Below are 72,089 nucleotides of genomic sequence, written 5' to 3' on the forward strand. Positions count from 1 at the left end.
CCTCTTTTGGGAGTGAAAACCCACTTATTGTTGATAAGAGTATACCCCAAGCTTGTGAAAGTTTTGGTACCTAGCTTATCTCCTTCGGTAGGTTCAACCTTCTTTTTATCCGAGGTGGGAATTCCTAAGCGAGGTAGGAGGTAGCTAAGGAGAAAGCCATATGGGAGTGACTTGACCATGGTTGGTTTATACACATCAATGATAAAGCGAAGAATGAGATGGCCTAGGTTGATGCGTGCCTTTTTGATTAGGATAAGGTATAAAAGGAGTATATCTATGTTGTTTACCTCATCTTTATGGCCACTTCTAGGAGCAAGGTTATTTACAATAAAGAGTTGGAGAATTTTAGCTTCCAATGTGAGATTGTGAAACTTTGGTTTTATGATAATAGGGCCGTCTCCACAAAGAACTCTAGAACACTCATTCATGGCAAAAATTTCATCATTCTTAAGAGTTGGTTTTGGCTCTAGCAAAAGTCCTTCATTTGGTGTTCCTAACAAGTTGTTTAGAGTCTCAACATCAAGTTCAAAAGAGACATCTCTAAGGGTGCCTTTAACTCCTAGTGGTGCATGGCTAGGTTTGATGCAAGCATAGAAACCTCTAACTAACCTAGGGTATATGGGGGTCTTAATGTTGATAAGGGACCTCCAACCTAACATTTCAAAATGGTAGCTGAAATTTACACATGCTAGGCTTGGAAGGACACAAAATTTACCTTTGATGATAGGCCTAGAGGAGAAGTTATCATGGAAACGATTAAAATCCTCTTGATTGTAGAAGATGGTAGGCTCATTCCTTCCTTTTGCCCTCTTCTCCCTTATTTGTTCAGCATTGACAATTCTCTTGTTCTTCCTTGGGTTGGATGATGAAGACATTGAAGTGGAAGCAAAAAGAGAATGAGATTTTTGTAGAAAAAGGGAGGATGAAGTTTGGGTTTGAGGGAGTGATTTTTGAGAGGGAAGAGAGTGGTGGCTTGTATTTTAGGTTGTAGAGTCAGAATGGGAGAATGGAACTCCTGGGTAGAATTTTTATGGGGAAAAAATTGCATTTGAAAAGACCAAAAAGCCCTTAAGTGGCTGCTGTCTGTGCCAACCGGAATTCCGGTTGGTCTGTGCACAGGCAACCGGAATTCCGGTTGGTGTAGCAGCCCAGCCCCTTTTTCAAAAATGCGCCAAACTTCTTCGTTTTTAACCCAATTGACCCCAAACTTTTTCTAACACCTAAAATATGACAAAATGAATATGCTCAAACAAGAAAATCTGAAAAATGTTGAAAAACGACAATTTACGGTAAGCTTTTCGAAAAAGTTCAAGAAAGCTAAAAGCTTACCAAAAATGAAATCTATTCAACCAAATTTAAAAATTCTTTTTCCAACAGTTCAAGAATATTAAATATGAGGTGTGTGAAGTGACGGAATCGAAAAATATTGAAAATTGAGAATTTGTGGTAGATTTTTCAAAAAATGCCTTAAAAGGCCTTGAAACGTAGAAATCTACAAAAATGAGTTTTATGCAACCAAATCGAAAAATTCTTTTTGCAATAGTTCAAATAAGTTAAATGTGAGGTGCTCAAACTGACGAATTTGAAAAATGTTGAAAATTGAGTAAGTTTGGCGAAAAACATTCATTTAGGCAAAAACTAACAAATTTTCAATACATAGCATACCTAAAAATTGTTCAAGGAGTAATTCAAGCATAGCAACCCTATAGGCATACTAGATAAACTTATTTAGACATGTTCAAACACATACACACATATGCAAAAATTCACATATTCTCTCAATAAAAAATGAGTTCAAAGTTCACCAAAAATTCATACCATGACCTATAATTTGTTATTCTCAAAGACATGTATCTAATAGGTCAAGTATTAAAAGACTTTGCTTATTTATGCATTAGAATCATATTATAGTGAAAGTATATATGCATAAGTAAGTAAGTAAGGAGAGCTATGATATTCAAGTAGCTAGTAAACCTTAAATTTCATTTATGTTGGTCATTCCTAGCTCTCTTCTAATAAAACTAAATCTCTCATCACTAAGAAGCTTGATGAAAATATCCGCTAGTTGGAAATTGGTGCTCACAAAATCTAGCATAATGTCACCTCTTTGGATATGGTCTCTAAGGAAGTGGTGTGTTATATCAATATGCTTGGCTCTAGAATGCAAGATTTGATTCTTAGAGAGGTTAATGGCACTAGTATTGTCACACTTTATGGGTGTACATTCAAAATCAACATCAAAATCCTTAAGAGTTTGTTTCATCCAAAGTATTTGAGCACAACAACTACCGGCGGCAATGTATTTGGCTTCGGTTGTGGATAGGGCTACCGAGGTGCAGGAACTCACCCAGGCCATGGTGCGCCTCAGGGTTTCCCCAAGGTCCGTCTGGGCAACGTTCCCAAGGCCGTTCCAGTCAGATCCGGGGAGGCCCGAGGCAAGTTGGATGTATCGCTGCCCGTAAGACGTCGCCAACCGAGTCACCCAGGGATCCCCATCCACACCAGTGGCACCTGGTTGGGTGAGGACGGATGACCCGCTCGCCGAAACAAGAGGGGGCGCGGTGAAAAGGGAAAACTGAGGATCTGGTAGATCAAAGGGAGGCTCTGGAAGGTCGGCAAAATAAGTCCCCGATGGTCCAGGGTCGAGAGGAGCCTGAGCAAAGGCATTGTAGCCCTCAGGGTCAGGGCAAACATAACACCTCGGAACGACCTGCTGGTCTTGAGAATGAGGGGCTATGTCCGGATCATAGGAGGCACATGGGGGGCATCCCCCAGGAGATGGAGGCTGCTGGTGAGATCCCCCCAGTCAAGGGGGGCTTCCTCCGGCTCTTCCTCATCCTCATCATCATCTGGGCAAGGCTCAGCCAAGGCCCCCTTCATCTTCGTGGACCCAGAGATGGTCCACAGCAACTTGGGGTCTGAGACAGGGGACAATTTATAGCGGTTCAGATTCTTCACGGTGAATAGGCACACCGCCTTTTTCGTAGCGGGGTCAGCGCTGAGGAACTTTCTCATGTCTTTCGCTTTCGACCCGACAACTATGGGTTCGGCGAATTGCTCTGCATAATACACGCCATGGTCGATATGAACGCAAGTCATGAAACAATAAGTTGTAAGAAAGTAAAAGAGAGAAAGTGATGCTCAGGGTACTTACTGAGAGTGGCCTGAAAGTCCTCACGGACAGAGAGGGGGCCTTCCACGAAGAAAAAGTCCCGCTTCCAGGACCCCGGGTTAGACATCGAGCCCTCTATCAAAGTGGCCTCGTTGTTGGCTTTTTGTAAATATTAAAAGCCCTTGGACTTGGGAAGGGTCATGAGGTTGTAGAGGAAATGCACCTCCGTCGCCATAGGAGCGCGTTTAAACAGCTTCGTGAATGCAATGAAAAGGCAGCTTAAAGTCAGCCAACCATTGGGAGTCAGCTGAAGCGGGGCAAGGTCGAAGTAGTTGAGGACCACAATAAAGAACGGGTGTAACGGGATGGTACCACCCGCCTTCAGGATGTGCTCGTTGAGGGCCACGAAGCCGGGCCTAGGACTGTCAGCCCGACATGTCTCTTGAGGAACATATAATGCATACTCCGGAGGGATGCGATAGTGATCCATGATGTCCATCAGTTTGTTTTCGGACACACGCGGCACCAGTTCGATTGCCAGTAAAGGAGCATCGTCCGGTTCGTTGGAAGCCACCTATCGCCGTGCCCTCGGCATATCTGCAAAATCAAAAGAAAAATGTGAGGAAGAGACAGAACACTTGACCCTCCATTTTTTCCTCCTAGCAAGAGTCTTCCATCGGGGGAGGGACTGCGGAAGCGCTAAGCTAGGGAAAACCAAGATTAAGGGCTGAGGAGAAGTGGTAGTGGCCCCATGACAGTCATAAGGCGAGGATGGATTGAAGGGCTCAGGCGGAAGGTCTCCCTCCATAAATTCCAAGTCCCTCTACAATTCTAGAAGGGTCATCCTAAGGCTCGCTACATGGTAACTAAGGTCTTGGGGGAAAGGTGCTCCGTCTCCTCTCAGCACCGAGTCAATTTCGCTCTCCACCACCCAAATTTTATGCCTAAGTTCAGCCATGTACTCAAGATGGCGGATACGGGCCTGCCTCAAGGAGTCATAGTCCTAGTAAGGGTTTTCCTCAGGGGACTCTGAGTCTGAGGACAGGTCAATAAATTCAACTCCTGGAGGTATGTCAGACGGGCCGTCACTGGCCATGAGACCTCATCCCGAAAGCAAAAAGGAGGTTCACGTATAAATGAGGGGATGGCTACAAAACACAAAGGAATAGGCTTAATACCTCTAGATGCAAACCCCCTAAATGACCCACTACAGAGTATAAAAAAAAAAAAGAGGGGCATGCAACTGGGCAGACTCACTGCGAGCGCAGGCCATGATACCCCATCCTGAGTAACGCTAATTTGGACCCAACGAAAACCAGGGAAAAAGAGAATGTACCTCAAGATGTAGAGAATTGGAGGCTGTCGAGGCCAAAAAAGGAGGTCGAGGGCCAAAAGCACCAAATAGTCGAAAATACACGTTTGCAAAAATAGGCAAAAAGGGTGTGTTAGCCTCCAAATAGACATACCAAGAAATTGGCTCATATGTAAAAAAAAAAAATGAAATGAAAAAATAAAATGAAGGAAACTATGGCAAAAGTGAGGTGGTGGGGGATCGAACCCCTTACCTCTTGAAAGGAGTAAGGATCTAGATACCACTAAGCTAAGGAAGTAAGGTGTAAATAATGAGCCTTGCATAAGGGCCTATTTATAAGAATAAAGGAGAATAGTCTACAAGAGCACCTAAAGGCCCTCTCCTAGACTGGGGGGCAAGTTTGGATACTCAATATTCCGCACCCGCAATAGATCCAAGACGCACCTAGGCGCGAGGCCCTGCCTCGCTCGGCCATGCCCAGGCCCGAGGCCCCGCCTCGCTCTCAGCACGCCCACGCGAGGCCATGTCCGCATAGTCACCAACTCGGCGTCACGCCTCGGCCACGCGAGGCCATGCGAAGCCCTTGCCTATGCCCAGGTGCGAGGCCCGTCTCACGCACAGCCTCGGCCATGCGAGGCCCAGTGTCCCAGCGTCTCGCGAGTGCGGCCCGTGCCCAGGCGCGAGGCCTGTCATCGCCCAGCCTCGGCCACGCGAGGCCCAGCGTCCTAGCGTCTCGCGAGTGCGGCCCGTGCCCAGGTGCGAGGCCCGTCGTCGCCCAGCCTCAGCCACGTGAGGCCCAGCCTCCTAGCGTCTCGTGAGTGCGGCCCGTGCCCAGGTGCGAGGCCCGTCATTGCCCAGCCTCAGCCACGCGAGGCCCAGCAACCTTTAGGTGTAAGGCTACGCGCGCATGATGTCAGGGGTCAAGGTGGCCCACAAGAGACAAAAAGAATACGAACAAGGTACATCTAAAGGGGCACGTACAAGGATCATGGGACAGGCCTAACACCTGTACCCGACAAATAGTGGCGGTTGGGAATAGTACGAGGAGTGGCTTCACCACCACCACGTTTCTGACACCCGTACAAGACAAGTAATGGAGTCATGACCAGGTACAAAAGCTAAGGTGCTCCCACGAACTCTGACCATGTACCAGAGCCGACACCACTACCCCTGGAGCCACTCTCCTGTTAGTGTACTCGTGTACCTTCTGGACCACCATGTACCCAGGGCCATTGGAGCCCCCTATAAAATGAACTCTAACCCCACTTGAAAAGGGGTTGGAAAATTTACTGTAGCAGGTGCTCCATATTGAATACAAACTGATTTCACCATTGTTCTTCTGCAATTATTCTTGGAGTTTATACTAAAATTTCTAAGGCTTTACTATTGATAATCTTGATCTTGCAATTCTTTCCAACTTAACTTAGTTGACGAGTTCTCACCGTCAACATCAATCATTGCACAAAATATGTAATTATCTTTTTAAGGAAAAGATTACAATCATCTTTCAAAATTCAAAATTCAAATTGATAATCATCATTATCATCATCTTTTAAAATTCAATAAATCAAAAACTATTTTTGACTTACCAATTTTATTTTCTCACACTCAAATAAAATAAATAATTTCAAAAATCAAATTGTTTATTTATATATATGATTTTCGAAATTATACATTTAAATTAATAGACATATTTTTGAACATTTAATAATTAATTCCAAATTAATTATTCAATCTCAATTATCATATAATTGTATACTTGACCCAAATAATAAAATTCTTCTCAAATTTCTAAATTACAGATTTACCCTTGTATCAACTCTTATCTAGATATGACATTGATAGAGCCAACCTGGGGGCCTATGAACCTAAAATATCAAGCTCTAATAAATATTAGATTATTAATCAAAGCTCTTTGATTTAATAATAATATTTATTAATCTCATGATTACTCAACTATAAATATGAGATTGAACTCTTGATAATTATAGGCATATATTTATAGAGTACTTTATTAAAGAATAAAGTGTCAATTGATATAATCATTACATACAACGTTAATTCTCTATTAATGGTATATAATTAAAAGGAGATAAAATTACCGTTTTACCCTTTTAATTATATCTTGTTCCTAGAACACAATTGACTTTACTAGTGAAGGTTATGTCACAACAAGTTTGCGACTTGAGCGCTCATAACCTTTTCAGTTCCAAAAGTCAACCCAGTAACGAACCATTATTCAATCTATAAGAAGGTATAGATTCCATATCTCTTAAACTATGTCCCCAACCATATATATCATTGAGTCCCCAAAACAATTGTTCTTAGCCTGACAAACCTTAATGCATGAATCAAATGATTAGATGACATATATTGGAGTTCATAGCAACCTCAGGATTAAAATCATCGTGTATATGATCATCGTTTCATGTGTTTGATTAATACTATGAAACGGTATCTAAACAAGTATTAACAAATCACATCTGGTCCAATTCTATATATCACTATACATAAAATACTTTCACTAAAGTGTCCTACTACACTAGTAACCCGGATCTAGGTCACTTGTATTCATAATACTAGAGAACCGTACTAGTAGTAATTAATCTAAAGATTCCACAACTTTATTTTACTGCGAACTATTTCAAGTTTATTATCTTAATATCGATCATCTCATACCAATATGAGATTAATACCACATAGATAAACTTTGGAATTTTCTAATATTTACTTAATATTATCAACATAATATTAGATATATTCTATATATACCTAATAATTCAATTCTATTATTTATTTCATTTTAAACATTTATCAACTACAATTACTTTAAGGGCACTATTCTAAATAGTTATTTATTTCATTGTGCAATTAATGCCCTAAATAGAATGTGATCTTGGTAGATGGGCATTGAATATTGATGTTAAATTTGTTTTGTGATTCTTGAATGCTCAGACTGTTTCTAAAACTAACATGGCGTGCTTGAGCAAACAATTTCAACAAGAAGAGATAAAATAATATGTAATTTGGCATTATTCCTGAATTAATTTTGAAAGATACTCGACCATAAAGAAGAATCAATGTTCATCAGTCCACTGCACCAAAATAGACAACCACCTAGGATATTTTCCTGATTTATATTATTTAATTAATTACTTATAATTATTGGGACAATATGGCTTCCTTCTAATTAATAGAGCAACAATGAAGGATATTCTTTTTATGTGCAACATGCTGCAAAAATTATAGCACTTTGATCAATAAAAATTGTTAATGGAAGTAGGTCGGTCAACTTTTTAGGTCGAACAACTATAATATTTTTGTGCTCTTTAGTTATTGAATACCTTAACTACGTAATTATTTTCGTTGACGAAATCTTGCATGAATAATTTAGTATTTTCATTGAGAATTTTTTTTCTAGTTCTAAAGTCTCAACTTTAAAATAACTTCATATATTTTTTGAAACCGACCAATAGCATTGATAAGATGCATCAATTACAAACTTTAACGTACCTGAAAAAAGAGTTCAAACCAAGTAACTCATTATCAATCGTGGGTGTAATCTACAAGTAGGTAAAAATATGTACTATTGATACAATGGGAATAAAAGATAACAAGTTAAAATATCTCTCAGCAAAAGCTAACTAAGAAGATTGTAATTACAACCAAAATTCATAAAGAAACACAAAAACTAGGAGCAACCTCCAACACTGAGATTCAAATCATCCAAGTCAGGTGAAGTTGGCAGCCATGAATGCTTTACAACCAAGAACTGATAGAACATCCTCTCGCATTAAACTGCATTATCCTCTAAAGCAATATCTTTGCAGCCAAACTACATTATACAAAATAAACCAAAAATGAATGAGCATATTAAGGTGTTGTTTGGTAACACTTAAAAAAATTATTTTTTATTTAATTAATTAAAAATTCGAAAATTAAACATGAAATGTGTTTGGTAACTCTATTTTTATTTATTATTTTTTTAAATTTTAATTAAAATTTATTAAATTTTAATTAAAATTTATTAAATTTTAATTAAAATTTATTAAATTTTGAAAATATAATTTTTTCACTTTCAAAATTTTTTTAAACAGTTTTCAATTTTTCCTTTTTTTTTTTCTTCTCTTCTTCAAATCAACACCTTATATTATTAAACAAAAAATAAAAATAAAAGTTATCAAACACGTTTATTATTTTTTGTTTTTAAAAACTAAAAACAAAAATAGTTACCAAATATATTTTTATTTTTAAAAATAAAAAAACAAAAATAAAATTATATTTCTATTTTTGTGTTTAAAAAATTTAAAAACAAAAATTTTACCAAACGAACCATAAATAAATTGAAAGTTTTTTGACATTAGGAAGAAAATCTTTCACAATTTAAATTGGAAGAGAATAAATATTGCAAAGAAGCAACAAATAATTCTTATGATCATGAAAAAAAAAAAAAAAAGAAGATAAAAACTTATCTTTGGAGTGAGATGTCCCTTTCAGATGAAGATTGTCCATTCATGATAAAGATACCCAAAAATCTGAACCCAAAACCCAATAACATTAATAATAGAGGGTTGCACAGATGCACCAAAATAGGGGGTGCTAGAAATTACCAATATTTTAATGATTTAGAATGGAAGAATAAAGAACACTTATCCGTGAAACCCACCAAGGTGTCACGTTTTAGTTGTCGAGTCATTTCTTGACTTTATTCCCACAATGTATGGCGAGACTTTCTTTGAGTACCCAATTGATAGATTCTAAGCAGCCAATTATGTCCCCTTCCATTTATATTTAACCATTAATGAGTCTAATGTAGATTACATAAATAAGTGTATTTTTTTACTGGAGAAACGCTAGTGAAGCAAAACCCATGAAGAAGTGAGAATACTTGTTGCACAAGTTTGGATCTTGGTTTGAATCTGATGAAAAAACAATGAAAAGTGTTTTACTTTCAAACCTTAGAGAGAGGGAGAGAGAGTATTGAAGTAAAAATATATATATATGTATATATTATTACGGTACAAAAATAAATTTTCTCAAAATTAAGTATGAAAAATGTAAATTAGGAATAAAGTGCTAAAAATAAAATATTTTAGGAATTCTACTTATAAAAAAACAATTATTTCTTTAACTAGATTATAACATAATCACTAATATAATAAATAGTATATGTATAATTCTTAAATAAAATCTATATTTTTTTGTGGGGTTTACAATGGAAATTTATATATTGATTACTTGATTGAACATCTTATATTATGCAACTTAAAATGTAACTACGTATTACTATTAAAAACTCTTCTGTTTGATATTATATATTTAAAATGAATAAAATATATTAAAAAAATAAAATATTTCAATGATTTTAGTGATAAAATAGAGAAATATATATTTTTCAATATTTTTTTTGTAAATATATTCACATTAATATTGTTGACTGTCTTTTTCGCTATCAACTTAAAGATGAGAGACTAAAGAAATAAACAATAAGAACACAACATTTTTTGCGTGGTTCAGGCTATAGAAGAGCCCTAGTCCACGAGTCTCTCGTATTAAGGGGATTGGAAGCTTGCTAGGGTAATCTCCAATGGAGTTTCTCAGGAAGCGTTTATATTGCTTTGAGTACAAAACCTTATTTTTTATATAAAACTCGAACCCTTTACAACGAGACTCCCAACCCTATTTATAGAGGTTGTGGTCATTAATATTAATCATAGGCAATTAATACATGTTTCTCCCATTATTGGGGGTTAATACCACTTTAATGCATTGAGCTTGTAACGACCCAAAATTGCTCTTAAGGCTTAAGGGCCTTGATTAATGTGCCGGGAGGGCATAATTGGTATATATGTGAATAAATGATTAAATGCATGATTTTGTGGCATCCATGAATATATGATTATATGGATATGATTAAATGCATGTGTTTTGAGTATTTAATATGCATGTGGCCCCTGTTTAGCTTGTAAGGGCATATTTGTAATTTTTGCCCTTTGAGGGCATAAATGTAATTATATGTGATAAATTGTTGAGACCATATTATTATGTGGATATATTCGCAGTATGTGGCTCGATACAGTCCTAGTGAGCAGATTGGCGAAATAATCACGGTGGAGATTAATATTCGGCTCGGGGGAGCCTGGGGTATTTTCGGGAATTTAGAAGATATATTGGGGATTATTAGACATTGGGTAAATAACTGGTGATTAATTGGATGATGGGATTTAAGTTGTTAATATTAGGGACACTCGAGGAATTAGCAGGAATTGAGAACAAAATGACTATTATACCCCTAGATTGAGTGAAAGCTTAGTTTTATTTGGGAGGGCAAAAAGGTCTTTTGGTTATTAGAGGATATAACCTGATTTTGTTTAGATTATAAGAGAAAGTTGTAGAAGTATTGAAGGAAAGAAAGAAACATAAAACACTTACTCAACTCACTCATCTCTCTCTCACGGTTTGCTCTTGTCTCTTAATTTGGGTGATTGAGTTCTTGAGCTGAAGAAGGAAGTAAGAACTTGAGGACTAAGGTGAACAAAGGGGGCATAAGCTTGGGCAAAACTGAAGGGAAGGCTTGAAGAGTTGAAGCTAAGCAACTAGAAAACTTAGCTGGGAAATTAGGCTCCAATTTGAGGTAAGAACATTGGTTTTAATCTCTGTACTGTACTGGGTTGTTAAGTAGAATTCTGAGTATTCAAGTGATGGATTATTTCTAAGGTTTTTGGTGTTTAAAATAAGTAGTTCAGTCTTAAATTTGTGGCTGGTTTAGTGGTTAATTGAAGTGAATTGTTGGGAAATATTCGGGGTTAGTTGTGGTGTTTTGGGCTTGAGAGCTTCAATATGGGTTTTGGGGATTTGTTGGAGCTTTTGGGAAAAATTGATTAGGTTTTGTTGCTTTTGATGAGTAGAGTGTATTTATGTGGTTAATTTTGGGTTTGGAGGTCTTGAGGGATGGATTTTTGGAGCTTTGGCTCGGGAAAATTCGAAGAGAAAACCCAGACCTTGTTGAAGCTCTGGTATTAGTGTTGTAGCGCTAGGTTAGGAGCGCTATCGCGCTAGGCTGTGAGTTTGGCGGGATGGAGTCTCTGACTCTAGCGTTGTAGCACCCATTAGGTAGCGCTGTAGCGCTACTCAGCTTTCAAAACATGGTTTTTGGGTACTTTTTAGGGTTTTTTCTTGGGGGCTCAGGGGACGGTTTCCCCACTTCGTTTGGTGGAATTAAAGGTCACAAGAGTGGGAGTTTGGTCCCAGGATTATTATTTGGAACTTAAACTCATCGAAGTATCATTTATGGATTGTGACTAGGTTTTTCACCAAGGCTCAGAGCTAAGGATCGTGCTCGGAACCACTTCACCTTCTCCGTTCAGAAATTAAAGCTAAGAAAATTGTACCCTTTTGTGTGGCTGTGATGGGAATAAGGGCTCCCTATATCTGAATACAATTGTTGTATGATTATGATATGCCATGTGAGCATGAAATAAATGGCCTAAGAGTGTCGGAACTGATAATTGCACACAGGATGCGACTCGGCCATTAGTAGCTGAGGTTAGCTAAATAATCACTGAGCTTGGCCTAAGTCACCCGGAGTCAGTGGGTTAAACACTAGGCTCAGCCTAAGCGAGCTGGAGCCAGTGGGTTAAATAGAGGGTGCTACCTAAGGGCGTCGACCCTGAGTATTGTATGATGATTGTGATAAACTGTTGATTATAAATATGTTTACTGTTATTAATCTGATGCTTATGGCTTGTTGAATACATGGATAATAGACTGTTGATTCCTTGTTTGTCGTCACTGATTTTGTGCCTGTTATGGCCTGCTGAATATCTAGTTAATGTCTTATGAATTATTTGATTCTTGTCATTGACTATGTTATGATGTTATGGTTTTCTTGCTGAGCCTCGGCTCATGGGTGCTACATGGTGCAGGTAAAGGCAAGGATAAGACGGTTCAACCATGAGTTGGAGAACTCTGGGGGCAAGGTGTACATTGTCAGCTGCTCGTCCGCCACGGTCGAGGGATTGTACAGGGACGGAACCTAAAATGTTTATTTTTCCATTAGAGTGGCCTTGATTGTATATAACTTTTGGAAATTTTGTAAATCTGTCCTTTAAACCCTATATTAGGGATCCCATGTACTAAATATTTGTTTTAATGAAAATTATTCGTTTATGATCAAAATCTTTTAAAACTAACTTGTTTATGACTTTAGAGATCACATTTTCAACTAAACGACTTGGTTAGCAAGTCCTGAACAATTATAAACACACAGTGTAACGGTCTTGGTTATCTAGGGCATTACAGAGCTGCATTGAATAGAGACCACGACCCAATCGAGATCTGTGGGGCCCATTGCAGAAAGTTATCTACTTTATGGGCACATGCCACTAGCACTGTCAGGGCATGTCGAACGTATTTTCTTTTCAGGCGGCGTAGTGTAAGTGCGAATTGTCGAGTCGTACACTGGAAAACACTGTAGACAAATCACCAAAAAGGTTGTCAAGCTATCCTCTAACGTTGCGAACCCGCTTTGGATGACACCTGGCGTCTATCTTAGTTCTGAGAACCAGAACCTCAGACCAGGGGGATGGCTGAGGGAGGAGAGCCATTGTCGACGTTGTTTCACCTGGAGAACCCTCAGCTAGAGGGCAGACCTTGGAGGGTAATCTACCTAGAAGGCACTCACGACCCACCAGCTAGTAAAGACATGCGGCCTCATATGGAAGAACCCTTGCCTCGAAGAGAGACCTTAGGAGATAACACACCCCAAAGATATCTCAGGATATCCGAGCCAGTCATGTGAGTTGCCATGTGTCGAGAGGTGAAAATACGGACAGCATTTTCTCCCCAAGTCTTTACTCGCCCTCGGGCAGTGGAGACTTAGACTAGGAGGAGTGATTTGAAAAAATGGAGGGAAAATGTTTAGGCTTTCCTCTAACATCATTCTGAAAAGTAAACCCATGTGTTAACGCCCCATTGCTGGGCCCGTCAATCCGTGCATTTAATGAGGGGTCAACTCCATGATCCCAAACATCCACTCCGTACCAGAGGTGTCTTTTCCCAAAGAAAAATGATCACGATTCGTGTATCTTGGACCTTGCCATTGAATCGCCCTCGTGGTTTTATCGAGGTAAGAAATATGACGGTCATGGGGAGGTTGCTTCCCCCCTAAGCTCTACTAGGTATAAAACCCAGAGAACAATTCTTCAGTCTCCCACTATTGCCATAAGAAGAATCGAAAACCTTCACATAGAAAACTCTCCTCTCTTTTCCTTCCATTTCCCTCAACCATTTTCTCAGGAACTCTGGATGATTGGCGTGAATCGTTCTACTTTTGGGCAAACGGCAGGCGATACTTCAAAGTCAGGATTCACCTCAGCACCTATCTGCACTTCATATCGAGTAAGTGTCTTTGTCCCGTCTTTCTATTTGTGTATATTTAAGGATTTATGGTGCATGATTAGGAATGTCAATGGTACGACCTTTGAGAGACTGCTTATGGTTCTTACGAGTCATTTTATGCACATTTCGATATTAGGAATGTTAAAAATGGCCTTCAAAACATTTCATGTTACTTTCGCGTTTCTGGACCTTTGACCAGAATTTGGGTCTCCAGATTCTTGTAAGTTCATCAACTCCGGCATGTCCTTATGCGCCGAGGACACCCCGAATTTCAAAAACTTTTCTCTTCTCCCCGAGCAATATCGTAGAGTCATCCATGTTTTGGCCATCTTTCCTTCGGTTAGAATACTAACTACTTGGTTTTCGTCTTAGATGTCCGAGGAACATCGACAATTAAACAGGCACAGATTCTACCTCTTTGAGCAAGAGATTTCTGGCATGGCCTATGAACAAGTTGTCTCCAGGGATGGTGCGAGAGCAAAAGCCCAAGAACCAGCTAGGGAGTTGGTCTTTCGTCTCGACAGCCAAGTGGCGGAGAGGCCCAAAATACCCGAAGGCAGGGGGTTGACCGTGGAAGAAGTCAACAGAGCTCTGATTCCAAACCCTATGCAGATGTACGGGGGTGATGGATTTGAAGTGGATGACTACCATACCATGCTTCGGTGCCTCGAAGCATTGAAGGCCATCATGAGGCACTACTCAGTCAAGGACAAGTGTCTCGTGCCTCTTTGTCGGGAGTTCGAGAGGGCGCACCGTAGTGTCAATGGCCTTGGCACCTAGAGCCAGGCCCACCTATTGGCTGGGGCCACCCTGCCCCTAAAATAGTACTTTGTAAACTTTTTGAAATTCGTGGGGACAGCTCCTTTGAAACTCTCCCCCAATTCCTATAGGGTACTCGCGGAGAGGTATATCTTATATTGGAAGCAGAAATGGCCCGAGCCTTCACCGGTGGAGATCCTATATTTCTATAGCTTCCACACCAACCCGAGGAAAAAGAAAACCAACCGAGACGGGTACTATGCTCTGGAGAAGTATGATGCCTCGTCTCTCGACTGAAAGGCTCATCACCACAGTGAGAATCATTCTCGATACTTCAAAGACGCATTTTTCTTCACTAACGGTTTTTTGACTCGGAGTAACCCAGCCCTGATCCTTGACTTCTCCAAGGTTGGTGAGTATCTTCCCAACTGTATTATTATTCATGTTATCCAGGTTCATTTGTGTTTTGTACCTAGAATTTTTTTTGAATAGGCCCCTTCCATCGGACTCATTACGCCCAGCTCTTCAAGGATCATCTTCAGGTGATAAAATCCCTCCCCGACCAAGATCTGGACCTTAGTCTCCTGGTGACAGAAGCCAATCTCATTGGGTCGAGGCTCCTTAGCATGGGACAAAGAATCAGCAACCTTGAGCTGAGTAGGTACTGCCAGTCCAAGAAGTTTCAAGAGCTAGGTTATTTTGCACCAACAACTTGTGGAGGAATGAATGGAAAATATGCACACTGCCGAAGAAGCCCGAGAAGCCCAGGAGGATCGGGAGCTCGAGGACGAGCTTCAGGCAGGGATGTAGGTCTTTCACCTTGCTCCAAGTAAACTACCTCTAACTCTAAACTATGTTCCTCGCATAGAGGATAGTATAAGTTTTGAGCACGTTTGCGCTTCCCCTTGCTCTCCTTCACTGTGGCCAAATTTCACATCGGCGTTGGACTAGGGAAGAGCTCCAGTACTATTTAGATCTAATAGACGTGTACCTCCACCGCCTGAGGAGACAACTACCTCCTCAGAGCTTTGTACCCTTAGACCTAGTGATGTCTTTCAACTCTAACCAGTTCTGCCAATATGTCACCAACATGAATTGTGAGATTGGAGATAGGATAAGACACCCTCTATGCCTACACCAGGGCTCGACTCACAGTGGGCCTTCGAGGAGCCTATGTTATTGCATTACACTATTGTGGAATATACACTAACTATTTAGTTATTTTTGCATATCATATGGAACTAGCTAAGATTGCCTGGTCCTCCTTGAAACTAGGAGCACCCCCAAGCTCTTCGGCGACAGGGGGGTCATTGCGTCCTCGGGAGCATCTAGAACCCTCTCCACCAACTAAGAGGAAAAGAGTACATACTCCCCATGTGGAAATTCTTGCGACAGACTTTCCCCCGGTCCTGGAGATCTTTTCCTCACCCGCGCCAGACGAGGTGGTCCAAGGCTCGGACTAAGAGGTGACGCCACCCTGTGCCTGTCTTCAGGTGTACCCTGAGAGGTACGAGGGGGCTCTGCTGGAGCAATATGAGAGGATGCTCCAGCATTTCAAAACAAGGTTAGAGGAAGGCAACAAGGCCCTCCACGAGACCACGGAGGCCCTTTGCCAACTGAAGCCGCCCTGAAAGAGGCCAATCATTCCTCCGATAGGTTGGGCCAAGTTGGAGACCTTATTCTACGCTAAGCTAGGGGAGATTGTTTCCCTTCTCTCCCTTAAGCTCCTTTAGGGGGTTAGTTCCACTATGTGTGAGCTAATCGCCTGTAGTTTTGCCCAACTAGGTGACAACATTGAGGCTTCTCTTGTGGCCTCAAGTCGGTATGCTTATATCCGGGTAAGTCATTAATTCTCTATGTTTCCTTTTGATTAAAAAATGCTTGAGCTAATCATTTCCTTTTCTGCAGTCCGCGTTGGCTTGGCAATGCTTGGGGGACATCATGATGGAGAAATATTACCAACTCCAACAATCCCAAGACAAGATAGCCTCCCTTAAGGAAAAATCTGAGGCCCTCAAGAAGAGCTTGCTTGAATTTAGGCTACACTAGAAGCCGAGCAAAAACACTCTTGGGAGCTTGAAGAAGTTGTCCAAAAGGCAACCGAGGGCATGCGACATGCCCAAGAAGAGGCAAAGAATGCCACAGCAGAGGTTGCCCGAGGTGTCCTTGAAACCTCCCAAATTCATAAGCAAATTAAGGAGGTCACCGACCGGGCTGAACTTGGTGAGAGGAAGGCCCTCCAAGCCATGGAGATGAATACGTCCTCTCAGCGTCAGGTGGACATTCTTAATAGGGAAGTCGAGACTATTACTGAGGACACCTTCTACATGGCCTGGTACCACAAACAAAATATGAGCTTGGATTTTACTGGAGAGCCTGAGAAGTATAAGCTTCTCTTAGAAGAATGTCTCCGACTAACCCAGTCTATGGAAGCTGCTCTAGCTTCCGAGGCGGCCCAATAGAATCAAGCAGCCAAAGCAGTCCAGTCTGTCGAGGCGGCCCAATAGAATCAAGCAGCCAAAGCAGTCCAGTCTGCCGAGGCGACCCAATCTACCGAGCTGATTTCCCCTGCCAAGGTGGCTCAAGTAGCCGAGGAAACCCCAATAGTCAAGGCAGCCCAAGCTGCGGTCCACCAGGCAAAAAGTGCTTCAAGGACATGCCCGATTATCGATCTAGTAGAGGAGGTTCCTAAGGACTGTTGAAGTTCAGGCTCCGAGTAGTTTTTTTTGTTTATGTTTTTATTAATGCATGTTTTTATTTTGTACATACAATACAATGCATTTCCTTAAAATGGGATTTTATCCCCCCGATGCAATCGAATTATCTCAGAACTTAGGCAATTTTTATGTATTTAGTAAATTTAACACTTTGTCAAATGGTCACTTGGCGCGGCCCCACACCCCCAAGTTCCAATGATTCAGGATGGGGCTTGCCTGTGGTACTGAGAGCATGAAGATTTTCCTTTAGTTCGTCATAACATTACATTCACGAGAAGAAGAACCCTAAGTCATGTTTTACTTGGTTTGGCTCTCTAAATTCAACGTAACCTAGCTGCCACGAGGATAAGCACTCAAACTGTTATAAACACTTGACTTGGTTCTATAAATTCAACTTAACATGACTGCCACAAGAACAAGAACTCAAACCATTTTAAATATTTGATTTGGTTCTGTAAATTCAACGTAACATGACTGCGACGAGAACAAGAACTCAAATTGTTTTAAATGTGATTCCAGCGTTTAGTGTCTCTTGTAGGCTCGTAGCCCAAAGTAACTTTAATGTGAAATTTAGCATTAATTTAACACATCTCAGTGTCCTCAAGATCCTACAACTCAAGATGGAGTTGGCCTATTGTGCTTAAACCTCTAGACGTTTAGTGCTTTCCCAGGCTCAAAGTCCTTGAATTAACTTGTCATCCTCATGTGTTCCTATAGTCCAAAGACTAAGGTTTTCAGGATTTCTTGCACACCAACTGCATGCCTCCCAAGTAGGCAATACCCAGATGGACAGTCAAGAGAATTAACTTTTCCCTCTGAGCATATATCTTGGGGCTTCCATTCGCCTTTCAAGATCAACTTACAACCCCCCGGCTCGATGTCCTCGGGAGGTGATGTTCATTCGTACTAGCGCTACTAAGGGTTACATTTAGGGTCTACTCCTCCAAGTATTTAGCTCGGATCCTGACAATGGGTCAAGACTATGACTCGGTCAGGGGTTCCTAGGCGCAATGTCCACGGGAGGTGTCCGAGTACAAATGACTCAGGCACCCATTCATATCTCGAAGATTAGGATCTGGTTCTTACTCCTCAGGCGCGTGTTGTTCTCAGGAGGTAACTTGAATCTCTAAGTTTGCGTTACTGGACTTTTTACGCTGGGTTTTCTCCAGGTTTTTTAGCTATGGGGTCCCACGATACTAGGGGTGCTTCACTCGTCGACTAGCTAAGCTCCCCATGTCATGGACTTCCCGACGCTATAAACATTGAGACATTCTGAAGACTTGGGCATAACTCCTCAAACACATTGTCCACGGGAGGCGTCCTAAATCTGCCCCAGGAACAAGTACGGGGTACTCGGTCTTCCGTTCGCATCTTGAGATCAAAGACTTAGTCTGAGCTCCTCGGGCTCGATGTCCACGGGAGATAACAAAAGTATATTCTCACGCTGCTAAGATTGTCTAATTTCTAGGTCACTTGTTTAGACCAGCAAGTGGGTGCTCTTATTCATAGCAATAACAGAATAAAGGAAACTAAGAAAAATAAGCAGACAATAAATTTCTTTCCTACCGTGTTTTATATACATGATTTTCATTAAATGTGCCTGAAGGCTACAAAGGATATTACAGAAATTCACAAAGTTCATTGCTCATATTACTGGTAATACCGGCGAAGATGCTCGACATTCTAGGCATGGGGAATCAACTCCCCACTTAGTCGAGCCAATTTGTATGTTCTTGGATACATAATGCTCTCGACTTGGTATGGGCTTTCCCAATTTGGTCCCATCACTCCTCCAGCAGGGTTTCGTGTGGTTAAGAAGACACTTCGCAACACCAGATCTCTGACCCCAAACATTCTATCCTTCACTTTAGAGTTGAAATACCTGGCTACCTTCTACTAGTAGGATGCTACGCAAAGCTGAGAAGCTTCACAGAGTTCCTTCACAAGGTCCAAGGATTCTTGCAGTAAAGCATGGTTTGTGGTCCGGTCAGGTATCTCGTCGGTGCATGGAGATTGCTGCCTCATTTGGGAGCATAGCCTCATACCCATAGGCCATGGAGAATGACGAGTGGCTGGTAGAAGTCTTAGCAGTGGTGCGATAGGTCCACAATGCCCTAGGCAACTCCTCGGGCCAAGCTCATTTTGCCTGTTCCAACCTTTTCTTCAAAGTGGACTTGAGTGTCTTGTTAACTATTTCCACTTGGCCATTGGCCTGTGGATGGGCCACAGAGGAGAAGATCTTGATAAATCCATGCCATTGACAGAAGTTCGTGAATACTTCACTATCAAACTGCAACCCATTGTCGAAGACTATCTTCCTCGGGTACTCGTATCGGCACACGATGTTTTTAATGACAAAATCCAAGGACTTTTTAGAGGTGATCGTAGCGAGTGGCTCAGCCTCGACCCACTTCATGAAGTAGTCAACAACCACTATGGAATATTTCACTCATTCCTTTCTTGTAGGCAAGGACCCGATAAGGTCGATACCCCAGACAGCGAAAGGCCATGGAATGGTCATCTACATAAGCTCATTTGGAGGATTTCGGGGGATGCTAGCGAAGTGCTGGCACTTGCCATATTTCTTGACATAATTCATCGCATCTCCATTCATGGTGGGCCAAAAGTATCCTTGCCTTAAGATTTTTTTTTGAAAGACTTTGCCCCCCAGCGTGGTCCCAGCAAAAACCCTCGTGTAGTTCTTCTAGTATTAGACTAGCTTTTTCTGGGATACACATCAGAGCAAAGGCATAGAATAACCTTGCCGATACAGCTTACTGTTCATGATCACGTACCAAGGCGCCTAATAGAGCAGCTTTCGATCCTCCTTCTTATCTAGAGGAAACTCCTCAAATATAAGATATTTGATTATTGGCTCCATCCACCCATCTTGGGGTTGTATAGCTTCCACCTCGTCGGGAGCTGAGATACTCGGAGCATCTAAGTAGTTAATGGGGACCACATTGATCAACTCAGCATCTTTGGTGGTGGACAACTTAGCTAGGGCATCAGCGTTGGAATTCTGCTCTCGGGGCACTTGTTGAATAGTGAATTTTTTGAAATTATGCAGCATTTGTTGAGCCTTCGCTAGATATGCTGCAATTTTTGTTTCCTGGGCCTGGTACTCTCCGAGTACTTGGTTTACCATGAGTTGAGAATCACTGAAAATTTTGAGGCCCTCGAATTTGAGCTCAAGTGCCACTCGGAGCCCAGCGATTAAGGCTTTGTACTCCGCTTCATTGTTTAAGGCATTGAACCCAAGCGGAGGGCACTGTGCACTCTGTCTCCCTCATGGGAAACCAAAATGAGTCCCGCTGTGACACCATTTTTGTTTGAAGACCTGTCAACATACAACTTTCAGGTTGGTCTGATCACTGGGACACCTTTGGGCTTCTCATGATTCCTTATACACTCAGCGATGAAATCAGCTAGTGCCTAACCTTTTATAGCAGTCCTCAGATGGTAGGTGATGTCAAACTAACTAAACTCCACTGACCACTTCAAGAGTCTTCCCGATGACTCTGGCTTTTGAAGGACTTGCCTAAGGGATGGTTTGTGAGGACTTTAATTGGATGTGCATTGAAGTAGGGCCTTAGCCTTCTAGAAGCCACCATCAGGAAAAAATTTAACTTCTCCATCAGCGGGTACCTAGATTATGCATCGAGGAGTCTTTTGCTAACGTAATAGATATGGTGTTGAACACGACCTTCCTCCCGCACCAATGCAACACTGATAGCATTCTCTGAGACAGCCATAAAGAGCAGGAGACGCTCTCCGTCTACTGGCTTGGACAGAAACAAGGGATTTTTCATGTGTGCCTTGAGCTATTAGAATGTTTGTTTGCACTCTTCTGACCACTCAAATCTCTGACTCCCTCGGAGAACATTAAAGAAAGGGATGCACTTGACCGTTGCCTTGGAGACAAAACGGCTTAAAGCTGCGATCCTCCCTGTCAAACTCTGAACGTCTTTATGCTTTTGAGGAGACGGCATCTTGATTAGGGCCTTGATCTTCTCGGGGTTTGCCTTAATTCCCCGAGCACTGATGATAAAGCCTAGGAACTTTCTGGAGGCGACCCCAAATGTGCACTTTTGGGGGTTTAATTTCATTCTAAATTGATGAAACACTGAGAAAACCTCCGCCAAGTTACCCACATGGTCGGGAGCTATCCTAGACTTGACCAGCATGTCGTCCACATAGACCTCCATGTTTTGCCCCATCTGGTTCTTGAACATCCTCTTAACCAACCTCTTATAGGTGGCACACGCATTCTTTAGTCTGAAAGGCATCACGATGTAATAGTTGACACCCTTATCGGTCTGAAAACTAGTATGCTCCTGGTCTGTGACATGCATGGATATCTGTTTATATCCCGAGTATGCATCCATGAATGACAACAACTCATAGACAAAGGTGGCATCGACCATCTGATTTATCTTGGGATGTGGAAAGAAATCTTTCGGACAAGCCTTGTTATGGTCTGAGAAATCAATGCATGTCCTCCATGCGTCATTTATCTTTGGCACAAGAACGGGGTTTGATAGCCACCTGGGGTATTGGGCTTCTCAAATGAATCTGTTGGTGAGGATTTTGTCTACCTCAACCTTGAGAGCCTCTTTTTGAGTTTGATCAAACGTTCTTTGCTTCTTCTGGATGGGAGCAAAGTGAGGATCAACGTTCAAGGCATGGCATATGATGTTCAAATCAATGTCGATCATGTCGGAGTGCGACCATGCAAACATGTCCTGGTTTTCTCGGAGGAAGTCCACCAGTGTCGTTCGGACCTCTGTCTTCAAACTTCCCCCAACTTTTATTTTTCTATTGGGGGTGGAGGTATCAAGAACTACCTCCTACACCTCCTCTATTGGTTCAATGGCCCTCTCCTCTTGAACCCTCAGGTCAAACTCGTCGGGCCCAGTCTCTTGGACTGCCTGTACCTCCAAAGCCTCAGACTGCTCGGGGACTGCTGTCTTCACCATCATGACGGGGATCTTGAGAGACACATTCTAACACTATCTCGCTTCTTTCTGGTCTCCGCGAACGGTACCGATCCCCGCCTCTGTTGGGAATTTTATGCACATGTGGGAGATGGAAGTGACGGCTCCAAACTCTACCAGGACAGGCTGTCCCAAGATGGCGTTATACGTCGAGGAACAATCCACCACCACAAAGGTGCAGTATTTGAAGGCCTGTCGAGGGACTTCTCCATGTGTTACAGGAAGTTTTATCTGCTGTATCGGGATGAGGACTTCTCCCGAGAATCCGTAAAGGGTTGAGGCGCACGAGGAAAAATCTGCGGTGGTCAGCCTTATTTTCTCGAAGGCTGATCTAAACAGGATGTTTAGCGAACTCTCGTTTTCCACCAGAATTCACGCCACCATTTTGTTGGAGATTTGACACTCAATTACTAATGGGTCATGGTGTGGGAAGTGTACTCTCCGAGCATCATCTTCGGAGAAAGTTATGACTTGGTCAATCATTCGAGGCATTTGGGCAAGCAATTGAGCCAAATTCATCACCTCGTCATCGTGATTAAAAACTTGCACATACCTGTTCTACAAGCCTCGGGTGGTGCCCCCAAGTGGGACCCTCCTGAGATGGTTCCCACTTGCCCGTTCACCGGAGGAGGTTCTTGGACCACTAGATGTTGAGGGGCTACAAGAGCCATTGCTGGGACCTGCGGGCCCACTACTGGCACAGGCACTCTAGTTGTGGGTATTTGGGCTTGGCGCACTCCACCCTTAGCATATTAGTGGAGATGTTCCAACTTGATGAAGTTTTCAAGCTCATCCTTGAGCTGGCGGCACTCATTGGTGTGGTACTTATGTCATTGTGAAAATGACAAAACTTTCCTGGATCTCACCTTTATCTGTCCCTTCGAATGGGTTGTGGCTTTCGATAGTGAACATGTTGCTCCGTGGCCATGACGATGTTATCTCGAGAGTCCACTAAGTCAGTATACTCGGAGTACTGGGAGACATACTTCTCACCAGAGATAGCTCCCTGATCGACCAGTGTGTTTTCATTTCTCTTGGGCTTTCGGCCCTTGCCTTTGCCCTCGCGTCTACTGCTACTGGGGGTTCGACTAGGTGTAGAAGACTAGGACGGAACGACAACTCCAACACTCAATGCAGGCTGAAAACCACTATATCGAGTAGGCGCTACTCTATATCTTGCCAGGGCCACACTGAAACCAGGAGTTGGAACGACACTTGAACCTGCAGGCGGGAAGCTCAGGTTGGGTTGGACTCCTCCCAAGCCTGGTTAGACGAGAGCATAAGGGGAATATTGGATTCCTGAAGCCACGGGGCCAGATTCAGTTAGAGCGGGGAAGGTAACGGGTCCTCTGAATGCTCCAATCTGGGCATCCTCCCAACTGGATGCTCTTCAGTCAGGTGCTCGGGGGGCACACCGGCAGTTTGACAAGTGGAACTCCAACAGGGTGCATGGGTTGCAGGCCAGTCGAGTGCCCAGATGGTACATTACCATTGGGGTCCACTCGTAGTCCTTGTGCGACCAGAGTGGCCTTCATGGCCAGTACCATCTCTTGTAGGGCGGCGATGTTACCCTCTTGTGCATCATTCTTTTGTTGCTGGGTGGCCATGTTTGGGTTTTATGCCCTAATTAAAACACAATTTCTTTATAATCTCATTTTATTATCAATAAAAGAATAGAAGTCATTTTTTGACTTGGCCAATCACTTTGCTCACATGTTTTGATTTCATGATTATTTGTTTAATATAAACTTCTATTAAATCATGAGCATATATCTAATCATATTTATAGTGACGTAATAACATTGGAATATAAATATGATTATATATTCAAAATAAGTTAGTCCTAAGATTAGTCAGGGCACAAGATTTACACTGACTTGCCAATCTACGATATGATCTACTTACACATCGCAATGTTATGTTCTTTCCAGAACATTGACAAGGTAGATAAGATCAAATGTATTTGTTACATCGGAATGGACCAATATTGACACTAGATAGGAGAAGTAAACATACCGTTATTATCTATTCTAGTCATATCATATAGTTGACCATAGGTCAATTCAATCTCAATTCTGAGTGGTTAGTATTCTAACTGATTGTATTATTTGAGTTATTTGACTTGTTCGTTACCAGGTTACTCTACGGACTAGCCCATACTTACATCTTGGGAACTCGGTAGAATAATTGAGTGGGAGTGTTAATCATAGATGTGAACATCTATAGATTCTGATGAAGAAGTGAAATGATGGTTTCCTTTTAGTTTGGTTCAAGGTGCTAAATGATAGAGATCTCATTTCAGTAATTAATATTAGTTTACTGAAATATCATTTACAAGGAACTAAGTGTTTTAAGGATAAAATACAATGAAGGATAAAACGGTATTTTAGTTCCATCTCATTGTAGACAGTCTATAGAGGATTGAGTGACAATTATGGTTGTAGCAATGGATAATTAATAATGTATCTATTTTTTATAGAGTGTTCTATGGATTCAAGAGTGCGAATCCGAGTCTTTAGTGGAGTCACGATGAATTAATAAGTTAGTAAAATTATTTGTTAGATTTATGATAACTTATTGGAGCATGATTTCATAGGCACATGGTTCCCACTGTACCTTGGATAAAATCATCTAGATAGTCTCAATCAATTGATTTGATTATCAATTAGAATTATCAAAGTTGACCAAGTCAATTTTGGATAGTTTCACAGAGTTGTGTAATTTAGAGAAGAAAAGAGAAATTAGGGCAGATTTATTAATTAAGATATGGTATCTAAATTAATAAATAACTTTAAATCAAGGTTCAAATTATAAATAATTAATTTGATAAAGGATTTAAATAATTATTTAATTAATTAAATCAATAGAAAATAATAGAGGCCTTAATTTTAAGTCCAATGGGCTTATAATTAAATTGGAAATTTAACGGGCCTAAAGCCCATGAGAATTTTGACCTAGGGCTGTTAATTGGCTATTATTTTATTGATTTTTTTAATTAAAATAAATGGCCTAATTGAGTCTATAAAAGGAATGCTTAGTGAGAGTTGAAAATAGATGACAGACACAAGTTTCTGAGAAGATAAAAAGATCTAGTAGGTTTTAGATTCTCTCCACAAACATAAGTCATTTTCTAAGCCTCATTATTCTTTTCTCTTCTTCTCTCTGTATCTATCTCATGTGTTGAGAATTGCCCACCCTAGTCTAGGTGATTCTAAGGATACTTCGGAAGGCTGTGAAGAAAATTGAAGAACAGTTCAGTTTCTTGGTAATACCCTGTGACATAAATGATACAAGGATTAGAGAAACTGAAGGAAGCACTCTATCATTCCATTGTGCATAATGTAAGTGTTCTTATCATTATTTCTGTTTGAATTCAATTTTAGAAACATGTTTTAGGTTTTCTTAAATTAGTTTGTTTAATATAAGATCTATATGAAAATAAACAAGTTCCTGTATAAGTTTTCCCGAAAACTAGCCTCAGAGCCTTTGATAATCTTTATTTTCATGCAAGAACGTGTTCTAAAAATGGAATTATTTGATGGGTTGAGTAATTGGATGGATTTCATGTTTGTATGATGCATATTGAATTTTGTGTGATTATTAGCAATTTTAGGTTATTTTGTTGTGTTTTTATGCCATTAATTTTTATATATGTTTTATTTTGTGTAAAACATGGTAAAAATTAATTAGAAAATGGTTTTGGTTTGAAAAATTGCACAATTTTTTTTTGATTCAAAGACCGATAACGATAATATGACATATTTATGGCATTTGAGACTAGGTCACATTGGCTATGATAGAATTCAATGACTTACAAAGGACGGGCCTTTGAGGGAACTCACCTTAGGTGAATTACCTGTCTGTGAATCTTATCTAGAAGGAAAACTGACCAAGCATCCATTCTTTGCAAAGGGTTATAGAACCAAAGAACCACTTGGACTTATGCATTCAGATGTTTGTGGACCTTTGAATGTACAAGCCAGGGGTGGTTTTGAGTATTTTGTCACTTTCATTGATGATTACTCTAGATACTCATGTCTTTACCTAATACATAGGAAATTAAAAACATTTTCAAAGTTTCAGGAATTCCTAGCCTTGGCTCAGAACCAATTAGGTCAAACATTAAAGATCTTGCGATCTGATAGGGGTGGAGAATATTTGGATATGCAGTTCCAAGATCATCTAACTAAACTTGGGATTTTATCACAACTTACTGCCCTAGGTACTCCATAACAAAATGGTGTAGCAGAACGCCGGAATAGAACTTTATTAGAAATGGTTAGATGCATGCTTAGTTACTCAACTCTACCAAATTAGTTCTGGGGACATGCAATTGAAACCGCGAATGGCATTCTCAATGTTGTGCCGTCCAAATCAATCCCCAAAACACCTTTAGAATGTTGGAATGGTCGTGAACCTAGTTTACGCCATTATAGAATATGGCGGTGTCCCGCCCACGTCCTGAGGAAAAAGGAGAGAAAGCTAGAACCGTGAAATGAAGTTTGCATGTTTGTTGGCTATCCTAAAGGTACTCAGGGTGGACTTTTCTATATTCATTCATAAAAGAAAGTGTTTACTTCTACGAATGCTGCTTTTTTAGAAAATGACTATGTCCAAAACTTCAAACCACGCAACAAAGTAGTTTTAGAGAAAATGGTTAAAGAATTGACTCCAACCAATGTTTCATCATCATCAATGCGAGTTGATGATGAAATTTCCACTCTTCATGTCTAACCGATGCAAGTCAATTTAAATGAAGAAAGTACCACTATTCCTAAGCAAATAGTCACGGAGCCTCGTCGTAGTGGGATGGTTTCTAGGAACCCAGTTCGTTATGGTTTGGATGGTGAAACTAATATGTTTGTTGGAGACACTGGTGACGATGATCCGTTGTCTTTCAAACAGGAAATGGCTAGCCCTAAAAAGGAACTATGGCTCGAAGCTATGAAACAGGAAATGGAGCTCATGTACTCAAATTATGTTTGGGATCTTGTGGAAGCACCTAGTGACATTAGGGACATTGGTCGAAGTGGATCTACAAGAAGAAATGAGGTGTTGATGGAAATATCGAGACTTATAAAGCTATATTAGTGGCAAAGGGTTATACCCAAAGAGAAGGCGTGGACTATGAGGAAACTTTTAATCCGGTAGCCATGCCCAAGTCCATTCACATCCTCCTCTCCATAGTAGCCGCTCTCAACTATGAGATCTGGAAAATGGACGTCAAGATAGCTTTTCTTAATGGAAAGCTTGACAAAGTCATTTATGTGGATCAGCCAGAATGATTCAAAGTAGTTGGACAGGAAGGAAAAGTTTGCAAGTTGAATAAGTCCATCTATGGACTTAAGTAAGCTTCTCTTTCTTGGAATCTTAGGTTTTATCAAATAATCAACCTATGGCTTTTAACAAAATATTGATGAGCCTTGTGTTTACCAACTAAAGGCAAATAAAATAGTTGTATTCCTGGTTCTTTATGTAGAGTATATCTTATTCATTGGAAACAATGTTAAGAAATTGTCAGATGTGAAGAATTCGCTGAACACTCAATTCCAGATGAAGGATTTGGGTGAAGCAAGTTATGTTCTAGGTATACAAATTGTCAGTGGTTGAAAGGATAGACTCTTAGCTCTATCTCAAGTAGCTTACATTGTTAAAGTGCTTGAACGTTTCTCAATGACAAATTCCAAGAAAGGACATCTACCGTCTCGCCATGGAATTCATCTTTCAAAGAAGCAGTCTCCCCAGACTCCTGAAGAGGAGGATGAAATGAGAAAAGTTCCTTACGCATCTGCAGTTGGAAGTCTGATCTATGCTATGTTGTGTACTATACCAGATATTTGTTATGCAGTGGGAGTAGTGAGCAGGTATCAGTCAAACCCAGGACCAGAACATTGGATAGAAATTAAGCATATTCTGAAGTATTTAAGGCGGACTAGGGATTATATGTTAGTCTACAAGGGTGGTATTCTGAACCCTGTAGACTACACCAATTCAGATTTTCTGACTGATGTCGATGAAAGGAAGTCTACTTCTGGAATGGTGTTTACTCTTGGGGGTGGAGCTGTGATATGGAGAAGTGTAAAGCAGACTGCGATCTCAGATTCTACCATGGAGGTTGAACACATAGTTGCGTCAGAAGCAGCTAAGGAAACAGTCTGGCTAATGAAGTTCTATTCAGATCTTGGCGTTATTCTAGAAATGGATAAACTGCTTGTATTGTATTGTGATAACACAAGAGCGATAGCCAACTCGAAAGAACCTCGAAGTCACAAGAGGAGTAAGCATATAGGAAGGAATTATAACATAATTCGAGAATATGTAGCTAGGAGAGATGTAAAGGTTATCAAGATTGCATCTGAAGACAATCTTGTGGATCTGTTTACGAAGAAACTGCCAGAAGCTATATCTGATAAGCATAACAAAGAAATGGGACTAGTGGAATTAATGCATTAGTTTCAATTAGTGCAAATGAGAGTTTGTTGAGGTTTTATGCCCTAATTAAAACCCAATTTCTTTGTAATCTCATTTTATTATCAATAAAAGAATAGAAATCATTTTTTGACTTGGCCAATCACTTTGCTCACATGTTTTATTTTCATGATTATTTGTTTAATATAAACTTTTATTAAATCACGAGCATATAGCTAATCATATTTATAGTGATGTAATAATAGTGGAATATAAATATGATTATATGTTCAAAATAAGTTAGTCCTAAGATTAGTCAGTGTATAGGATTTACACTGACTTGCCAATCTATGATATGATCTACTTACACATCGCAGTGTTATGTTCATTCCAGAACATTGACAAAGTAGATAAGATCAGATATATTTGTTACATCGAACTGGACCGATATTGACAATAGATAAGATAAGTAAATGTATTGTTATTATCTATTCTAGTCATATCATATAGTTGACCATAGGTCAATTCAATCTCAATTCTTAGTGGTTAGTATTCTAACTGATTGTATTATTTGAGTTATTTGACTTGTTCCTTACCAGCTCACCCTACGGACTATCCCATACTTACATCTTGGGAACTCAGTAGTATAATTGAGTGGGAGTGTTAATCATAGATATGAATATCTATAGCTTCTGATGAAGAAGTGAAATGATGGTTTCCTTTTAGTTTGGTTCAAGGTTCTAAATGATAGAGATCTCATTTCAGTAATTAATATTAGTTTATTGAAATATCATTTACAAGGAACTAAGTGTTTTAAGGATAAAATACAATGAGTGGTAAAATGGTATTTTAGTCCCATCTCATTGTAGACCGTCTATAAAGGATTAAGTGACAATTATGGTTGTAACAATGGATAATTAATGTATCTATTTTTGTTATAGAGTGTTCTATGAATTCAAGAGTGCAATTCTGAGTCTTTAGTGGAGTCACGAGGAATTAATAAGTTAGTAAATTAATTTGTTAGATTTATGATAACTTATTGGAGCTTGATTTCATAGGCACATGGTCCCCACTGTACCTTGGATAAAATCATCTAGATAATCTCAATTAATTGATTTAATTATCAATTAGAATTATCAAAGTTGACCAGGTCAATTTTGGATAGTTTTACAGAGTTATGTAATTTAGAGAAGAAAAGAAAAATTAGGGTAGATTTATTAATTAAGATATATTAGTATCTAAATTAATAAATAATTTTAAATCAAGGTTCAAATTATAAATAATTAATTTGATAAATGATTGAAATAATTATTTAATTAATTAAATCAATAGAAAATAATATAGGCCTTAATTTTAAGTCCAATGGGCTTATAATTAAATGAGAAATTTCACAGGCCTAAAGCCCATGAGGATCTTGGAGTAAGTATCTTACTTTAATTGAACTCTCTTATAATAACAGTTATCACGAAACCATCGGAGTAGCTCCGTCTGAAATGCGGTATGGAAGGAAATGTAGGTCGCCCATTCATTGGGATGAGATGGGTGAGAGGAAATACCTAGGTCCTGAGGCAGTTCAAAGAACTAATGAGGCAATTGAGAAAATTAGAGCTCGAATGCTTGCCTTCCAGAGCAGACAGAAAAGCTACTCAGATCTGAAACGTCAAAGTATAGAAATCCAAGACGGTGATTATGTCTTTTTGAGAGCTTTTCCCTTGAGAGGGGTGAGGTGATTTGGAATGAAAGGCAAGTTAAGTCCTAGCTTTGTTAGACCATTTGAGATTCTAGAATGAATTGGAGAGGTGGCTTATAGATTAGCTATGCCTCCAGCATTATCAGGAGTCCATAGAATGTTCCCGTGTCCATGCTTCGGAAGTATGTGTCAAATCCTACACACGTGTTGAGTTATGAAAACCTGGAGTGGGATCAAGATTTATCCGATGAAGAGAAACTGGTTCAAATTTTTGATAGAAAAGATAAGGTCTTGTGGAACAAGACTATTGCCTTAGTAAAAGTTCTATGGAGGAATAGAAAGGTGGAAGAGGCTACATGGGAACTTGAATCAGACATGCGGAATCAGTATCTTGAGATTTTCAAATAAATTTCGAAGATGAAATTTCTATAAGGATGGGATAGTTGTAGCGTCCCGAAATTTCAGAAAGAGAATTTTAGCTTTGTTTAGTGTGAGAGGAGGGTGAGATTTAAATAATTGTGTTATTATGTGTTTTACCATGAATATAAATGTGACTATGTGAATTTATTTGTGTTTAAAGCCCCATGCTTGGTAACCATGGGCATTTTTGTAAATTGGACCCGTTGAGGTTGTGATTTTGAATTATGTGTGGTGTTTTTGGCATTGGGAGATCCTGTTCTGCGATGTTAGCAGAGAGTCACAAATATGGTATTGGTACCTATTGAGGTTGGTAACCATTAGTAACCTGAAGTTAGTGTTGTTACTGAAATAAGGGTAAAAATGTGGCATTTTTTAGAAAGGGTGAAAGGACCTAGATACCCTTAAGTGTTAGCATAGAACTAAGTTAGAGGAGGGTAAAATTGTTTTTTAATGTTAGTAATAGAAAACCCATGGTTGAAGGAAAGGACTCTCACGTGTTAGCTTTTCTAGAGTTCCTTGCTTTAGCTTTTGGTTCAACTTTGAAGGAGAAAAGAAGAAAGCTTAAGCCTAGGCAACTGGATTTGAAGGAAATTAAAGTGGAATCAAGTTATAGGAAGGGATTTGCAGCCATCTTCACCTAGGGATTTCAGATTTGGAGACAAAGGTAAGGTTTTATATTTGGTTTTGGGTCTTTTTACTTGTTCTTGAGAGTTTGGGTTTGATTGTTGAAAACAGGATTTTTGGCTTTATATTTGTGAAGTTTAAGCTTGGGAATCTAAGGATTTAAGCTTGGAATGGGATTGGAGGCAGCTTAGGGTCGAATTCCTCCTTAAGGTAAGGGTTCATTGGAGTTTTTAAGAGAATTTTTGGTGTGGTTTAAGTTTTAAGGAATTTTAAACCATTGAGTGATTTGGAGTTTGGATGTGAGTTTGGGTTTTTTTTTTATGCATATGTGTTGTTTATGATGTTTATTTGGAGTTTTGGGTCCAATTAGAATTTGGGTACTCTTGGGGAATGGTTTAGGGAAGCTTAGGTTCGGAGAAATGGTGGAAAAACCAGTGTTCTTTTCTGGGTTCTGGAAGGAGCGCTATAGCGCTGCTCCTTGGAAGCTACAGTGCTAGGTGTTCTTCTGGGTTCTGGAAGCAGTGCTACACCGCTACTTCTTGGGCGCTACAGTGCTAGGTCAAATTCAAGAAGACAAATTTTCAGTTTTTGAGAATTCGGCCAGGGGCTCAGGGGTCGATTCCACCACCCCATTTGGTTGAATTGGAGGTCCCGAGAGCATGGGATTGGTTTATGGAATCGAATTGTAATGAGGATGCTATTTACAGTTTATGACTAGGTGACCACTTGGCTTTGGGACAGGATCGTGCTCGGGCGTCGTCTCTTGTATTCTAGTGCTAGAATAAAAGGTAAGAAAAATTTGTATGCACATAGAGCAGAGCTTGGCCCGAATACTTGTGATTTATTTATGCTAAGTTGCTCTACTATGCATGCTAATTATGATGACTATGCTTGAATTGTCTATTGTAGTGACCCAGAATTTTCACTTAGCTAGGTAGTAGTAGTAGTTAGTATTAGTTTGTAGTATGTTAGTTTTCGTGGATTTTGGTTCAAGTCGGGACTTAGTTGGAAACTCGCAACAACAATTATGGATTTTATAAGTTTAACCTATAGTTTAGAAATATTAATTATAACATAAGGTTTGATTAATATTGCTAGTCCTAGAAATAATATTTATTATAACCTATGGTTTAAATAGAATTATTAAGAATGTGACACTTGTCATAATCATGTTTATTAAGGATTTAAGTATTTTTGATGAATAGTTTAATTAAAAGAAAGATCTAGAAGCTCTAGAACCTTCCACCAGCTGTTAGGATCACGTTTTGACCCAGTCAAAGCTATTTAATCAATTCAAAATATGTTGAAAAAGTGCAAATACGTGTTTGATATATCAACGTATGTCGATATATTGCAGTTATAGCGGCCGATATTGTTAGGGTTTTATGCCCTAATTGAAACTTGAATTCTTTGTAATCTCATTTATTATCAATAAAAGAATAGAAATCGTTTTTTGACTTGGTCAATCACTTTGCTCACATATTTTATTTTCATGATTATTTGTTTAATATAAACTTCTATTAAATCCTGAGCATATAGCTAATCGTATTTATAGTGACGTAATCACAGTGGAATATAAATATGATTATATGTTCAAAATAAGTTAGTCCTAAGATTATTCAGTGCACAGGATTTGCACTGACTTGCTAATCTACGATATGATCTACTTACACATAATAGTGTTATGTTTTTTTCCAGATTATTAGCAAAGTAGATAAGATGAGATGTATTTGTTACATTGGACTGGACCGATATTGACAGTTGATAAGATAAGTAAACATACCGTTATTATCTATTCTAGTCATATCATATAGTTGACCATAGGTCAATTCAATCTCAATTCTGAGTGGTTAGTATTCTAACTGATTGTATTATTTGAGTTCTTTGACTTGTTCGTTACCAGCTTACCCTACGGACTAGCCCATACTTACATCTTGGGAAATCGGTAGTATAATTGAGTGGCAGTGTTAATCATAGATATGAATATCTATAGCTTCTGATGAAGAAGTGAAACAATGGTTTCCTTTTAGTTTGGTTCAAGGTGTTAAATGATAGAGATCTCTTTTCAGTAATTAAATTAGTTTACTGAAATATCATTTACAAGGAACTAAGTGTTTTAAGGATAAAATACAATGAGAGGTAAAATGGGTTTTTAGTCCTATCTCATTGTAGACCGTCTATAGATGATTGAGTGACAATTATGGTTGTAACAATGGATAATTAATAGCGTATCTATATTTGTTATTGTTTACTGAGTTTTTCGGAAACGAATACAAACAAAATAATAAAAAGATAAGAACTGTAGAAGTGCAGAAATATAAATAGACAAACAGGTTTTTTACGTGGTTCAGGCGTTAACGAGCCCTAGTCCACGAGTCGATGTTATTATACTTGTAGAGAATTACAGTAAAATGGCTGGTGTACAAGAACCTCACAAACTCACAATGTTTCTCTCGGGTTCTCTTGAAGAAGATGAAGCTAGAGAGATTTTGGCAGAGTTCTTGCTCTGTAACTTGTTGGCCTTTTTTCCTATCGTAAAATGAGGAGGTCTTTATAGCTAGGGTCTTGGATTAGGGTTTTACTCTGCCCCTATGAGTCTTAATTACACCAGCCGTAAATAGGGGATACAATTACCGTAGTAGCATGGCTACAAGGCTCTACATAGGTATAATTACATGAAAATATGGGGAATGTCAAAAGGCAGCTGTCTTTTCCAGGCTGTCAGCGGAACAGTAGGCGAAAAGGCACTTTTAGGCGTGCTGGGATGTGTGCGGCCTCGACCTGTCAGGCGTGTCAGGCGGGATCCTGTGTCAGGTGAGTATCATTCCAACTATGCCTCCTCCGTGACTCGACCGCTTGGTCTTCTTCCGTGCGAGGCACGGAACTGTATCCGCGAAGGTAACCTGAAGAGCTTCTCCTGGAAGGACCTTCCCCGAAGGGTATCCCTTCGGGAGTCCGGGAGAATTGACGAGCTTCCGGGTCGCGGTTGCTTGAAAGAGTGTGGTAGACACTAAACAGGAGAGGCAAAGCCTTTCTGTCCATCCGCGAGCCCTGGTAACCCTTCGTGAAAGACTTTGATAATTCTGCTTCCCCGAGGCTATCCATCTAAACGCTATCCGGAAATCTGGATAACATTTACCCCCCAAGGTCACGGAGCTTGAGAGGTCCGGGAGCTTGTACAGTCCTCCGGGTATTCTGGTCTCTAGATTAGGCGAGGGGTCACCTCCTGTGTTCCTGGAAGGGTTCCTTTTTCCCGTCTGAGTGTTAGTACGAAAAAAAAGGAAATCTCTTCTGTTTGAACTCAAGTTCTCAAGTGTGGCTAGGGCCACGCGTCATGCAGGGAATGGCTCTGTGACCAAGACGTGTGCGTGAGGCGACTGGTTGAGTATGCGTGCGTCAGGCGTCTGAGTAGTGATTTGACGGTATTTAATGGTACACCGGGCCCGAGATGGTACAATGATGGGAAATAAATACTTTATTCCCATTCGAGGAGTCATAAATGGGACCGGCACTTCATCCCCAGCCGTCGGATCTGATGCATGCGGTATGGGAAGATCGGGACCGTCCATTTGTGGAATTCGAAATGACTTCGTTCCTGCTATAAAAACGAGGGAACGGACCCTTCTTCCTCTTTACGCTTTCAAATTCTCGAGCTTTCAGATTCTCAGATTCTCAGATTCCAAAATCTTCGAACTCTCAAGCTTCCAAGCTTCCTTTCCTTCGAATTCGCCACTTCTTTTGGTAAGGAATCCAGGAACTTTTCTTTCGATTTTGCAGTAGGTTTGTTCGCCAAAGTTCTAGGTTTGAATCATTGCTTGTCTTTGCAGCCTTTACTTCACGTGCTCGTGCAGTGCAGTGACCCGGTTACTCCCTCAATCTTCAACTACCTGAATACCAGTAAGTATTTTCACTTTGCTTTTTCCTTCTAAACCTCAGATTGTTGGTAGTTGTTAGGGTTGAGTTTTCTGCCGGTGTCATCTTTATGCATGCGTGAATAGGGCTTTGATAGGCATGTGACTGATGTGAGTCAATAAGTCATTTCTTTGCATGCTTTGACGATTTTCTTTTGGAAAGTTGTTTCTCGTCTACTTGTGCTGTTCTGGTTTGTTATTTTAGGGCATAAGCGTGAACGCCTTTAGGGTGTCTTCCCCTGGGAAAACACTTCTCTCGGCGGGCTTAGGCTCGAAGTTTGAATCTGGTTCCTTGCTGTCCTCCGGGTGGCATGGTGCCAACCCCTTGGCAAGCTCGGTGGGAGCCTCTCCAAGCAGTTTTCGGGGAGGGTCTCCCCGACGCCTTTAATACCGTTAGGGTATGACAAGGGTGCTGACTGCTTGGAGTGTTTTCTTCTTTGTTTCTTTTGCTCAGTGACGAACACCTCAAAGGAACAAATCATCGCTGCGGTAGAGGCTGAATCTGCCCAGGAGGAAGGTTCCCTTGTTGCCGGCGCAAAGGGGAAAGCAAAAGCTAAGGTGGCCGCGGCTAGCCCACCGACTATCAACAGTTCCATCTGGGAGATGGACCAGAAGCCGAACCTGCTCAGGAACTACGGCATGCTGGAGCTGTATTCCTCAGAGGCAGGCCTGAAGAACATCCTAGGCCTGATGTGGCACCGCCTGTCGGTGCTGGGTGAGTCTGCCAGCCAGAGTCACGAGGGTTTTGGTGCCTGGAGCTGGGCACACATAGTGTGTGGGGCACACTTGCCCCTAAGAAGTTATTTTGCCAAATTCTGCGTGAAGGCGGGGATTGCCCCCTTCCAGTTGATTCCCCCGAGCTACAAGCTTCTAGCAGGGTGGTATATCTTTTGCAAGTCCCGGGACCTGGAGGCCCCTACCCCGGAGGAGGTGCTATACTTCTATGGACTGAAGTCTCAGCCCATGAGAGGTCATGCAGACAAGGTGGGGTTTTATAGGCTGGAGAGTTATCCGGACGTGATGTGTCCCACATGTCATACCGTGAGGGTTCCAGATCTCCGGGAGTACTGGTTCCTGACGACTAGCTTCCCATTGAAGAGGGTGCCAGCTCTGTCTTTGGACTTCAAAGTCCCTGGTAAGTGCTCCTTCCTTTCTTTTCTAACTTTGTTTCTTCACGTTTGGTTTGCCTTCCGGGAGGATCTCTAACACTCGTGTTTGGACTTTGCAGAAGCCGTCCCGCGGACACCTCGCTGCGCGGAGATGATAAGGAGGTCAAACTTCTACGAGGGGCTCTCGGAGGAAGAGCTGAAGGTGGAAGGACTTGTGACCATTGAATCTTTGAGGGAGTATGGGCTACTCGCCTCTTTCCAAAATATTGAGCCAGTGAGTGGCAGGGGGCAAAGTCAGGTGTCAGCTGATGTCCGGGAGCAGATTGCCCTGAAGCTGTCCAAGGTGATCTGCCAGGCGGCCTAGGACGAGAATAATTTATCCCCCAGTTGGGCGGAGAGGTTCCCTGACCCCCAGTCGGAGGAAGAAGAAATCGAGGCTCGCCACGCCGCAGCTTACCCCAATGAAGGGACTCCGAGAGCTGGTACCTCCAGGAAAGGTAAGACTAGCTTTCGATTGATCCACACCCCCAGCCTGTCTGAGGTTTCCCGGACTTCTCAGGTGGGGTTCGATCCCCGCTTCCTTAGGCTAGATCCGCGTAGGATACCCTTTGACAGATATTGAGATAGGGTAGATGAGCTCCTCGGGTGTTTGAGTGACGGTAGTCTGCCAGAAGGTGTCACCATGGTTGACCCTTCTTCCCTCAGCATGTCATTCCCGGACTTCAAGGAGTACGGGAGCTTCCTGGAGCAGAAAGCGGTGTCTTGTTTTGCTCGGGGAAGGCCATCCACGTTTCTCGTGCATGGTCGTCCCTTTCAAACTTTTCTCTTTTTTGTTTCTTGTTCCCTGCTGGTGGACTTGTTTGTGCTTTTATGTTGTTGCTTGTTTTGTTTTCTGCTTATCTTTTTTCACATCGCTTGCTGGTTGGTTAACCTTGCTTCGTACATTTCTTACAGAACATCCCGAAGCAAAGATGTTGGGGAGAGCTACCTCACTTATCAAGAAGGTCGCCACCAGCCAAGACCCATCCAAGGGGAAAGGACGAAAGGCCAGAGCTGGTAGGGGAGGTAAAGCTGCCACACCCAAGAAGACAAGTGGCGAGGCGCAAGGGTCTCCGGTGGTGTAGAGGGCAATCGTGCCCGTGGTGGAGAAGCCTCCTGTCAAGGGGCCTTCCGAGAACATGGTGGTCTCGAGTAGTAGCAGCGAGGGGGAAGGTCTTGTGTTCCCCGCGAAGAGGGCCGGGGTGAGCAAGCGCCCCGGAGGAGAGGCTGAGGGCGACAAGAAGAAATGCCTTAGACATTCTTCTCCCGGAGGTGATGGAGACCTCCGGGCTGTGCGCAGTCCCCGCCAGACTACCCCCACCCAGCAGCAACCACAACCCCAACAGCAAAAGAAACAACAACAACAACAAAGACAACCAACATCGCCACAGCAGCAGCAAAAACAACAGCAACATCAGCAGCAACAACAAACCGGGGCGGTAGTGTCTTCGCTACCGTCCCCAATACCCCGTCTACTTCCTCCTCTAGTCCAAAGGGAATCCACCCTTTCGGGGTCTCCTTCTTCTCCTTCTCTTCCACTTTCTCAACAAACAAGCCTTCCTCAGCCTGGCCTGAAGTTCCACTTCCCTCAGAAACCAACCCGTTTCCCCGCTGCCCTCCTGGAGGGTGTAAGACGGGCTGACAATTTTTTGAAGAGGCAGTTGGAGGCCGAGAAGGCTGTTACTCAGGGAAGGGCAGACAACCTGTCTGCCGTGAAGAGAGCTAAGCTGGCAGAAGGGGTGAGATCCCTTCACCCGGCTGGAGCGGTTTTGGATGGCCCAGCCTTGGAGAAGAGGCTAGTGCCTAGGCTCGGACGTGCATTGGCGCCGTTCGGAGCGGAGATGATGGAGGACATGGCCCTGAGCTTGTGCGAGCTCAATTCTGAGAAATGGGCCATCAGTAGCAGTAAGGACCCGCTGTTGCTGACACATGCCGTAAAGCAGCAACTTTCTGGGGTAAGCTGTCAGTTGTTGTGTTCTGGGATCATTTGTCTTAGTACATTTGGTTCTGCTTAACTCATTCTGTTGTCTTTCCTCGCAGGCCTCTCTCATCGCGGAACGCTCGTTCCGGGAGGTGGGTGCAGTTCTGGTTCAGCTAGAGGAGAGCCAGATGGCTCGCCAGGCCTTGGAGGCGGAGAGGCGGAGAAGCAGAAACTGACCCAACAGGTCGAGAGCATAAAGGGGGAGGCTGTGGAGAAGATTAACCAGGCCCGGCGCAAGGCTGAAGAAGAGGCGGACAAGAAATATCTTGCCAAATATCAAGAGTACCGGGCTAGCGCGGAGAATGAGTTCAAGCAGCGGTCGGATGACTTGAAGGCCAAGAACTCCAAGCTCCAGGAAGAGCTATCCCAGGCCAGGGAGGAGAAGGATACCCTGGATGCCTGCTTGCAATCGAAAAATAATCTCCTCCTTAAGCAGAACGAGGAATATGCCACTCTTCAGAATAGGCTGCACGAGGAGGAGCAAGATCACAAGAGGAGCAAGGATCTCGCGTCTATGCAGGAGTTGGGGCTCGCTGAGAAGGATAAACAGATTGGAGCCTTGCAATTCACTGTCAGGGGGCATGTGACCGAGAAGCAATCCTTGCTGGATCAAAATAAGGTGCAGCGCAAGGAGATTGATTCCCTTAAGGGAGAGCGGGATGCATCCAAGGCCGAGTTGGAAAAACTGAGGGCTCAATTGGCTGTCGCGGAGGCAAAGCTGGCGACCTCTGAGGCGGAGCGCTTGAAGGAGAAGGAAGATGCCGAGGTGGTGCTGAATAGAACGATTAATCTATCCCACGTGGTCCTCATGCACCAACTTTGGAAAATAAACCCGGAGGTAGTAGGCTACCTGGGAGAGGACGCCGCCGCCATGAGGGAAAAGATACATTCGTGGGATCAAAGCCCAGAGGTGTACGTCCAGACTTATAACATCGACGAGCCTGCTGGAGCCCCTGAGGCAGAAGATCCCGAAGAGGCGGGGACCTCTGAACCTGCCAGCGATGAAGTTCCACCTTCCAATGAGCCGACTCCGCCAGCCCCAGTTGAAACCGCTGTCTCCGAGGCCCCGGTCGTGGAAGCCGCTGCCACCCCCAGTGCTTGAAGGGGTCTTATCCTTTGTGTATATATAATTTTTTTTTTATTTTCCTTTGGGGCGAAGCTCCCTGTACTCTTTTTTAATTGCGGGAACATTACAGATGCCCGGTCCGCAGGGCCTTCATTGTAATAATTGTAGAATTCTTCTTTCCTTTTCTGTTGAGTTCCTTGTTTAATTTTGTGCTTAGGGTAGAGACTTTTATACGGTAGAAACTGCTGTAGGGGCGCATGAGGTTTTGGTTCCAACGGCCAGAACCTATGCATTTCTAACTTGAAGCTCCAACGGCTTATGTCTTTTCCCACGTAGTTTCTGGGTTACGGAGGGTTCTTGGTTCCAACGGCCAGACTCCCTCTTTCATCATACTCAGCTTTCCTAAGGTAAATAGCCAATCCCGGGACTTGTAGTTATACCGTTCGCTGGGATGGCTAAGGTGACCCGTTCCATCTCCCCATCGCGATCTTTACAAAGCTTGCGAGGCAAACACTTAATACGATTCCGCGGGATGGTGCCGGAACGGGAGTTCTTTTGGTGAGCGTCGCTAGACTTAGGGCTAGATCTTTGCGAAGCAAAACTAACTGTCGTTGCGGACCTCACGGTGGCCGACTTCAGGGACTTGGCATGAAGCCTTGCGAGGCAAGGTTCGTTGCGGTCGGGGAAATCGTCATGCCTACCATGTGCGATCCTGGAGCAGGGGCTTTGCGAAGCAAGGCCTTCTGTAATTGTGGGATCGATTATATCTGCTCCCAGAGCTGAAGCTTGCGAAGCGAAGCTTGCAGTGGTCGAGGAGCTCGCCATGCATTATTTTGTGAGACCCGGAGCTGAAGCCTGCGAAGCAAAGCTTACAGCGGTCGCGGATCTTGCCATCTTTTGCCTTGCGGGACCCGGAGCTGGAGCTTGCGAAGCAAAGCTTTCAGCGGTCACGGATCTTGCCATGCATTACTTTATGAGACCTGGAGCTGAAGCTTGCGAAGCAAAGCTTTATAGCGGTCGCAGAGTATTCTGCGAAGGACTTGTCAGGAAGTTGGGGGTGTTTCGGCGTAGCTCTCTGAATGTGCCTCAACCCCCAGTCCTGTTCATCGCTGGGCTACACAGGAGATAATTTTCATGATGCATAATGGCAGACATTTTCATGGCAATTTTCACATAACCACATAATGCACACATGACACGTAATGTAAATATGTTCATGGCAACAAATCAACCTAAGCTTAAAAATTTAAAATTTTCAAACACAATGCTAACACATAAGTGGTGTTCTCTGTATGTTTTTTTCAAGGGGCGTATGGCTATGCCTTAGCCATGTATACCCCCCCAAGTGAACGTGGGGTCCGGACGTCTCCGGACCGCGTGCTCACTTGTTAAAACGCAGCTTGGAACAAAGGGATAAAAAATGCAGTAAAAGCGGAGTGAATCTCTCCGTGTTTTATTAAATTAGCCTGTTAGGCATGTGTTTTACAGCTGGGAGGATTATCTCCATATTTTATATTTTTGCTACGTCCACCAAGGACTTTCGACTAGATAGTCCGGGGCCTACTGATAGTAACGGCGGAGGTGCTCCGCGTTCCAGGCGCGCGGGACTTTAGATCCGTCGAGTCTCTTTAAGTGATACGTCCCATGGCCCACTTTTTCTTGGACCTCATAGGGGCCTTCCCAGTTGGGTCCGAGGACTCCCACTCCCGGATCCTGCGTAGCAGGAAATACTCTCCGTAGGACAAGGTCCCCAACTTCGAATGTACGGCTCTTGACTCTTGTGTTGAAGTGTCGGGCTATCTTGCCTTGGTACATTTTGAGTTGGACCTGTGACTGCTCTCGGAGCTCTTCGATCATGTCCAGGGACTCCTAGAGAAGGGTGTGGTTCCGGGTAGGGTCGTAGGTGTCCTGCCTGTGAGAGGGGATCATAGTTTCTACTGGGATGACGGCCTCGCAACTGAAGGTCATGGAATAAGGTGTGTGCCGCGTCGAATTTCTCTCTGTTGTGCGATACGCCCAAAGTACTCGCGGAAGCTCTTCCGGCCAGTGAGCCTTGCATGCTTGGAGTTTTTTCTTCAACGTGGCTTTAAGATTTTGTTCACTGCTTCCACTTGCCCATTAGCTTGAGGTCTGGCGACTGCGGAAAAGCTTTTGATGATTCCATGCGAAGCACAGAAGCCCGTGAAATGCTCACTATCAAATTGCTTCCCGTTGTCGGACACAATTTTACGTGGAAGCCCGAAATAACACACTATATTCTTGATGACAAAGTCCAGTGCTTTCTTAGACGTGACCGTGTTCATAGGTTCAGCTTCAGCTCATTTGGTGAAGTAGTCTACCCCGACTATGGCATACTTCACTCCACCCCTTCCAGTTGGAAGGGAACCTACTAGGTCAATGCCCCAAACGGCGAACGGCCAGGGGCTGGTCATTAAGGTAATTTCTGTAGGCGGCGCTCGCGGAACCTTGGCGTACCTCTGGCACTGCTCACATTTTCTGACATAATCCACACAATCCTTCTTCATAGGGGTCCAGAAGTATCCTTGACGAAGGATCTTTTTGGAGAGGCTCAGCCCGGAGGTATGGTCGCCACAGAAGCCTCCGTGAATCTCATGGATGATGGTGCTGATTTCGATTCCGGCAACACACCTAAGGAAGGGTATGGACAACCCCCTGCAGTAAAGCTTTCCATCCATAACCACGTATCGGGGAGCTTGATATTGGATCTTTCTTGCGTCAGCTTTATTAGTGGGGAGCTCTCCAGTGGTGAGAAATCTGAGGATGGGTCCTATCCAGGAATGGGAATGGTTGATGATGGCATTTACCCTCTGTGTCTCGGTACTAGGTGCTTCTAAGTGCCCGATGGGCACTAGGCCATATTGTTCAATCTCCGGGTCTGTTGCAAGCTTGGCCAGTGTGTCCGCGAGTGAATTCTGGTCCCGGGGGACCTGGCGGATTTGGTAGCCTTTGAAATGCTGCAGGAGGCCGCGGGAGAGAGACACGTAGGCAGCCATTTTTTCGCCTTTCGTCTGGTATTCTCTGGATATTTGGTTTACCACAAGTAGGGAGTCACTGTATACTTCGATTTTTTGGGCTCCGACTTCTCTGGCCAGTTGTAATCCAGCTAGCATGGCTTCGTGTTCTGCCTCGTTGTTGGATGCTGGGAACGTAAAACGGATGGCGCTCTGGAGCTGATGTCCTTGGGGAGAAATTAGGATAACCCCTGCTCCAGCTCCTTTTTCATTTGAGGCTCCGTCTACATAGACCTTCCATGTGGGAAGTTCCGGGACAGGATCTTCCAGGAGGTCATTCATTCCTGAGCATTCCACAATAAAGTTCGCGAGAGCTTGGCCTTTTATGGAAACACGTGGCTGGTAGTGGATGTCAAAATGGCTCTGTTCCATGGCCCATTTAAGTAATCTGCCAGAAGACTCGGGCTTCTGCAAGACTTGCCGGAGAGGGTGGTTGGTGAGTACTCTGATGGTGTGCGCCTGGAAATAGGGCCTTAGCTTCCGCGAAGCAATTAGCAAGTAGAGGGAGAGTTTCTTGATCATTGTATATCTGGACTCGGCGTCCAGTAACCTCTTGCTCACGAAATACACAGGGAGCTGGAGACGGCCGTCTTCCCGGACGAGAGCGGCACTTACGGCATGCTTTGTCACAGCTAAGTACAAGAACAACGCCTCTCCTTCGACAGGTTTGGACAGAATGGGAGCTCGAGTTAGATGTTCCTTGAGGTGTTGGAAGGCTGCTTCGCATTCGGGGGTCCACTCGAACCTCTTGTTTCCTCGCAACACATTGAAGAAGGGGACACATTTGTCAGTGGCCTTAGATACGAAGCGGCTGAGAGCAGCTATCCTTCCGGTAACACTTTGGACATCCTTATGCTTTCAGGGAGAAGGCATATCTATGAACGCCTTAATTTTCTCAGGGTTGGCCTCCACTCCGCGGGAGCTGACAATGAAACTGAGGAACTTCCCAGACGAGACCCCGAAAGTACATTTCTTCGAATTCAGTTTCATTCCGTACTTTCGGATCACGGCGAAAGCTTCCTCAAGGTCGTCACTGTGGTCCCCGGAGGTCTTGGATTTCACCAACATGTCGTCTACATACACCTCCATGTTCCTCCCCAGCTGGTCGTTGAACATCTTGTTTACTAAACGCTGGTATGTCGCCCCAGCATTCTTCAAACCGAAAGGCATGACCACGTAACAGTAGACACCCTTGTCCGTGAGGAAGCTGGTGTGTTCCTGGTCCGCGACATGCATCTTGATCTGGTTGTATCCGGAGTACGCATCCATGAAGGATAAGAGTTCATACCCGGAAGTAGCGTCTACCATCTGATCGATTCGCGGAAGAGGGAAACAGTCTTTTGGGCAGGCTTTGTTCAGGTCCGTGAAGTCAATACACATTCTCCAGGACCCATTGGGTTTCGGGACCAGAACCAGGTTGGCCAACCACACGGGATAGAGTGACTCCTGGAGAAAGCCTATGTACATCAGCTTGTCCACTTCAGCTTTGACTGCTTCGGCCCTCACTGGGTCTAACGGCCTCCTCTTTTGGCGAACTGGAGTTGCAGATGGGTCTATGTTGAGTGTGTGGAACGCAACATTAGGATTAATCCCCGTCATATCAGCGTGGCACCATGCCAGGATATCCTGATTATTCTTCACAGTGGCCACGATCTTTTCTCGAATGGCCGATGGAAGGTTTTTCCCCACCTGAATGACTTTGGTGGGATCTCCCGAGTTGAGGATCACCTCTTCGACTTCCTCCATCGGCTCTATCGCCCTCTCGACCCCCACTCTAGGGTCGAGTTCGTCAACGTATGCCCCTTGGGCACCCCCAGTTTCTGGTACATCCTCCGCCAAAGGTGCGGCAACAATCGCCTTCTGGACCGTGTAGACGGATCGGACAGAGACGTTATAACAGCTTCGTGCACTTCGTTGGTCTCCCCGGAGGGTGCCGATACGCCCGTTGTCGCATGGAAACTTCAAGCATAAGTGGCGTATCGAGGTTATGGCCCCAACATCGATTAGGACCGGTCGGCCTAGGATGGCATTATACGCCGTGGGGCAGTCGACCACCACGAATGTGCAGTGCTTGAAGGCACAAGCGTCGCGGTCTCCTCTGAGGGTGACTGGAAGTTGAATTTTGCCTAAGGGCATGAGTGCATCCCCATTGAACCCCTGAAGCTGGATGGGGCATGGGGTCAGATCTGTCTCGGTTAATCCGATCGCGTGGAAGGCAGCTTTGAAGAGGATGTTTACGGAGCTTCCATTATCGACTAGGATCCATGACACCGTCTTATTGGCGATCTGGGCTTCCACGACGAGGGGATCGTTGTGGGGGAAGTGCACATGTCGGGCGTCATCTTCTGTGAAGGTGATGGGAAGATCCATCATTCGGGGACGCTGAGCAGGTGACTGAACCAAGGCGTACATCTCCCCGGTGTGTTCTAACTCCCTCAAGTACCTTTTCTGGGAGTTGCGGGTGCTTCCAGCAAGGTGCGGTCCTCCGGAAATGGTGGCTATGCGTCCGTCAACGGGTGGCGGAGCAAGGCCAGGCGGATATGGTTTTTCGGGTCCTGGAGTCAACATGGCAATGGGTGCCGGAGAGGTCGGAGCAGGAAGCGCTGGGAACTGAGATCCAGGAGCTTGGGGGTGACCGGCTCCAGGAGCGCTAGCGGTCCCCCTCTGTCCCGGAGAGTACGCAGCTCCGTGAACTACTCCCTGTCCGGGATAGATTATGGGTATCCTCACCCATTGACCGAGGTGTCCCGCTCTTGCCAGGGACTCGATCTCATCCTTCAGCTGAAGGCATTCATTTGTGGTGTGCCCCACATCTCCGTGGAACTCACACCTCTTATTGGAGTCTCGCGGACGCCTTCCTCCGTGAGACACTTTCGGGGGCTTCCTGTAGTTGACCATATTACAGGTCGCCCGATAGATATTCTCTCGTGAGTCTATCAAACTGGTGTACTCCATGAACTTGGGCTCATAGTTCTTCCGGGGTTTCTTTGAATGGTCCCCCCGGTTGGAGTTTCTTCCGCGATTGGCTCAGATTTTGTTCTGGGCCTTCCGCTTGCGGTTGCGACGGGCCGGGAATGATACTACATCCGGTTTGTACAGCTCCGTACCCAGAGAAATGGGTTTGACTCGGCGTCTGAGCAGACGCGGAAGGCCCATACACGCTTGGAGTGAACTGGGCTCCTGGAAGTGTGAGGGCTAGTGCAGGAGCTTGCGAAGCAAAGCTCGGTGCAGTCACGGAGGGCGTCGGAGCTGGGGGAACTCCAAAGGCCTGTTGGTAGGCATCCTCAAGGTTGATGATTCCCTGAGCTTTTGATATGAATTCGGACAGAGTTTCTGCTCGTCTCCTTTGCATTTCTCCCCATAGCAGGGAGCCGACGGTAAGCCCCGATTGAAGGGCGATCAGCTTCATGTCATCGCTGACCTTGGTCTTAGCAGCAGCTTCCATCATTCTTTGAATGAAAGCTTTGAGGCTCTCATTGGGTAGCTGCTTGATGTTGGTTAAGGAACCAACCTCCATATCGTGGTCCCGGGCAGCAATGAACTGCCTCCTGAATGAGGACTGTAGCTCCTTCCAACTGTGGATGGATCCGGGAGCTAATCTTTTCCACCAGTCCTCCGCGGACTTGGTAAGGGTGAGTGAGAAGCACATGCATTTGGCATCCTCACTGACGCGCGCCACTTGCATCATCTTGTTGTATTTAGCTAGATGGGTGCGCGGGTCTGTCCTCCCCTCATATAATTCTATATGAGGCATTTTGAAGTTCTCCGGGAGGGGCGTTTCCGCGATCCTCCGAATACATGGTTCCGGGTCTTCCTCCTCAGAGTCTGACAGGGCCCCACTTTGCTTCCGGACCAGCTTGGTCAAGCCAGCGATCTGTTCCTCACGCCTCTTTGTATCGCTCTCCGGGAGGTCATGTAACGACCCAAATTCACTAATAAGGCTTAAGGGCCTTGATTAGTGTGCCGGGAGGGCATGATGAGAATTATGTGTGATGACTATGATTTTAAGCATGTTATATGATATGTGAATTATATTATGTGATAATTATGATATGTGAATTGTACTGTGTGGGTGCTGTGATATAAGTGTGATGCACGTGCCGAGACGGTCCTAGAAAGCTAGATAGTGGTAACTGGTAATTTGGTAACCTGTGTAACTATTAGTAACTATAGAGAGTAACAAGTTTTATGGGGAAAGTGGTAGAATTGCAAAGCTGGTGAAAAGACAAGTGTACCCTTGAGGTTTAGTTAGAAAAGGATATTTGAGGAAGGTTAAAAAGGTCTTTTGGCAGTAATATAGAGTCTTTGGCTGAGGGAAAAAGATATGTACGATTTATTTATGCTAAGTAAAGCTGAAGTTAAGTCTTGGAAGGCTAGAAAGGTCAAGAAGGAAAGGGAGAATCAAGAACCTAAGAGGCAAGGTGGGAGAGGAACTGAACTGAGTTCCTTGAGGCTAGAGAAGGGCTTAAGGGGGTGGAATCAAGCATATATCAAGGTTTATACTGAGGTAAGGGATTGGTCTCTATTTTGTTAAGTTCTGAATTTGGTTTTTGAAAGAATTGAGTGATAGCCATGGTTTTTCTTGTATGGAGTTCAGCTGGTTTGTTAAGGTGGAATTCAGCTCAAGCTTGGATTGGAGGAAGCTCAGGTCGAATTTCTGTTTGAGGTAAGGGTATTAAGTATGTTTGCAATTTCATAGCTGCTATGGTTTAAAAATTTAGGGGCCTGGTTTGTACTTTTCTCAAGTTTCAGCTTAGGTGTTTGAGTTTGAATTTAGGTATGAATTATGTGGGTGATTGTGTAGTTGAGCTAGATTATAGTGTTTATAGGTTGTTAGTTGGTCTATGTGGGGTTTTAAATAAGTTTTGGGGCTTGGGTATGAAGTTGGTGTGATTTGGAGTGAGTTAGGCTCGGGAAAAATGCGAAGGAAGACCCAGAAATCTGGGTCTGCGATGGTGTGCCGCGGCACAGCTTTTGCTTGCCGCGGCCTAGGGGTCTCTGGTGTTGGGTGCCGCGGCACAAGGCAAATTTCAGGGAGTTATATTTTGTAATTTTTGGCCTTCGCTCTGGGGGTTCGGGGGATGTCTCCGGGGTGTTGTTCTAAGGTTTTGGGGGTTCCGAGAGTGTGGATTAGGTACCGGGAAGGTAGTTTTGGATTGGTTAATGACAAAGAATATTATATTTGTGTTGTGATTAGGAATTTGGAGAGGCTCGGGGTAGAGGACCGTGCTTGTGGCTACGTGGCATCGGAAACCAATAAATTGAAAGGTAAGAAAGCTGCACCTGAGTATGTGGTTAGGTTGGGACTAAGTGTTCCCTATGTTTGTATGCATTATTATGTGAATATGAATAATCATGTGGACATGATGGGACTAAGAGCTCCCTATATTTGTTTATCATGTCGTGAGATGGTGTTATTACGCCATGGGACATGCGATTACCGGCCTAAGGGTGTCGGAATCATTATTTGCGCACTGGGGCGCGGCTCAGCCACTGGGAGCTGAGGCAGCTTGTTTATCACTGGGCTTGGTTAAGCTGGCCAGAGTCAGTAAGTATTACACTGGGGGCGGCTCTATTGAGCCGAAGACAGTGTGTCAAATAGAGGGTGCGACTAAGGGCGCCAACCCTGAATGTTATTTGATGGGTATGACAATCTATTGGTTATGAACGTGAATATTGTGCTGTGAATATAGTTAATTGATTGTCTGAATGACAACTGTTATTGCTGATTGGATAAATGTATGAAATGTTGAATCCTCAGTTGAGCATTGTGAAATATTTGTTAAGTGTTGCTGATCTTACTATGTTATCATGCTTTCTTGCTGGGCCTTGGCTCACGGGTGCTACGTGGTGCAGGTTAAGGGAAGGGCAGGTTGGACCAAGCCCGAGGTGGAGAGCTCCAAGGTGAAATGTACATAGCTAGCTGCTCGATCACCACGATCGAGGAGTGGACCAGGACAGGGACTACCTAACTGCTCGTTTTTGCCTTAGTATGGCCAGTCAGTGTGTTTAAACTTTGTAACCTTTTTGTAAAGGGCTTTTAAACTGTCATTTTTGGGATCCCATGTAAATAAACAATGCTTAGTAATGAAAATATAACTTTTGAGACCAAAACACTTTTAACCTTAGTTCCTCTACTGATTCAGTAACACGATTTTACGTAAATAACTTGCTTAGCAAGTCTGGCACCTTATAAACACACAGTGTAACGGTCTTGGCTATCCAGGGCATTACAACTTGGTATCAGAGCGTCCTAGGTTTATGGGTCCTGAAGACTAGCTGGATATGTACATTCGCCGCGGGAGACAAGCTCAACTCAGGGTTTGGTAATTGTATATGCATGATGATGTGCTTAAATGATTTGAGTGAGATATGATTCTTGATATCTATTTGATGAATAGGAAGCATGAGATACTGATGGGGCCTGGCCCTTGACTGCTGTGTGGTGCTATTTAGGCATGTTGATTAGTATTGCTCTTGCATGTGGTTGAATACATGGGTAATGGCGATATAGGGATTGCAGGTTATTATATGTTAAATTGAACTTATATGATATACCTGTTTGTTGGCATGGAGGGCATAAAAGGTATGAACGCATCTAGTGATAAAGAGATTTGATAATTTATGCATAATATGGGTGTTTAATATGTTTTATGTGTGTTTGATTGTTATAATTGTTTGGATCTGCCCTTGAGTTGGTTTTGGGTATAACGTCAGGGCTGAGAAGTTTGGTCGATAAAGACAGATTAATTCAGGGTGTATGTATTGAGAATGGTCAATTGGATTCAGTTTTGGTTTTGGTAGGGATAGACGATGACAGTTGGGAGGTTGGAATCCTCCACCTTCCCTTGAGATTCGCAGCGGGTGTTTGTTGATATATGAGTCAAGCTGTAAGGTATGATAGAATTTATTGGATGGATGAAAAAGGCAAATTACTGAGGAGGAACAGACAAGAATTATTGTACGGAAGTCTTATCCTCTAAGTTTCGAGGAAGGTTTGGGTTTGTTCAGGAATCAATTAGTGAATGGGTGTGGCTAACCCCATTCTTAGTGATATGAGAAGGATAAATTGGGATGAGTAACCTTACTAGGCAATTGTAGTAAAAGGGTGTCAAAAGTGGCAAGGTAGCGATAGTACATATTGTTGAGTTTGGTGGGTTGGTCGGTCCACTTTGGATTATGGTGCAAATGGATGAAGCCGGCGATGATAAGTCATTTGTGAGTTAAACTCTGAGTTGGTTGTCTGTGCTTGGGTAGTATAGAGAGAGGGCCTCATTATCTATGGTGGAGGGAATACATGTGATGATATTTTCGTTCGTCGAAATATAGTAGGTGTGGCTACTCAGTGATCGGAAGAATGAGAACCTTTGGTGGTTTTATAGTTCCTGGGTTGGACAGGAAAGGGGTTCAGTGCACAGGTTGGCCATTGAGGCAGGGAGGACTGGGATACTTTATTCATTTAAAGCCCAAGGTTAGTTTCTCAGAAGTGACTAGTGGATTGGATAGCCTTTGCTTTGGTTGGGAAGAGAGCTGAAAGGAGTTGGTGTTGTGCGTCTATTAGGAAGGATTCAGATGGGTATATGTTGAGGAAAGTTAATATGTTATATTAGGGACAACTTTGGACAGTCATGAGTATTTCTTGAAGTATATTGATTGGACTGAATGGGAATTAGATTAGTCAGTAGGAAAGTAGATGAGAATGCAGCTTTCGGGCACAGTTTGGAATTTGGGTATGGAAGAAGTTGGTATCAGGGACGCAATGAGAGATGATACTGGGGATGAAGAGTTTAAATGCCTCGTTACAAGACAGGACGGTGTCTTTAGGAGTTGATTATCGGTCTGGTTATTACTAGATAAGGATCAAGGAAAGAGACATCTTAGGAAATTATCACTTGTACCGAGAGGGGTGTGATGCATTACTAGTAAGGATTTCTAGTCGTTTGTACTTTAATGACATGAGTAAGTCTGACGAGCAGAGAACAAGAAATGACATGGATGGTTTGCGTTCAGGATTCACTAATGACGAGTTGAGTTACTCCCCAGTTAGAAGTGGAATGTGAACGACTACTATACTGATGATATCACGACTGAAGCAGTAGGGTCAGAGGTAAGGTTTCAGAGGGTAGTAACTTCATTCTTCAAAGGTATTCCAGGTTAAGTACAGGAAGGGAGGAGATCAGGTACGGAAAGAGTTGATCAGAAGCACACTAAGGCCGATGAATGTATCAGCTACTACTTGAAGTATTCTCGAAGACAGTTACAACGTGAGGGTTTTGAACATGAAGAGTCGGTCAAGCAGGGGGAACGGTGATGGGTTGTAAGAAAGGAGCGGTAACTCTTGAGTTTAAAAAGAGGAAATCCTTGCAGTGGCTGGCGTTTATACCTGGAGTGTGAGGTCTACTGCAAGGGAAATGATTAGAGCCTTAGTTGATGTGATGGACACTACTTGAGTTGTATCAGTGGGACAAGACAGACTGGGTTGGTTTATGGGTTTCCAGATAAGTTTCCAAAGAATTTGTCAGGGAGTTCGTCTGCGCAAAGAGATGGATTGGGGATAAGACTGGTGTCAGGGATGGAATTAGATCTAAAATGTTGTATTGAATGGTTTTAACAAAACGATGAGAGTTAAGGTCTTAATTGTTGAGTAGGATGACATACTTCAGAAAGGATCTTTGATCTGGTTATTACCAGCTAGAGATCAGGAATAGTTAGGATCTTTGATCTGGTTATTACCAGCTAGAGATCAGAAATAGTTAAGGATCTTTGATCTGGTTATTACCAGCTAGAGATCAGGTGCAGTTAGGGATCTTCGACCTGGTTATTACCAGTTGGAGAACAGGGAAGAGGATAGGTAGGAGGTTGCTATCATGTTGGATAAGGGCACTGAGGATGCTAGGTTATGTGTTGAGGGTTTGGTCAATGCCAAACTGTTTTTGTGAAATAGGTGAAAAGAGTATTCAAAGATTATCTGAATTGGACTTGTAATTGTCTTGATCGACGGCACAGTGATGTATTCTGGTTGGAACTTTGTTAAGGTTGAAGAATGCCTTGGAAGTAAGAGTTTCCCTAAGCAAGCATGATGGTACCAGTAGTTGGGTGAGATTCATGTCTTCTTACAGATTAGAATCAATTGTTGTGTTGCTATGATACCTCAAGACAGGAGGAAGTGATGGTCTATGCATGGTGTTGGTTAAAGGATCCGACTAGAACTAGAGTGGAGTATCTAGTAGGCTTAATAGCCAGTGGATACCTGGAATTATTATCGTATACAGGAACAAGAATGATAGTTAAGGAAAACCCAAATGAAAGGAATTAAAAGCAAGCCTTAATTGAATTAGCAAAGGATTCTACAGTGTTATGTGTAAGTTTATAGTGATATAAGGACCAAATTTGGACTCTGGTGGACACCGAAATTACATAGAAATTCTGGATGAATCTCGTACTATTCTCTTGGTCCTTTCATCCAGACATTAGGAAAAAGGTACAATAATTTGAAGGTTTTTATTGGAGGCCTAGATGGAGAAGAATATAATGAATGAGGAACAAAATTCTTATTCCGATAGCAGTTTGTGATAGGCATCGCAACCTTTGAGTATGTTATAATGGGAATAAGGAAATATGGTGATAGGTATTGCAGAGAGGTTGCCAAGATGGTGGGGTCATCATGGATCAACGTTTGGGGAGAACTTGCTTTTATCAGTAAGAATAATTTATACAGTTGACTAGTACTCAGAACTTTAAGCGAGGTGGGTGGTAAGCCTCCATGGAATTCAGAGTTAATTTCATTGAACAAGGACTTTATCATACTCTCAGGTCTTGGGAGGATTAAGAAAGGCAATGAACAGATAAGCAGAATCTAACGAGTTTTATTATTTTCAGACTGATGGTAAATCAGAGAGAAAGGAAGTTATTTGGTTATTGGAAGAACACTTGATAAAATGGAATATAAGAAGGATTATATATCATCCCTTCGTTGGAATGAGACAAGTGATAGGTTGTATTTGGATCTGGAGATAGTTCAGGGGATCATTGAGATTATTAAAGGATTAGAGCATGAAACTCACTTTTCAAAGTAGATGGAAAAGTTTTATTGAATTGGGAAACAGGGGTATGGAGTTTCGAGTAGAAGATGGTAGCTTTTGTGGGATGTCGCCAGAGATAGAGAGGTGAAGAGCTAGATGGACCCCAGGGTGTCAAGGCTGTTTGGATCCGGTAGGGGATCAGTGAGGTTGTTTTTAAGTTGACTACATCTTTGGGCACCGTTAGCTATACGCAGTGGATTTTGTATTCCATGTTAGGGACATGGATTGGAGAAACTCATGTGTTGATTGATAAGGATCTACAGATTAAAATGAAGATATTCCATGTGGGGTGACCGGTTTAAGCATGAGATTGAAAGACTGAGATTTTGAGGAATAAGATTGTACCTTGAGTTAAGGTAACACACCAGAAAAGGTAGGGTCAAGGAGTGACTGGGATAGCTGGAATCAGTTGTGTGGAATTTGTGTCCTGAATTGTTCAGGTAAATTTTGAGGACGAAATTCTCATTAGGAGGGGATAGTTGTAACGACCCAAATTCACTAATAAGGCTTAAGGGCCTTGATTAGTGTGCCGGGAGGGCATGATGAGAATTATGTGTGATGACTATGATTTTAAGCATGTTATATGATATGTGAATTATATTATGTGATAATTATGATATGTGAATTGTACTGTGTGGGTGTTGTGATATAAGTGTGATGCACGTGCCGAGACGGTCCTAGAAAGCTAGATAGTGGTAACTGGTAATTTGGTAACCTGTGTAACTATTAGTAACTATAGAGAGTAACAAGTTTTATGGGGAAAGTGGTAGAATTGCAAAGCTGGTGAAAAGACAAGTGTACCCTTGAGGTTTAGTTAGAAAAGGATATTTGAGGAAGGTTAAAAAGGTCTTTTGGCAGTAATATAGAGTCTTTGGCTGAGGGAAAAAGATATGTACGATTTATTTATGCTAAGTAAAGCTGAAGTTAAGTCTTGGAAGGCTAGAAAGGTCAAGAAGGAAAGGGAGAATCAAGAACCTAAGAGGCAAGGTGGGAGAGGAACTGAACTGAGTTCCTTGAGGCTAGAGAAGGGCTTAAGGGGGTGGAATCAAGCATATATCAAGGTTTATACTGAGGTAAGGGATTGGTCTCTATTTTGTTAAGTTCTGAATTTGGTTTTTGAAAGAATTGAGTGATAGCCATGGTTTTTCTTGTATGGAGTTCAGCTGGTTTGTTAAGGTGGAATTCAGCTCAAGCTTGGATTGGAGGAAGCTCAGGTCGAATTTCTGTTTGAGGTAAGGGTATTAAGTATGTTTGCAATTTCATAGCTGCTATGGTTTAAAAATTTAGGGGCCTGGTTTGTACTTTTCTCAAGTTTCAGCTTAGGTGTTTGAGTTTGAATTTAGGTATGAATTATGTGGGTGATTGTGTAGTTGAGCTAGATTATAGTGTTTATAGGTTGTTAGTTGGTCTATGTGGGGTTTTAAATAAGTTTTGGGGCTTGGGTATGAAGTTGGTGTGATTTGGAGTGAGTTAGGCTCGGGAAAAATGCGAAGGAAGACCCAGAAATCTGGGTCTGCGATGGTGTGCCGCGGCACAGCTTTTGCTTGCCGCGGCCTAGGGGTCTCTGGTGTTGGGTGCCGCGGCACAAGGCAAATTTCAGGGAGTTATATTTTGTAATTTTTGGCCTTCGCTCTGGGGGTTCGGGGGATGTCTCCGGGGTGTTGTTCTAAGGTTTTGGGGGTTCCGAGAGTGTGGATTAGGTACCGGGAAGGTAGTTTTGGATTGGTTAATGACAAAGAATATTATATTTGTGTTGTGATTAGGAATTTGGAGAGGCTCGGGGTAGAGGACCGTGCTTGTGGCTACGTGGCATCGGAAACCAATAAATTGAAAGGTAAGAAAGCTGCACCTGAGTATGTGGTTAGGTTGGGACTAAGTGTTCCCTATGTTTGTATGCATTATTATGTGAATATGAATAATCATGTGGACATGATGGGACTAAGAGCTCCCTATATTTGTTTATCATGTCGTGAGATGGTGTTATTACGCCATGGGACATGCGATTACCGGCCTAAGGGTGTCGGAATCATTATTTGCGCACTGGGGCGCGGCTCAGCCACTGGGAGCTGAGGCAGCTTGTTTATCACTGAGCTTGGTTAAGCTGGCCAGAGTCAGTAAGTATTACACTGGGGGCGGCTCTATTGAGCCGAAGACAGTGTGCCAAATAGAGGGTGCGACTAAGGGCGCCAACCCTGAATGTTATTTGATGGGTATGACAATCTATTGGTTATGAACGTGAATATTGTGCTGTGAATATAGTTAATTGATTGTCTGAATGACAACTGTTATTGCTGATTGGATAAATGTATGAAATGTTGAATCCTCAGTTGAGCATTGTGAAATATTTGTTAAGTGTTGCTGATCTTACTATGTTATCATGCTTTCTTGCTGGACCTTGGCTCACGGGTGCTACGTGGTGCAGGTTAAGGCAAGGGCAGGTTGGACCAAGCCCGAGGTGGAGAGCTCCAAGGTGAAATGTACATAGCTAGCTGCTCGATCACCACGATCGAGGAGTGGACCAGGACAGGGACTACCTAACTGCTCGTTTTTGCCTTAGTATGGCCAGTCAGTGTGTTTAAACTTTGTAACCTTTTTGTAAAGGGCTTTTAAACTGTCATTTTTGGGATCCCATGTAAATAAACAATGCTTAGTAATGAAAATATAACTTTTGAGACCAAAACACTTTTAACCTTAGTTCCTCTACTGATTCAGTAACACGATTTTACGTAAATAACTTGATTAGCAAGTCTGGCACCTTATAAACACACAGTGTAACGGTCTTGGCTATCCAGGGCGTTACAGGTCACGTCCCCGGAGCTTGTCGTTGAGATGATTTCGCAGGTCATCTCCGCGAGGCCGGGCCTTTTCTCCTTTGGCCTTTTCATACTTGGCCTCCAACCTTCTTCTTAGGTCCACCGTGGACCAGCTATCTTCGGAGTGCGTGTCCGCAGCCCGACCGTCCTGGTTGACGGAATCACTGGGGCGGTTGTTCCTTCCCCTAGGCCTGGGTGCCTTAGCACCGGGCCCTTTAGGCACAGAGTGCCCCCTTGGGGCTGAAGGACGTCTGGGCTTAGGAGCGCCAGAGACCTTCTGCGCGCGGGGGGGGCAGTTGGCCTGGTGATTCACGCCTTTAGGAGGTGCAGGGGCGTTAGTGCGCACAGGCTCCCCAACTTTATCTTTGCCCTTGTTAGGGGCGGCTTTGGATGGTCCAGCAGCGGCGAGATCCGGCATGGTGGCATCAGCACCACCTAAAACAAAGGCGTCCTCATCCGAGTCGCCTAGATCTCCAAACTTGCTTTGGAGGCGCTCCATCATGCGCTGCATTTTTTCGGAGACGTGCTCCTGCTCAGCAAGCTTGGCCTTAGTGGCCACCAGTTCTTCGGCTACTTGGACCAGTTCTGGATCCTTCTCGTAGTAGTAGCCGTCTTTGTAGTAACCGTCTCGGACATACTCTTCTTCGTTTTCTAAGTATGTCGTATCTTCAGTACTGACCCGATCCTGGCGGGATGTCGGGTCTTCACCTTGGTAGTCCGAGTCGTGGGTACTTTCTCCTTCGGTCTGGGCTGCCGAGGGTTCGTTTTGTACTGCATCTTCCATCATAGTATCGGGGTTGACCCTAGCATTCTTGTCAATCGTGGATTTTCTCGTAGTCACCATCTTTTCAGTACGGAGTGAATACAAAAAACGTACACAGAAAAAGAGCTGACTAACAACTCCCTACAGCTCTCAATGAAAGCACCAAAATGTTTACCGAGTTTTTCGGAAACGAATACAAACAAAATAATAAAAAGATAAGAACTGTAGAAGTGCAGAAATATAAATAGACAAACAGGTTTTTTACGTGGTTCAGGCGTTAACGAGCCCTAGTCCACGAGTCGATGTTATTATACTTGTAGAGAATTACAGTAAAATGGCTGGTGTACAAGAACCTCACAAACTCACAATGTTTCTCTCGGGTTCTCTTGAAGAAGATGAAGCTAGAGAGATTTTGGCAGAGTTCTTGCTCTGTAACTTGTTAGCCTTTTTTCCTATCGTAAAATGAGGAGGTCTTTATAGCTAGGGTTTTGGATTAGGGTTTTACTCTGCCCCTATGAGTCTTAATTACACCAGCCGTAAATAGGGGATACAATTACCGTAGTAGCATGGCTACAAGGCTCTACGTAGGTATAATTACATGAAAATATGGGGAATGTCAAAAGGCAGCTGTCTTTTCCAGGCTGTCAGCGGAACAGTAGGCGAAAAGGCACTTTTAGGCGTACTGGGATGTGTGCGGCCTCGACCTGTCAGGCGTGTCAGGCGGGATCCTGTGTCAGGTGAGTATCATTCCAACTATGCCTCCTCCGTGACTCGACCGCTTGGTCTTCTTCCGTGCGAGGCACGGAACTGTATCTGCGAAGGTAACCTGAAGAGCTTCTCCTGGAAGGACCTTCCCCGAAGGATATTCCTTCGGGAGTCCGGGAGAATTGACGAGCTTCCGGGTCGTGGTTGCTTGAAAGTGTGTGCTAGACACTAAACGGGAGAGGCGAAGCCTTTCTGTCCATCCGCGAGCCCTGGTCACCCTTCGTGAAAGACTTTGATAATTCTGCTTCCCCGAGGCTATCCATCTAAACGCTATCCGGAAATCTGGATAACAGTTATAGAGCGTTCTATGAATTCAAGAGTGCAATTCTGAGTCTATAGTGAAGTCACGATGAATTAATAAGCTAGTAAATTTATTTGTTAGATTTATGATAACTTATTGGAGTTTGATTTCATAGGTCCCCATTGTACCTTGGATAAAATCATCTATATAGTCTCAATTAATTGTCTTAATTATCAATTAGAATGATCAAAGTTGACCAAGTCAATTTTGGATAGTTTCATAGAGTTATGTAATTTTGAGAAGAAAAGAGAAATTATGGCAGATTTATTAATTAAGATAAATTGGTAACTAAATTAATAAATAAATTTGATAAAGGATTTAAATAATTATTTAATTAATTAAATCAATAGAAAATAATACAGGTCTTGATTTTAAGTCCAATGGGCTTATAATCAAATGGGAAATTTTACGAGCCTAAAGCCCATGATAATTTAGACCTAGGGCTTTAAATTGACTATTATTTTATTGATTTTTTAATTAAATTAAATAGCCTAATTGAGTCTATAAAAGTAGTCCTTTGAGAGAAGTCAAAACACAAGTTTGACAAGTCACAAGTCAGATTTTCTGATAGGTTTTAGATTCTCTCTAAACACAATTCATTTTCTTAGCCTCTTTGTTATTTTCTCTTCTTCTCTATGTATCTATCTCATGTGTTGAGAATTTACCACTCTAGTCTAGGTGATTCTAAGGATACATTGGAAGACTGTGAAGAAATTAGAAGAACGGTTCAGTTTCTTGATAATACTCTGCGACAGAAAGGATACAAGAGTTAGAGAAACTGAAGGAATGACTCTTTCATTCAGCTACATATACTGTAAGTATTCTTATCTTTGTTTCTCTTTGAATTCAATTTTAGAAACATGTTCTAGGTTAACTCATATTAATTTGTATAATATTAGATCTACATGAAAATAAATAAAGATCATGTATAAGTTATCCTAACAGAATTATCGCCTACGGGAGATATAGAAAACACGTCGACTTTGCACAAACGAACGAACGGGGCTCAGGATATTGGTCTAGGCGATATATCGCCCTTGGATGTGATTTTTGAATACTTGAGGATTTTAAATTTAAAAACAACCTTAACCACTTGGACCTTCCCTGAACGATTTTGACCGAGTTCTAGGTATCTGTTGAACGAAAATTCAAATATTTTTCATTTTGTAATCATTTATTTATTCAAATTAAAAGGGGTTAGTTTCACTCCTTGAACTCTATAAATAGAACCTAGTACTCAGCCATTTCCTTCATTCTTAGCCTCCAAGATGTTAAGATTACTATAGAGAGAAACACTTGGGTTTTGGGATAAAAGCTTTTCCAATCTAAGCTTTTCTAAACACTTGGGAAGTGAAATATAGTGTTATTTCGAGGTGTAGATCAAAGTCATAGTTATCCAAGGTATTCTTATCCTTAAACTCAGTTTTGCATAGTTCTTTAGTTTTCTTTTATTTTCTTTAAATCTTAAGTCTTGTTTATGATTCTTGGTTAGGTGTTTAAGTTTCTTGAAACTTAAGGTTCTTTTCGGTAAGTTTCTTCTTGAAGGTTTAGTTCTCTTTTTCATCATCTTTTTCTTTAGAAACTCATGGTTTACTGTTTGTTTTAGGAATGTTCCAAAATCCCGTTCTTGTCTCAATATCCCGGTTTTTGGTAAGGAAAATAGGTTAGATTATATGTGTTTATATGTTTATGTTATGATATGTTTTATGCTATGATATGTATATTTATAAATATGTTTTGTAGTCCTTGGGCATATGACTTGCTTAGATAGCAAGTCCCAAGAATTTATGTTGTAGTTACTTGGGCAAATGACTTGCTTAGATAGCAAGCCCCAAGAATTTTTATCATTTTCATGGTTTAGAGTTATGATTTACCCTACCTCGATTAGTACACAAAGGACCTAGATGGGTTATCATATACTATAGTTATGATCTAACCTACCTCGATTAGTAGACAGAGGACCTAGATGGTTTTATCACATACCATGTTAATGAGTTAATGTCCATTAATATTGTAGTCCTATATGATATATGTTTTTATAGTCATATGTTTTATAGTATATGATATAGTCTTATGTTCGTAGATTTTCCTTGCTGGGCATTAGGCTCATTCCTTTCTTTTAGAATGATGCAGGAAAATGAACATGGAAGGTGGGAAGGATTCGTGGCAACTTGGCATGTGTGTTGAGGATGAATGGATTGAATGAAGTACTGGAAGATTGAGGATGACGTTGTTTAAAGCCTTTAAATTTATGTTTTGATGTATTTCTGCACTTAGTATTTTAAACAATTGATTTAAAGTTTATGTTTATGTTTTATAACAATGGGATCCCATACCATATTTTGTATTTCGTAAAATATTTTGGGTTTTAAATAAAGTTATGTTATTTCATATGAATGTATTTCAAAATAGTAGTTATGTCACAGTAGTTTTTAATGGTCTGAGGTCTTATAAATAGTTGGGGCATTACATCTGTGATTTATCGGCATGAGCTGGAATCGACAATATGCATTATGAATGCAGCCGTAATGGCAGGGCCATCTAGGGTTACTTACCCTTGTTCGGCTAAGGCCGAAATCATGGTGTCTGGTAATGCACCTATTGGCATAGGTCGCTCATTTGATTTAGTAATGACTGTGATAATTGTTTAACCGCTTTGGGTACTAAACTAAGTTTTTATCATATGATATACTTGTACAGTTTTCTTGCTGAGCCTTGGCTCACAGGTGCTCTATGGTGCCGGTAAGGGCAAAGAAAAGGTCAACCAGCCATGAGTTAGAGGGCTTAGGCGCGGCATGTACATGTCTGGTCTACCTGGCCGCCACGGTCGGGGCATTTTGAGGGACTTTGTACAGATGTCTAGTTTTGTCGCTTAGGTCGACTGTATTATGAACTCTTTATTAACATCATTTTGGGATCCCAATATAACTTTTAGTACTTTAATGAAAGTTTAAGTTTTTTATGCGAAATTTTTATCAAGTGTGTTTTAAGTTAAATTAATTATAGTTTTGATTTTAACATCTTAATTAGCGAGTCGAGCACATTTTAAAAGCACATGGTAACGTCTCTAGGGTATTAGGGCGTTACAGCGCACTATTTTCGCCCTTCACTTATAAGTCAATGCTTTCAACCAACACTCAATGTGCTAATGTCGTTCTTGATTTATAAGTCAAGTCCGAGGCCCAGCCCTAGGATATGGGAAAGTGATTGACCAAGTCAAAAAATGATTTCTATTCTTTTATTGATAATAAAATGAGATTACAAAGAAATTGAGTTTAATTACGGCATAAATCCCGAACAAACTCTGCACTAATTGAAACTAATTCCTTAATTCTACTAATCCAATTTCCTTTATATGGTTATCAAATATAGCTTACGGTAGTGTCTTTGTAAACGGATCGACAAGATTGTCTTCAGACGCAATCTTCATAGCCTTCACATCTCCCCTGGCTACATATTCTCGAATTATGTGATACATCCTTTATTTATGCTTACTCCTCTTGTGTCTTTGAGGTTCTTTCGAGTTGGCTATCGCTCCTATGTTGGCACAAAACAACACAAGCGGTTTATCCATATCTAGAATAACACCAAGGTCTAAATAGAACTTCTTTACCCAGACTGTTTCCTTAGCTTCTTTAGATGCAGCTATGTACTTAGCCTCCATGGTGTAATCTGAGATTGCAGATTGTTTTGTGCTTCTCCATATCTCAACTCCACCCAGTTACACCAAAATTTAAAGATTAAATAAATAGCCTCAAAATATACACTCGTAAAGAGTAAGCTCGGGAATAACGAGTGTTTGTAGTACACTTGTATAAATTGACAAACGGTTCCAGATCTGCTATCAACGTTTAAGCATGAGCTACAGGCTCAAACATACCAACCTTCTCTGAGGGATGAGTTCAATTGACTCAGCGAGAGAAAATGAGGCAACAACTGGAATGGTGAGCTCGAAGTTTGGTTGGTCTCAAAAGCGCGTTAAGGCGATGACCAAGCTCGATGACACGTTTATCACACAGGAAGGTTGTTAGGAAATCCATATTTCTTTGGGATTAGTCAACACCGTGTAACGAATCTCTATTTTTATGGGATCATTGTTTAATGCATTTGATTTTTATTAATAATTGGGATATTTATTTGAATTTAAACATTTGATTGTAACTTTCCTGAATTGGGGGGAATATATTCCTACAACCAGATCTATAAATAGCCTGGACCAGGTCATTTGTATTCACACACAAATTTTTATAGAGAAGAGACTCTGCCAAATTGCTTTCATTCGAAGCTTTGATAGAGTGTTTATAATAACAGTGACTCGTGCACGTAGGCAAATTTTAACTGCTGAGCCACGTTAAAAATCTCTGATTTCTTCTTTTTTTTCTTCTTCTAAATTGATGGTTATTTCTCTACATAATTAATTTGAAAAAAATGGCATCAACAATTTGGTGCTTTAATTGACAGCATTAAGCAATTAATTATATTGTTTAGTAAAAACCTCGTACACAACATCAATGGCTACCTTGAACATCCCCGGAACTAGTGGGCGACTGTTACCTCAAATCCCTGAGGAGCATACGACCTCAAACTGAGAACCACCTTGGAGGTCTGGAAAGCAACCCATGGTGGATCATATCCCTGATGAGGGGAGTGCATCATCAGCCTCAAGGGGACGGCTGCTCAGACCCCATGCGTAATGAAAACTTATATTACAATCCTGAAAAGTTCATACCAATTGTGGAATTAGAAAATCGCAGATTGTGTGAACAGCGGGTTGAGGCTACACGACTAAATGAGGAGTTGGCAAGGCAAGCTGCTGAAGTACAAATACCACCCTGGAGGGCCAGAGGATGACCCCGAGGGAGAATGGCTACCAGGATGGCTGAGGAAAAGGCCCAACAGGCTCAACCGAGACCCAGGACAAATACCGGAAACTGTCAACTTGGAGAGAACGCTTGGAACCTTGTTAGGAACAATCCTATGGGAAGCATTCCTGTAGGAACTGGGAATAACTAAGCTCATTCGATAGCTCGGAATGATAACCCATAACCTATCAAGAACAACTCGAAGCCTGGTCGGGTTAACTCTGAACCTTCTAGACCAAATAACAGGAGGCCTCCGCCCTCATCAATAAGGCATCCACCCTCTCCAATAAGACATCCCTCTCTAGCGCAAGAGGTACCCCAACCAGTTCCTAGTGGGAACTGGGCAGGGAACTGGCCAAGAGATCAGACACCTCCAAGGCCCTCACGGGGTGCTTGGAGTGGAACCCGAGACAGAAGCCATAGGGCTCAACCTGAGCACAGGGTTGAACGTGAGGCCCCGCGAAAGGCTCATCAAGGACATAGAGCACCTCAACCATCTGGAAGTCGTATGTCAAGGTCACAAACGACCGGGGTGAGGGTGCAAGTAGAAAACCCACCTTGTAATAATCGAGCCACGCAGCAACATCAGCTAGAGAGGAATGTCACCTTCCTTAGTGGAAGTCAGAACTATAGCCATTCGGTGAGTGAGTTTAATACCGAGCCCATAAATAATTAGAATCATAAGAACAATTATCTTAATCTTTGAGCTCATCTAAATTAGAATCGGAGGCAATCTAATCTGCCAAACCCAGACTTATGGACATACTTAAATAACTGGAGAGAGCCTTTGCAGCCAGTATATGGGAATCAATATAACCATGTATTGAGACAAGGAGTTGGAGTTCTTATGAACTATAAAAACCTACCACTGCTGCAATCTCTCCCTCCAGTGGATTTGGTCCAAGAGAGGATCAATCAGCTTAGAGGCATTCAGGCTTCTTCATGAAGGAAAAATTAAGGACAAGGCTTACGATTCTAACGAGGAGCTCGAGCCTTTTGATTTCCACATCTTGAATACCCCATTTCCTCATGGCTTTAAAATACCCTATGTGGCACCCTACGATGGGACTTCCGACCCAGGTAGCCACATGAGTACTTTTAATACGGTGGTGCGAGCTAGCAATCTCAAATACGAGCTAAGATGTATGCTCTTCCCAACCACACTCACTGGAAAATTGGTTTCACAAGTTTTGGAGCCACTCGATCTCGTCATGGGAACAACTATCAACTATCTCGGGAATTCAAGAAGTAGTTACAGGTCGTGAAAATTATCAAACCTAAGGCATCAAAATTGACTAATGTTAGGCAGCATCCATGTGTGTCATTGAAAAGTTACCCAGAAAGATTCAACATAGAAGTGGGATGAGCTCAAAATGTCGATGACATCAGTCATCTCATGGCAATATGAGCTAGAGTATTGCCAGGGAGTCCCCTTTGGGACGACATGCAAAGAAAACTCATGAGGACGATAACTGAGTTCAATACTCAGGCTCAGAGGTTTGTTAATGTAGAAGAGGTGATGTCAACACTCAAGCTGATTCCTCAGCCCGTAATAACTACAATGACAAACATTAACTTAGCCACCACCTTGACTACGCCCTCCACATCGTGACTATAACGTTCCAAAAATACTAGTAACACTTAGTGCCTTGATTAGTGTGCCTGTAGGGCGTAATTGGATATATATATGTGGAATTGATTGATTAAATGTGTGACTATGTGTCATACATGATTTATATGGTAATATGATTATATACGCATGTTTATGTTTATTAGATATGCATGTTGGCTTGTCTTTTGTTAATAAGAGCATAGTTGTAATTTTGACCCGTTGAGGGTATCGATAATATTATGTGTTAAATGATTGAGACCACATTATTATGTGGATATATTTGTATAATTCGGCTCGAGGCGATCCTAGTGATCAGATTAGCGGAATAGTCACAACAGGGTCTGATACCCGGCTTGGGGTGAGCCTAGGGGTATTTCGGGGAATTAGTGCATATTTGAGATGTATTGGTTAACGGATAATTATTTGGTTATTTATTTGGTCACATCGGAATTAATTGGGAATTTATAGGACCACTTGAGGTTTAAAGGGAAAATGGTGGCAAAAGATGATTTTTCCCATGGTGGTGTTAAAAGAGCAAAGTTAACACTAGGGGCATTCTGGCTTTTTGTGTTAGGGATATACTTAGGAAAACCCCAGGAATCCACCAAAAAACATCAAACACTCTCTATCTCTATCTCCCTAGTCGGTTCTCTCCCTCTCTCTCTCTCTCTCCCTTGGTGTGCATGGAAGCTTAGTGGAACTTTTGGAGAATTGGTGCAAAAGTTGAGGATTTGAAGCTCAGGGATTGAGGAATCAAACTAGGGTCACTTGAGGATTAGTTCAGGGTCAGAATCATCATCAAGGTATGGTTTAAAACTAGTTGTTAGGTGAATTTCTCTGGTTGAGTTAAGGTTTTCTTAAGTTTTTAGCCTAAGTATGAATCTTAATATTTAAGGTAGTTTTGAGCTAGTTTATAGGTCATAAATGTTGTATATCCTGCAGTGAACTTGTTGGGGGTTTGATTTTGAGAAAAATGAGGTTTTTGGTAGGGAAATTCTGAAGATTCTTGGATTGAATACGCTGGGGAATTCTGGGTTTCGGGTTCAAGCTGCGGTCCTGTTCTTTAGGTGTCGTGGCCCTTGTGCGCGAGAAGGCCCTGGGGACCCTTAAGGCCTGGGCCACAGACCTAATTGAGAGAAATAGCCAAATCAAGATTGAGGGTCAGGAACTCAAACCTAAGTGCTTGGGAAGGATTCTACTACCCGGTTTAGTAGAATTCGAGGTCCTAGAGGCTAATGTGTTATTCTTAAGCTTTTAATTGGTTTAGGTTTTAATGGTTATCCATTATCGCTTTGTGACTAAGGTTACCATTAAGGCTCGGGATTGAGGATCGTGCCCTGGACCGCCTTACATCTTTAGCTTGGGACTCGAGGTAAAAGACATGCACCCGGGTTGTGAATGGGGCTTAGATCCCTGTTGACGAATATGTTATGATTGTGATTTTATTTGTACCTGAGAATAGCTGGATGGGCGTGCTTGTATATGCTGCCTCTGATTTCTTGTTGTGCAATGTATATTTGTGAATATATCTATTCTGAAGGCCGCCCTAAGGGCGTCGGGGCCTGATAGCAAGCGTGTGAAATGCAGCCCGACCTAAGCGTGCCAGGGTCTACTATAAGACCAGAGGTCTCGACCTAAGGATGTTGAGCATAAACATTATACAATAAACGGAAGTGTTGTTTGCACATAACTAATTGTATTGGTTAATGAGATTGGTTTATGTGTTTGATTAAGCTGAATATTACTGGTAAGGTTATTACTTATATCCTGTTGTGGATTGAATTTATTGATCTAAGTTTACTGTTCATATACTGTTGCTTATTTGTGCCTCTTGAATTAAGTTTTCTTGTTGAGCCTTGGCTCACAAGTGCTATGTGGTGCAGGTAAGGGAAAGGGAAAGCTGGACTAGCTGTGAGTTGGAGAGCTTTACGGGTGGTGTGTACATCAGCAGTTGCTCAACTGCCATGGCCGAAGGAGTGACAGGGACTAGAGCCAAATTGTATTTTTCCACTTAGGCTGGATTCAGTTGTATTTATTTTGAGGGTTGTAATTTCCTTGTAAATACCTTTTTGGGATCTTGTGTACAAACTCTTACTTTTAATGAAAAACAGCTATTTTATGATCAAACTCTTTTAACCTTAATTTTTTAATTGACCTTAGTAACACGTTTGTGTCCAAATGACTTGATTAGCAAGTCCTGCACTATTTAAAATACATAGTGTAATAGTCATGGCTATCCAGGGCATTACAACTTGGTATCAGAGCAGTCTAGGTTTAAGGGTTCCTGAAGACTGGCTGGGCATGTACACTCGCCACTAAACACAAGCTTAACTCAGGGCTTGGTAACTGTATATGTAATTATATGTTTAACTGTTTAAATGAAATATAAATTCCTTATGTGCTTGTTTACTAGGAAGCATGAGATATGCTAATAGGGCATGGCCCTTGACTACTATGTGTATATGATATGGCATGCTTATTAGCATTGCTACTGTATGTGATAATTGTTAAAATGCATGTTTGCATTGTAATTGTATATTGTTTCTTGCATATCAGCACTAGATCGTGGGGTGATTTCAAAAACCTGTTATCATTGCTTGATCAGCCGAGTCATTGATTGCAGATAAACTTGGAGAGTTATGCCTCCAAGGCGATCAATTCGACTAGCCGGCACCAGGATTGAGGCTAGAGATGATGACCAGGGCCAAAACCCTCCACCATTCCCTCAGAACCAGCAACAGTTGCTGGCTGACATGCAAGCTAGACTTCAGAGTCAAGAGAAAAAGATTCGTCTTCTAAGACAGTTGGTTCCACCAGGGAATGTTGCACCAGACTTGCCACCTGTTGTGGCACCAATAGTACAGCCGCCTGAGATTGGGAACAGGTGGGAGCCATTGTACGGAAGGTTTAGGAAGCAACATCCTTCAATCTTCGAGGGAGGACAAGATCCACTTAAGGCTGAACAATTGATGAGCACCTCTCCTGGACTTCATGAGGGTGGTAGGTAATGATAGGGTGGCCTGTGCCACTTACATATTTTTAGATGATGCCCGCATTTGGTGGGAGGTGGCATCCCAGACTCGAGATGTTTCTACCATGAGTTGGGACGAGTTTAGAGATTTGTTTAACAAGAAATACTACAACATTGTCGTCAGGGCGACAAAGGTGAATGAGATCGTCGGTCTGGTACAGGGCAGCGTGACAGTTACTGAGTATTCCCTAAACTTTGAAAAGCTATAGAAGTTTGCACCTTATCTAGTTCCTACAGATGCAGCTAGCACTACAAGAAAAAACAGTATTCATAACACTTAAAAATTGCTAACCGGGACTATTGATAGCACTTCTGAAAATGCTAACATAGCCCCTGTTATTAAAAGTCCAGTCTTTTCTATAACAGTATTTGAATGTTATGTTCGGTGTTATCTTAAACTATTCAATAACACATTTTTAGGTGCTATAATATTCAAATAATAACATTTAGATAGAGTTTTTGGTTATAAATTTGAAGTTTAATCTTGTACTTTTTTCATAACACTTTTCAACTGTTACATTTGATTATTTTGATAACATTTTTAGTTTGTTATATTATATAAACCATAACGATTTTTTACGCTTATAATATGTTTTTAAATCATAACATATAGTAATAAAATTTTAAATTTTATTTTGATAAGTATACTTATATGGTTTTTTTTTAATTAAAAGATTTTCATTATTGTATTTTGATAAAAAAAAAATTCAAAATTAATCATAAAATGTAATTCTCAATAGATTGATAAACCATAAGTATTACATTAAACAATAACTAATTCAAACCATGAATGTGTCTACTTCATGAGATCGTAGTTCTAACTTAAGTTTGAAAGCATAACATAATAAAGTTTTATAATCTTGAACAATTTTTACTTCAAAAATGAAAAATAGAAACATTACAAGATACACAAAAGTAAACCATGCGTGAAACTTGCTCCATCCTTCAATTCATCATCCTTTGTGCACTTGTCTTTGTTGTGAGTCCATTTGTTTAGCTACAACAAAATTTAAATAAGTAATGCTTCAACTTAAAGTTATAGTAAACTAAAAGAGTACATAAAAAAAGTTAATTACCTAATTATAACTTTATCAGCTGGCCATGCAATTAAACTACCTACATCATTTTCTATAGTAGACATAATTGTTGAAGGCCTCCACAGAAATGCATCATTCTTTCTCACAAGATCTATCCCCACTTTCATAGCACTAGGCCCAAGAGGAACATGGTAAACCTCATCCTTTGGGTCACTTGAGATAAAATAACCTTCTGCAATAATTTCTCCAGATCCAATCCAATCTAATATTTTGCATTTTGAGCCAAATGTGTGGTTCTTGACACTCTAACAATATATCAATATAACAAATTCAGCAGCAGTAAATGATTTTATATTGAATATTATATGTTTTAGATTTTATCATTTTCATATAATTAGTATCATAATTACCTGAGTGGAATGAACATGAGAATTTGATTGAACATTGACATTTGATTGCTCCTCACTTTGAGTAAATGTATTCTATTTACAAGTAAGATAGAAAGACATGAATTCAACATCAAAATTAAAAAAAATACAAAAGTAAAGACTAACCAAAAAATTAAACATGAATCTTAGTTATTATTGCAATTCAGCCACATGAAAATATAGTTTCAGCATCAAAATACTTGATTTTTCATTAAAGAAACAATGAGTTGCTCCATGTGTTGCATTTTGTCTTTCAAATATAGTACCGTAAGTGGGCCAGTAAACAATTAAAAATGATAAATAGTGTTATAACATATATCACTTTTTGAATTATATGATTTTTTTTTTCTAACAAGTACTAATACGTATACAATAGTACAATAACACCTACTTTGTTACTCTGTTTTTAACCTTTAAAACAATTTTTTTTTGTCAACCAATAAATCGTTAAACAAATTTAGAACGAGTAGAATTTACCTATTTTGATGCTAATTATTACGAGTCAAATTACACTTATTACTCTTTAGAAATATTTTGTTAAGAAAAGTATTTTATGTGTTTTATGATCAACTATTAAAGCTAATGTGGCAATATAAATAGTGTTGAAAAAAATATAAAAAATAGTGAGAAAAAAAATAATGAAATCTTCTACGGAAGAGGTTTTCTCCAAACTCATTTATTTAGTCATTAAAAATTGGGAGGAAAATTAAAAAAAGAAAAACTGACAAAGAAAAGTCAAGAAACACTCTGTTTTCCTCTTCTCTTTTCTTCTCTTCTACATCAAAGAGAATACAGAATTCAGTTTTCACTAGGCCGAGGGATTCATTCGATAGTTGAGGTTGTTTGTGACCAATTTAGCTCTACTGGGTGTGTTTAAGAGTTTAGAAGAAGTACTCATCTTAGTTCGTTAATTCTGTTACATAATCACTCCATTTTCAACCAAAAAATGCAAATAAATCTTAGAATTTTTAAATTAATTCATTTTTTTCCAAAAACATCAAACAATGCATATTGCATTTTTTTTCCTCCAAAAAATGCTTAGAATTTTTAAATTAATTCATTGAATCTTTGAAGCGTTGCATGTATTAGGAAATGTTAGTTCTTACGTTTGAAGCTGTGATGTTGTCACTTGACAAGCCTGAATGTTTACCAGTGACAAATTTTACAATATTCAATTTCTAATATAAATGTATATTATGTTTTATTGTTTCTATTAGGGTTACCGCATGCAACCCAACACCTAGACCTGGAGACACATCCCAAGTGTTTTTTTTTTCTTTTGAATAAACCAAGTGTTTTATTGTTAATGTTTCATTTGAAAAATACATTTGGAAAGCAGTTTTAAATTGTGATGACTACTGTTGTTGAAGTTACAGACCACCTTAAAGTTATCTCTTTAAAATGACACCTTCAAAAAATAAAGATTTAGGTTATATAGTAGAAGATAAAACTTCGAACTGAGTTATCATATCATGCTTAACTGTAAGATTGAAGTGACTAAAAGCACAAATTGTAAAATGGTCGAGCCATGAGATGATATGATTAAGTGCTTATGTGCTAATTCGCTTTTTACCTTTTTTTTATGGGTTGAATTTTTTGGCGGTTCAATGATCAAAGAATTAATAAAAGTTAAATGTTGTTTTTATATTATGTTGAGTTGGGCTATTTTGTTTTGTTTCGAAGCACCATTTCTTTTCAATGTAGTTAAGTGGCACCACAACCTCAGCCATTCACTTAAACATGATGTTCTTAGGGATGAAATCGAGAATGTAAATTTTTTCTTGTAATATTTTTTTGTTTGTTTGTTATGATGCTTTTAACATATTTTTCATCAACTACTGAACTATTTTGTTCCTTCACTCATTAAGTTGATCCTCTAATCTTTTATAGGTGTATACAAAAGGGATACTACTGTTTACAGAGGTTTCAAACTCATTAAAGGAAGTTAAATCCCAATTTGAAGGCCTAACTAAAGGGTTCAAATTTATTGAGATGATTTAATACTTGACAAAATATGTGCTCTAACTAATTATATACATGTGTCTTAATATAATTAATTAAAAGTAAATTTAAATTATTTAAAATTAAAAAAAACTAAAATTAAACCATAACAATTACAATAAATTGAAACTGTGTGATGGTTAATTATAGATATATAGTTAGTGTTGACATGAACTGTGAATATACATTTGTTTTGGATGGATCCACTAGATATTTTGAATCAAATTTTGAGGTTCAAATGCTGTATATTTATTTATTTTTGATTTTGTAGTAATCATAATTTGTAGGTACGTATGAATAGCATTCAATCATTGAGAAAGAAGAATCAAAGGGTCAAAAATGAAAAATGATCCAACCAAAATGATTGAAGCTAGACTGTTATCTTATGTTCTTCTGGACCACTTGAAAACATATTATCAAACGAATAGGGTCCACTCTCATGGAATTATCAATCTGTCTGTACTAGATTACATTGGTTTTTTAAAACTATATATAGTTACCATAGCGTTATTAAGTACCGTTATGACTTAAAATAATTAAGTAAAAGGAACATGTTAATTTCTTTAGTTCTTTTCTTTACTTTCCATAAAAAAAATAAAAAGGAACATGTTAACTTCTTTAGTTCTTTTCTTTATTTTCAATGTATGCATTTGTTTTTCATATGCTAGAACTACTTTTTTTGGTATTCTACAAGACTTGCACTTAATATATAAATTTTAAACAGGAAAATATCCAAAGAATTTTCTCATAAATAGTACTTTTGTTAATGGGATGTTACTCTTTCTTTTGTATTTGGTTTTTTATGTATATATTCAAACTAAAAAATTTTATGTACTGGCCTTGCACTAAAAAATGTTTTACATTTTATTACCCAAGTTTTTGAATTGCAAGAAGCTATTTCTATAATTATTCTAATATATTTCCCCACATGGGTTTCGATTCTACTTTCAAATTTCTATGGTTTTTGAAGTTTATTAGATATACATCAAATAACTAACAGAAAATCAAAAAATATTCCAGCCATATTTATTAATCAACCATCAATCATTATCAATTCAAAATATTCAATCAACACACAAGTTTTCTTCCTTATCTCGCCGCAACACACAAATTTCTCAGAACCTACTTCACTAATACACACAAGTTCTCAACCTTCCGTTATCACCGCAGCACACAATAATAATAATCTCATAACCTACTTCACTATGGATGAATATCTAAGATATTCAAACTCCTCTAACATTTGCAAAGTATTTTAACAAAAATAAAAGAAAACATACCTCTTGCAAGTTATGATTAAACGAGTTTCAAGTATGGTTCATAGTCTCTCTCTTTGTTTCTTCTTGGCTGGTTGTTTATCGAATACATTTTAGCGCCCCCTACTGTTTAAAAGGTTCACTTTCATGAAGAATAATAATAGTAGGTTATTTTTTTAGTTTCAACTGTCTACTGATGTTTTTATTTTCATGTCATTTTATAGAAAGAACTAAATCAATAGTTTATTGGCAATAGGGATGGAGGAACTGTCAATTTTTTTTAACAAGAGAAGGTAATATTCTGGTAGGAAACTAATTTACTATCATGAGATATTGTTTCTTTTTTCTATTGTTTTGAAAGCAGATTTTTTAAATGGATTTGGTTAAGAATTAGCCTTAATATTAGTACTAATTGGAATTATTTTAGTGGGACACTCTAAATTCCAATGAATAATCATTCCAAAATCCTTGCTTTAATTTATGCATCACATGTAGGACAAATCATGATGACTAATTATATATATGCTATAATGATAACCAGATGCTATAGTGAATCAATGAT

The sequence above is a fragment of the Humulus lupulus genome, chromosome 5 (genome assembly GCF_963169125.1).
Source record: "Humulus lupulus chromosome 5, drHumLupu1.1, whole genome shotgun sequence".
NCBI classification, from domain to species: domain Eukaryota; kingdom Viridiplantae; phylum Streptophyta; class Magnoliopsida; order Rosales; family Cannabaceae; genus Humulus; species Humulus lupulus.